We start from the raw sequence: 72,089 nt of genomic DNA, 5'->3' as shown, positions 1-72,089 counted from the left end.
ATAGGCCAGGTGGGCCAAACAAGGCTGGATACCATACACAGTAAGAATATACTAAACAAGACAGAGACAGAAAGACAAGGAATAATGAGGTGAAAGAAAGAAAGAAAGCAGCAGAATAATGCCTGTTTCAACATCTGCTCCAACTCGGCACAATTACAGGAAGTGCTTTGCCTTCGCCCCATTCAAAGTGACATGAATAATAAACATAACAATGAGGCAATACATCCACAGCTTATAATGCAATTGACCAAAGAGTGATTTTACTTCACACAGAGAAAGCCTTGTATCTACGACACAGATCAGTCGACGGACTAAGGAAGTGGCTGAATGAAGTCGTTGTCTCAGGATCAGCCAGATACAGAATTTTAACTTGTTGAACTAATCTTTTTTTATGCAACAATTAAAGCAAAGTTTAAAGCAAGAGTTGGCTTCATACAGAGCAGTGCTTGAAGAAGAAAAAGATAAGTGCCAGTACTCCTCTTATTCACATGTTGGCGTGTGTATCGGCCGGTATCAACAATCTCTTGCAACTAATTCTTATTTATTTTTTTCTTTAAGCATGTTCAATCATAATCAGTGGTGCTTTTATTGCTGTTATTATACGTGGGCTATGCATCTTCTACTGTAGGTCTATAATCAAGTAGTACTCCAATAATATTCCAACTGAAACATTATAGGGTTTAGGTGGTGTGTTTGTATATTTACTCATAGTGTTGAAGTGCTTTCCTGTGATATTTGTATTCTATAGTAGAGGAAAATTTGAAGTTTTTTTTACTTAAAACTATGCAATTTTACATCATTTTGGACCATTATTATTACTAGTTAAATCATTATTTTATTATTTACACATACCAAAGCCTTCGTCTGAACATTAAATTCTTCTGGAAATGTTTGTCCTATGAGAGCAGATTCAGAAAACAATTGAATAATGTTTCAATAATTATATTTGTTCACAAATAAAAAAAGTTATGACGAACAGTTAATTTAATAATTTAATTGATAAATTATAGCACCCTCGTTCTCACCACCCTCCCTCGTGCCGTGCGTCGCCTCGTCCAGACGCTTCCCACATAGTTTCTATGTTCATACGGCCATACTGGTTATGAATCGCCATTATGAATCTCCCAGAGAATCTGATATGGAGAGGGCCGGCCCACTTTGAGCACTGATACAGAGAATTATCACTTGAATCTGCAGCTCCGCCGGCTTTATGGAGCTTTTATAGTGACTTTCAGCTCATTATTTAGCTGTCCGGCAACTTTTCTGTTTTAGTTCACTCTAACCGCACTCTTGGCGTCATTTTCGGCTGCAACAGGCTCTAAAAACTCTAAAAACCAACTGTGCACTACCTGCTCAGCACCAAATCACAGACAAACACAGTTAGCTGGTGAACATAGTGGAGCCTTTAGGCCTTTTGTTGCTCTGTAACTGCCAGATGTGTAAATAAGAAACTGTTGTCTACAAAGTTCACTACATCAACTTAAAATGTGATGATGATATGTCAACAACTTATTTCCACTGCCTTGTTTCTGTTGCTTATGAATTTCTTTCGAAGGATGAGTTGTTTCCTCTTTCAAAACTTTCATAGTAGTCATCATGAGTTTTGCGACCAAAAAATTCAAATGTTCCTTTTTCTCTTTTGCCTCCAGATTTGTGTGATCCTCCCTTTCCTCTGCTCTCCCTGGTAGATTTCTGCAGGAAGTCTTTAACAATGGGACCCCTCCTGAGGATCTGAAACCCAGCTGTAAGAAACTCTACACACACATACAGCACAGACACACACGTGTGACCTCGTTTATACTTGCACGTATACACACATCTACAGTATGCAGCCATCCATTAACGTGAACATTAAGTAGAACCTTCCATTGTTAGTGTGATAAAATCAACACTGACTTAACAGATGACCAACATTATTCAGTGAGGAGACCTCAGGTTAGAGTCCTGGACCAGCTGATGAGCCGGCAGCACTGCTGACCTCATAGTGGTTTATTTACTCAGCAGAAGTGATGGAGTAGTCGAGAGATCTCTGCTCAGTTTAAGGTAAAACAACCAGTGGTTGGAAGTAACTAAATACATTTACTCAAGAACTGTATTTTGAGGGTACTTGTTCTTCATTTTTTGCTTCTTTATACTTCTACTCCTCTACATTTCAGAGGGAAATATACTGCACTGCATTTATACGACAGCTACTGTATAGTTACTAGAAGGGCTGGGCGATATGGCCAAAATCTTCTATCACATTATAGGTCATTATTTAATATCTCGATGTGATGATATATATCACGATATAGCTTGTTTTCTGGTAATTCAATAGATAATTAAATACTCGACAAATGAAAAGTACTGAGTATTTTCTCATTTTAAGAACTTGAGTGCAAAATGAACAGAACAGTTTTAAATGAAATTAAAGAGAAAAAATAAATAAATATAGACCTAGCCTACATCGCGTTAGAAACGATATAGAAAATTACATGCGATAGACATTTTTATATCGTTTAACGATATATATTGTCATATTGCCCAGCCCTAGTTACTAGTTCCTTTTCAGATTAAGATAACATTTTATCTCTTTATGAAATGTGACACATCCACACAACATTATATAATGTAGTTATATTGGTTGCGTCTGAAATTCCATACTAATATTCTATTTAGTACGCTAAAACAGTATGTGAGATATTTTAGTATATCCGAAACCTTAGTATGGAACCAATAGTACACAAATTATACGCATACTATTTCCGGTGAAATATTACAATATGCAACGCTGGACACTACGGTGGCATAAATATCCCCAGACAGCTCTGTAACATCAATAATGCTTCATTTTAACTGTAAGTATAATATTTCACTTTGCTACACTTTGATTATCACAAACCGTCATTTTGGTCACATGAGGTCAGCACGGGTTACCATGGTCACACATCTCCAACCTGCAAAAAGGCTCTCAGGAAGTGACGACGTAAATTACTGCTCAGTGCGTCCGAAGAGATACATACTACTGTTTATTCACACAAAAGTATGTTGAACGATAGTTCACATATTGAGTATGTATCACAGTATGCAACTTTGGACGAAGCCATTATCTCCAGCTTGAACAACTACAAGAATAAAATGCTCACATTAATGCATCAGCAACAATCATTTAATACTATTATATATAACAAGATAGAACATAAGGCCTGTTTGTCTGCATAAGAAATCATTTTACTTGTGATACTTCAAGTTCAGTTTCCTGGTAATACTTCCCTGTAGGGTATTGCTACTTTTAATGAAGTAAAAGATCCGAATACTTCTTCCACCACTGAAAACGACGTAAAAGTGCCTCAAGTGTTAAAAAATACCCTGGTTCACTGCAGGTTTAGCCAGTACAAGCTAATAATCCTGACCAGATGACTTCTTGTGGTGTTCACCAGTTGTGGTCAGAGGCCAACCGATGTTCACCCCCCCCCAAAAAATGGGATTTGTGGTTGAAAAAGTCAAAGTGAACATGATGAGGAGGCATGGAGACCTTATGATCCTAATCATCATCTGGTTACTCAAGGGGAGATAGAGCACAGAGGGGTCAAACGCACATGAGCACACACATGCATGATACTCCCACTGAGTAGCGTATACCTGAGGAGATTCGACCCCCACTAAGGCCTGAACTGGAGCACTTGTGCCCTTCTCAGCCCCTGAATTCATATTCACCACAGGAGACCTGTCAACACGACCAAAACTAAATCTGTCAAATGTTAACTTCCTTAAAGTTATGACGCAGGTATTCATCAACAAAAGGTAAATACAGTTAAAACCCCTCGGGCTCTAGTTTAATCATCGTAAACTGCAGATTGTTTCACTCAGACAGTAACAGAATCTCCTGTCCACACTTCTTTACCGCTACATATGGTGTAGTGTTCCTGATGTTATGACTATTTCGCTGACAGTGCTCAGCTCTACCACCTGTGACAGCCAACTGGTAAACAAATCTCGTCCCTTGTTATTTGGATCAGATGGACAGACTGAGCTGGCAAACGGAGATGTAATAAAAGTCAGGAGCATGCCTTATACAATTTAAACAGTCACTATAATATTACACTGAAACCATATGAGGGAAAATACCACAAACTTACTGTTGGGTGACAAGAAAGTAGGCTGCTGCATGTTACTCTATGATATTGCATTTTATACATACTGTGTAATTCTGCTACCCACAAAAAAGATAATGCATTTCTTTATTTTTCAGATGATATCGGAGCCAGTGGATTATTACCAGGAGCTGTGTGATCAGGTAAATAATATTATTTGTTTGGTCTGGAAGTTGCTGTGTCCGAAGGGTGAACAGAAACTTGTCTGTTTTAAAACAGTACCTATTGTACATGCCCATGTAGATTTCAAGAGTTATTGGTCGCTGTAATCTTTCATCTTGTCCATATTGTCCCCTCTAGACATGACTCCAATGTAAGACTAACTCCACAGTCCTGGTGCTGTGTAGAAATATATTTTAAAGTTCAACTAAAGCTAATACAAGCCGTCAGTAGTCTGGGTTATAGTCAAATCAAGTTGCAAAGTTATGTCCTTTTTATTGTGAAATTCCCGTCTTGTGTTACTATCCCTGCACCGCAGCTCAGCAAGGAAGACTGGCGGGAACACAAGTGGGGAATTTTGTACTCAAAAGGCTGTGACTTCGGGAAATACCCATTTGATTTATCTAACTCACACTATTAGTTTTCTATTTGTACACAGGACATCAGTTCAGTCTTTGTCCCCCATCTCTTATATTGGAATCGCTCAGCTGGATTTCTTAACCGCCAGAATAAAGAGGAGGAACAATGACAGTGACCAGTAACTATTTCAGTGTACATATGGGCATGTAAGTACTGCGGAAACAAAGTTAACATCTGGTGAAGGCTTGTAATATCAGGGGTTTATATGGTTGGTATAAACCATCTACAACTTCTCACTCTGTTACTGCCAGCTCCTTGTTGACCATTTATGCTGCATAAAATTCAACTCGCTCACTCTGGCATCTAGCTTCATCGCTATGAAACTTTCTTTCTATCTTTTAATCGCCATCTCTGTCTCACTGTAAGTTGGTGAGCTGCCACAGGGTACCAACTGAGCTGTTCTTAAATTACAGTAAATAAGTCATAAAACAGGCATGGACTAGGAAAAGCAACAGTGTTACTTATAACATTAATGATGGCTCTGTTTTATTCAAGTGATGGTGCGACAGTGAGCCGGCATGCACAATATGAGGACCCTGAAACTGAAGCAATATTTGTATTAGTTACACCTGCTGCTTTTCCTACTGTGACATGTCAAAATGTCTTCCATGAAAAAGATTTTGCTTCTGCTGTGGCGTTTGTGCAACGTCCCGGACATGTGATGTTTTGCCATCATACTGAATTCTTTGTGTGGTCTCTGAAACAGAGATTGAGCTTTGTCTCCATTTCATAAATCGTGACAAGTTCAGAAAGGTGGTGGGTGGACCACAGTGGACTACTGTCTACTTCTTGAAAGGTCATCGACTGCGGGAGGTTCAAATTAAAAAAAACTGGAGCATGCAGAACTCTTTCTTGTGCTAAATTGTGAACATAACTTTAGGAATCAAGTTTGCACGACCACCCCCACTCACGTCTCCTCCCGCGTCTGCCACGCTGTCATGTCAGATGTCACGCCAGGAAATTACTGCAATGCGAGCAGAATACGATATCCTCCAATCACAATAGCCATGTGTGACACGCCAAGAATGCGATGCCACATGTTGGGAACAACTGTGCATGTGTACATGCCTGTTGATATACATGTGTGCATGTTGTGCGCAGGGACAAAAGAGAAAAGCCATTATAGCAGTTCAAAGGTTACAAGCTGTAACTTTTTGAAAGGAAAATTGGTGTGAAACTGCTTTCAGGGAACGGCTGCAGTCCTGTCGTCATTACCGAGCAAAGGCCCACCAAACTTCCTGTATACTGACACCAAGGTCTAGGGACAAACTTTGACAGAAATCACATTCCTTTCATTGTTTCTGGGTTGCAATACCCAGAAACATAATGGCTCCCCGCTTTTGACCTCCACAACAATGCTGCTTAGTGTTGTCAGAGGACGCAGGAAGAAACCAGAGTCTACAGTCCTGTTAGCGGCTCTGTAAGGCATAGACACAGTCTTGCTTTGAGCTAAATGCTAACGACAGCATACTAAGATGTAGAGCTGCAACGATTTATCGATTAGTTGTCAACTATTAAATTAATCGGCAACTATTTTGATAATTGATTAATCAGTTTGAGTAATTTTTTTAAGAAAAACATTCTCTGATCCAGTTGCTTAAATGTGAATATTTTCTGTTTTCTTTACTCCCCTTTGACAGTAAACTGAATATCTTTAGAGGACGTCATCTTGGGCTTTGGGAAACACACATTTTCATAATTTTCTGACATTTTATAGACCTAAAAACTAATTGGTTAATCAAGAAAATAGTCAACAGATTAATTGACAATGAAAATAATCATTACTTGCAGCCAACAGGTAAATTGTTTACCATGTTCACCATCCTTGATGCAGGGGTGCGTGTTAGTTTATTATATGGCATTATAGAGGGCTGAAATATGCAAACGCATAGGTTCAGTGTTCTGCATGATTATACTCAGCAGAGATTAAGGATTCACCACTGTTGTTATGGAGGGCAGAGGTGTCCAGTGTGTCTGTGGGAGGCAGTGAGCCAGTGGCCAGGCTGTAACCGACACTCTGACTCACTGTTGACGGAGTCAAAAGGTCGGGACCCTGTGCCGGCCCTCTGCTGACTGAAGTGAAGCTCCAGGTCCTGTCAGCAACACGGAGAAGAGGAGACTGAAGAGATCTCTAATTGCTGTCCACATGTGTCAGATTTTTATTTTCTCCTGCCCAGGGGAGGACTGAAGGTTGTCTTTGAAGATAGTGTGCTAATTTCTTCTCACATGCTCCCATGCAGGCATCAATTGGGAACTAAGAAGAAAGAGATTGACCAGCTTTAACTTGCTATTTGAGCATTTCTTGACCAGTAACACATGCCTTGCACTAACTTTCTTGACTTAGTACTCTAATACTCCAATAAAAAAAGAAGAAAAAAAAAATAATCAATCAATCTATTCCAAATCTTGATATCTTTAGATAAACATTGTGGCTACATTTTTGTTGCTGTGGTAGTGTAGAGTTTAAATCTGATCTGAGGCATTTCCTGTTTGTTGACAGCAGCCCAAACATTTCTTATAGTCACATCATTCGTATAAAAGAATAAATAAAAGAAAGAATCGTGACCAAGAAAGAGTAAGGACCATAGGGTGGGGGTTTAAACTCGCTCTCCTTGGTCTGGTTAATGTTAGAATACAAAACATAAGTCAAATGCTGTTCTCATCAAAGAGGAATCAGTGAGGATGGATCTGCTTTCTTTCACACTGAGCTGACAGTTCTTTTTTCCCTGAAGTTCATCCCCAGTGGTATTGCTAAGTCACGCTTGCAAGCAACCACCCGTACTGCTAACGCCAACCGGGCTCCACAGCCAATGCAGCGCGACCATGACAAAGTAGCCTTATCTTACACATTCATTCGCTGTTAGTTGGAGATTAAAAAACAGAAGCAAAAGTCAGATTGAGTCATACTTTACAACAAGATAGAGCCAACGTGTCCTTATATAGCAATGAGCTGCTGTATTTGTTGTATGGATACTATGATTGTCCACACATTTAAATTATTTCATCGAATACCGTCTACTCAGTAAATCAAAATCGGGTCGGATTAGTAAAAATGTGTCCGTCCAGGAAGATGAATGAACTGCGACCAAACAACATCAATTAAGCTCTTGGAGGTGTAAGAAGGTTCTTTAAAGGGGAACTCTGCCGATTTTCCACACAAAAGTCAGTTTACTTGTCATGTGAAGCCTGTGGAAACAGAGGTATGTGTTCGGTGGCTCTGTAGCGGCTTTGTCAAGTCTGTGAAAACAGCGCCTGAGGGAGTTATCAGGGTTATCTCAGCTTGAGTTTGAAATTCATAACAGAAAACCCGTGCTACAAACTGGCCTTTTGAAGTATAACAGACATGAGCATTTATCACACAGGAAGGGTCTAACGAAAAGATTATTGGTTGAGTTATAGGAAATATGGGATGCAGGGTTTCTGAAGATTTACATTATGGACTATAATCAGGACATTTCACCTTCTGCTGCTTAGATTTTTACCTTTTTTAAAGCTGTATTAATAGATTGTTTTGGCCACTTAGAGGCAGCAGAGCAAGCTGTCAACACTGCATAGACATCACCTTCTTAAGCTGTTGTGGTAAACGTTAGCAAACAGCTGCCTATTCACACATCCAGCAGCATACACATTACTCAAACCACATTATCATTAGATTTATTGTTAATATAATAATATTTATAAGTGCAGCTTTAATCTGTCTCTTGTCTCCCTCGATTTCATAGAAGTAAATCCCTCGAGTGCTCCTTTAAAAGGATAGTTCGGTGAGACAGCTATACAGTCTGTTTGAGATGGGTAACTGAAGCCGTTATCTATTCCGTCAGCAAAGCAGCCAGACTCCATTGAAAAAAATAGTAATTTTACCTTGCAGCAGACGGGAGTTGGTGAAAACGAACTAACCAAAGTCACACAATAACACAAATAAACAAACCGATCGAGGCAGCGGTAGAACAGCAACGCCTGTGTTCTGCGAGGTAAAATTACATTTTTTTTCAATGGAGTCTGGTGGCTTTGGCGAGAACATAGATGGATACAATGGCTTCAGTTCCCCGTCAGAATGGGCTGTCTGACAGGAAAGGTAAAGCGGTGAAAATAATCTAAATATAGCGTACACCTAAACTGATATTGATATTTTTCAGGTGGGCCTTTCCTTTGGGTGACTAAAATACGATATTGCTTTCGTTCTGTGCGATAACTCCCGTCTGTTTCTCCAAACTGGGGTCGTGCCGACCGCCTTCTACTGTAGGTAATACACTGACTATGGATAAGTACCTCATACAACCCCTCTTCAAATCACCCAAACTATCCCTGTAAAGGTTAATTTGTGCTGACAGATATTAGTTAAATATAGTCTCAAATTTCCAGGTATCGAACGAGAATTCAATGCAATAAGAGAGAATACCATACATAGTATATGTTTACTGTGAGCTGTCATTACCTTTACGCACAAGCACCATCCTCTTGTGTACATTACAGATTCCTGAGATGCTCACTGTAAATAGCTTTCACTGGAGGGGGGATGGATGGTTGTTATTGGGCAGGGAGGGTCTACCGCTCGGCTTTAGCACAACCCAATGATTGACTCAGTCTGTAAATATATATTGTCTGTCAGACTGTATGAATCAAGCCAATTTCCTTCACTTAAAGGGATTTACTGAGCCTGGGATACATTTGTCTTCGTTACTAAAGTGCCTTACACCACAAAAAGCAGCTCAGTGAAGCTACAATGACTAGGAGAATATGAATGTTTTCTGGTTAAAGAAAGTATTTGTGAAATTGAATGAAGATGATTCATTGGCGACTCTGACTGCCTTGTATCTTGTACGCTCCTAATGCTGTCTTCCTGTTTGCATGTATACAGACAGTTAAAGAGGTAGAGAGAAGAAAAACACATTAGAATAGACTTCCATGGCTAGTAGAGGAATATAGCATGTCAGGATGAAAGACACGGGACGGAGGAAACGGTGTAGAGGTCAAAAAAACTGAAAACATGGAGTACCGTTACTATACTCTCTATACGTTGTTACGAGGAAAAAACAAGCATGTGAGTGAGCCGAGGTGTGTGAGAGGATGAGGAAAGGGGGAGATGGGTGGGGAAACTAATCAGAGTCTTCCTGCGTCTCAGTCAGATATCTGCGGGGCTGAAGACAGGAAGGTCTCCTGTAAACTGTCTCATTCACAGGGAGTTCCTGAGATCCTGTCTGATACACATGTGTGTCTTTGTTTACAATTAAAGCGTGCATAGTTATAGAATGAGGAAGGTTATAACAGGATATACTGTATGTAAAGTAAATAACTCATTCTGCATGCTAGCTGATGAAATGATCTTCATGTTTGTAATTCTTTGTGTGTGTGACATTCATAATATTTACACACAGAAATGGAGAAGGATATCGGTGGTGTTGCTACTCAGTGATTGAAGAAGAAGTGGATGCACTCATGCAGGTATGTGTGTGTTGTCTAATGTTGCAAGGAACTAATACAAAAGAAATGTTCATGGAGCAACAGAATATCAAAAGTGAATTCAAAAAAGGAAAACCAAAAGCAGACAATAGTACGAGACATTAGGAGTAAGTGTGCTCAAGGCAGTCTCTGAAATTGGAGTGTCTGGATGGTGGTTGCTAAGTGATCGCTAGGGTGTTGCAGTAGATGTTCACACCAGTGGATGGATTATTTATGGCAAAAAAAGTAAAATCTGCATTATGTTCTTTCCTTCCACAATGATGTTTTATTCATGTTTTATGAAACTGTCCTCAATGAGAATGAAAGAAACCGTTGTTCCAGCAACATATGATTACGTTCAAGTGACAAAGCCCTTTAATGGTGTAAATAATATGTGATATATATATAATGTATAATATATAGAGCAACAAAGTCTGTGTAAGAGGTGGCCTGGAAGGATAGATGGATCAACAAAACATGGTATTTTAACACGGGAGACTGCTGTTCGTTTTTTTGTTTCCAACCATAGACTGTATATAAGAGGTGGACGTAGTCACCGTAATATCACCCATTGGTTTGTGGACTGCCGTTTTGTACTTGCTCCACCATATTGTTTTTTTTGCAACCAGAAGTGACACAAGAGGGTGGAGCTAAGTACAAACAAACGCTTAATAAGACATTTTTAGGCGACCAAAATGTTACAATTAACTTTGATGAACTGAAAACACACTGTGAAAGGGTTAAAGTTGTAAGACGAAAACACGGACAACCCTCAGACCGGACAACGCCGTGGTAGCGACCTGTCAATCACAAGGTAACCACGCCCTAAAGCATACCCTGCTTTATGGTCTATTTGACTCTAAACAGGACCATAATTTACTAAATGAACATCATGCTGTATTGAAGAAGACTTGAAACTAGAATGACTCTGATTTTTCCATAACCACATGTTTATTATTGTAACCATGAGACAGAAAATCCCCTAACCTTAACAAAGTAGTTATTTTCAACCATGATCTTTCCTTAAATGTAACCAAGACATTTTTGTGCCTAAACCCAACCAAACCTTAAGCTTGGCATATTATAAAACAGATTTATTTTTCAATAGTGATTTGTAACGTTTTTTGAAGGCATGTTGTCCTGATGACCGGTTCGTCAGATCAGAAAACATTTCTATGTATTGTTCAAGGGGGCGTGGACAGATGATGTATGTTGTTGTGTAATGTGGAAGACTTTTTGTTTTTTATTCACTGCGTGCATAGCATGCACTCACTAAACATCACATCATATCTATACGTATCTCAAAATGATGGCGATTATCAACAGAAAAGCACGAGGCAACCATGTGTGTATATTCAGAAAACAAGGAAATAATCATTACTCACAGGTGACAACAATTGTAATGTAAAACAGCGATGATCAACAGTCAGACGAAAATAACAATAACAACAAAATAATCTAGAATATCTACATCCAGCACCTTTTGAAGAGTTTTTCTGATGTACGTACGTTTTTCCTCCATTGGCTGACAGAGGGTTGTAATGGTAGCTGTTGTAGAAATTCTCCGGGTAGATTTGGCAAAGTTTTTCTGAAATGGTCGGCTATTTATAACCAGTGATTGCTAAGGTGTCAGTAGGCGTTTGCGAGGTAAATACTGGTGGATTTTAGGGTGTGACGATGTGGTTTTCTACTTGTAAGTACCACATGGGAGTTTGATACAGTACCAGCGTTTTTCTGCCTAGTAATTTGATGTGCTGTAAACCTGTCATCAGTGGATTTGTATGCTCTACTTGCGGACTATTTCCAGATGATTCTAATAACACCAAACTAGTGCAAAATTGCCAAGCTTCAGATAATTGTACAGCTCTGTTACAGGATGATGGAAAGGACTGTGGAAATACTGCTCAGGGTATCGTTTTTAAGTGAACCTCCGGCTCTGAAACTGTTACTGTACAGGATAACATTGTGTCATTGGTTGTAATCAGGGAGATCTGACCCCCTCTGAACGAGTTTTGTCCACCACCCTTCCTATAATAATCCTGTGATAATCTCTCCAGCTGTGGGTCCCTGGAATTGGCACCACTTTTCAGACTATTTGTAACCCGGCACTTTTTATAACGATATAAATCATCAGGGGCTGAACTAGGAGGCCTGAATGTCTCGTTCACACCAGTACAAGAACTGAGCTACTGGCTGAAGACTAGCAGCTGAGTAAATGTATCACTCACGTTTGTTTCTTTCATCCCAAAAACCTGATTTTGATATTTGTTTTTGTGCCACGTAAAGGTGCCAACAACATTTCAGAAAATACGAATTTGTTGTAGTTAATTGTGTGCATGTTAACAGTAGCCAATCATCAGCTCTGAAATCTACGGTATGTTGTTCTGACTTCCTGCAACAACAGTTGCGAGATGCCACAACAATCACACGCATCAGGAAAAAAGAATAAAAAAGAATTTAACAATGTTTATTCGTTTTTTATAGATTTTTGGAATGTATATCTAGTTGTGCATGACATAATGTACTGTATTTATTGTACGTACCGTACCGTATACAGTGATGGGAACCATTTGGATTAGATTATTCAACTGACAGATGAAAAACATCTTTCACGTGCTGTTAACAGATGGTAAGGCTTCAGACTTTCTTTATAATACAGTGTAGTGGCCCCGACTTTCAACACAAACCCACAGCTGGTAAACCAGAGTGGACCCCTGGGAAATTATACGGAGGGTGGAGAGCCAAAAGGGCATAAGAGCAATGTTATTAATGTTATCTTAAAGCAAAACCAACAATGTTGGAAAGTTTGTCCACTGGCATTCACAGGTTTTCACTTTGAGTTTCCCTGTTATTCAGTTTAAATTGTAAATAATGTGTTTATGATTATGATTAACTCATTTTCACACCAGATGTGTGATGAACTTTTACCCCAAAACATTCTCTGATTATAACATGCTATTATAATAGATCTATAAAGAGCAATTTCAAGTGAAGGATCAGCTGTCACAGACTGGATTCTGTTTAATGCCTGACAAAGTTAGACATCTCTGCACTGCTGTTACTTGACTGGTAAGATTTTCCCATGAACTGGCAGACCAAGCTTATAAGGTCCTGACTGTGCATGAGTGAACTCCTTACGACGCTCCCACCCTCCTTCCTCCTCCTCCTCCTCCTCCTCCTCCTCTGTCTGCTCAGCAGAGGCGACACGCAATGGAACAGAGCTCATCATCCAGAGCTCATTCAGTTTGAAACGAGACCTCAGACAGTCAAACTGTGGATGCTGCAACGCAGGAAATGTTAACCATTTAGTGATTTAGTCTATCTGAACACGAGGGAGAAAAGTCCGTGGAATAACTGAAGCTAACAGGACATCTGTAGTGTGTGTATCTATCGGGATGCTCGGGATAAGTCGTTTCACTTTGACAACAGCAGCAGTTGTTGGTGAGTAAAAAAGGAATTTGTTTCTGATCGCGAGATGAAATAATGAGCGCGTTTTTCCTGCGCGTCTCCAAGCGCGTCTCCAAGCGCGTCTTTTACGCACACGCTGGAGACAGCAGCGTTTAGATCATGCAGTCTGCATAATTGACCACTAAAAGCATCCATTAGGTTAGGTGTGTCACTCACATTGTGCGTGCGCGCCCGTTAAAAAGGTGGTGGCACCACCACAGTGTCCTCGTAAAAGTGTCCATAAATACTTTCCGTCCGGATCGCCCATGCAGATGTTATTTATTCTTTTCTTTTTTTTTTATTATTGTGTTATAAAGTGATTACAAAACAAGTGAAGACATGTGCAGGAGTCTGACTGCTGCAGGAAGATTAGAGGTCAGAGATAAATACTGTACTTTTCACTCCACTACATTTATTATTTATTATTACATATAGTTACTTTGAAGATTAAGAGATTACATACTAAACATAAACTGAGAACACATAATGCATTATAGATTAAACTACCACTTTATAAATAGCACCTCCACCAGCTACAATATTAAAATCAGACGTAATAATAATACAATAATATAACACTGACAGTGCATTACATAATACATACTTATTTTTGAAGTATGTAGGTTTTATTATTATTACTATTATTTTTTATTTTTTTCATTGTGTTATAAAGTGATTACAAAACAAGTGAAGACGTGCAGGGACATATATAAAAAAGACCAACATATATTATACAGAGAAAGACAAATAACAAAGTAAAAAAAACAAAACAAAACAAAAACAACACAAGGGGATAAAAGCAGGTTAAAGAAAGTGTGTGTGCTAGTGTGTGTGTGTGATGTGGATAATGGGTGTGTGTTTGGCATTGAATGAGGCTAGATGGTCATATATGACATATATCTACTCTTAAACACATACAGACATCCTTCCTTGTATGTGTAGAGCATAGGGGGAACAAAAACAAAACAAAAAGAAAATAAATGAGTAAAATATATATATAATACAGTATATACACATACACATATATATTAATAATATGAATAATAATAAAGATGATGATGATGATGATGATGGTTATGTATTCTGACTGAGGGGGGAAACTGCAGAGCACTTCATTGTTTCTACGTGCAGCACAAGCATGGCTTTCACTCATATAGTGAAGACATTACAGTCAGTCAAATTACTGTATATGGCGCTGTAATTGAATGTTACGCATGCATGCCAGTGTTGGCTCACCACCAGTGTGAAGACTTCCTGGGAAAGTAAGCTGTGTTACTTCAGGGAAAACATCTCTGCAGTGTCATGTATTTTTCGTCATGTTTCTGCAGAAATTTTTCGCAAGACATGAGTCATGTGAAATTTGCAAAACAAGCAAACCCTTAAATGAATCTTTGGATGGATATGGAGTGGGTATTTTCACAAATCATCACTGATAATTAGATTTGAATTCTTAGAAGGTGAAAAGGTGAAATGAACACCAGCTTTGAGAGGCTGCGAGGCTCTAATGTGGATATCTGTGTTGGTGTTATGGAGTCCCACAGGTGATGCAGAAGCTCTCAGGTTCAGCTCCAGAGCAGCAGCAGTGGTGAATTAACTTCTGGGTCATGTACCAAGTAGTTCAAACATGATGGAAAGTCCCGGTAAAAAGTTGAGCGAACCACCCCTCTGAGTTTGAAGGAGAGAAAAACAGAGAGAGCAAAAAAAGTAAACAGTGCATGTCTCTCTTTGATTCTCAGATTCCTGCGCTTACATGTGATGCTGGCTTGTGATGTTCATTAGAGAATTGAGTTAGAGATGGGGATGGAGATAGATGTGTGTGTGTGGAGAGAGATGCTCACATCGTAAATCATTACTATTACATTAAGAAAGTCAGGTTTACTTGTTGTCTCTCATGTCCCATCCTGCACACTCTGAGTAGAGCTGTTGGAGTGACCTGGGTTACACAGGGGTGGAAGCTACCTGGTTTGAGTCCATACTGGCAGATCCCGTGTTGTGCTATCGGAGCGGCCTTTGCCTGCTTCAGAGGCCCACATGTGGTTATTGTAGTGGCAGCATTTAATCTCTATAAATTCCTAACGGAGATGGAGCTACAGGTGGTTTGAGTTTGGTAGTGCAGAGGAGGAGAGGGGCATCTGGCTTCAATCAGTATGTGTCAGAGCGGAGTGACTGAACTTACTAAGGACGTGACTAGCATGAACACCAGACTAGGGCTGCAACTAATGATTATTTTCATTATTGATGAATCTGTTGTTTTGGTTTGATTCATTGATTAATCATTTAGTCTATAAAATGTTAGGAAAAAGCGTCATCAGAGATGATGTCAGATAAAACAAGCAATTCAAAGACGTCATCTTGGGCTCTGGGGAGCTGTGATGGGCATTTTTTTCTACGTTTTTGCATACATTTTATAGACTTAATGAGAAGCAAACTTGTTTTTTTTCAAGCAAAAATTGTAAAAGAAATGCCGAACATTACAAAAAGTTTAGTTCACGCTGATATAAAACAGGAAAAAGGTAGAAAATCCTCACATTTGAGAAGCTTGAACTAGCGAACATTAGATTTTTCTTGATAAAGGACTGAAACAATTAATGGTTTATTAACCATTTACCATTCCTGCCCCTTTCTTTTTAGAGGTGTAAGGGTGGGGAATGGAGGATGTTCAGGGGTAGATAAAAAGTCAACAGTATCGGTCACATAGAAGTGAATTTCCATCCCTATGCTATATTATGTCTCATAGGTTGTTGCAGCAATTTTTAGGTTGATACCATTTGTCATTTGTTCCAAAATACCACATTAAGACACCAAGACCTTGAGGAACACCGTAGAAAAAGCCATGCTGTTATTTGGGATCCAAAACCTTTGACATTTGGAAATTTCTGCAAGAACTGCATTTTTCGGCGATTGGATGGCGAACACTTCTGTTGTGTAAACTGCTCAAAAACCCCCTTATTGTCAGTTTACATAGGAAAGCCATCCTTCCTCTGAATGCTCTAGGTCTTTAGTTTGTTGCTGTAAAGTTTCATGAGGCTGTGATTATCCTAGAGATCACCACAGGTCATTTTATACATTTTTAAAAAATGGCTACTATGGAGACTAACATCATCACACATGAATACAGTTGGGCTCATTGGATCCACAAGAGTCTCAGCTTTACAGTCATACCCAATTTATGTAATTCAAGACTTTAGAGACCTCCAGTATGCAGAAATATTTAAATGCATCATTTTAGAATAGGTGAAAATAACCCATTTTTACTGCATTCATAAAACTGCATGTGATTATCATAAAGTGGGCATGTCTGTAAAGGGGAGACTCGTGAGTACCCATAGAACCCATTTTCATTCAAATATCCTGAGGTCAGAGGTCAAGGGACCCCTCTGAAATGGCTATGCCAAAATTTAGCATAACTTTGGAACGTATTTAACGTCTTACCGACAAGCTAGCGTGACAGACCAAAAAGCGGCCGGGCTATTGTCGATTAAGGCTGCAAGTAGGAGTATTTTCATTATATATTAATCTGCAGATTATTTTCTCTCAAGGAATCATTTGGTCTTTTTATCTATGTCTGCTACAAAGATGGAGAGAAGGGTCAGAGGATTAGTCCAACACAAACTGATTTAGATTCCTCAACATTCATTCGAGGGCTCCTGCAGTTTCTCACATCTATCGCTTCTGTACATTTTCATGAGCGTGTGGGATGCTGCAGTAGATGACCAGAGTAGATGGTCCATTCATCGAAAGCTGTAAGGTCTTCAGACATTAAGCTCTGAATTGAATTTATGAGCCTGAGTAGTGAACCCGGCCATCTCCGTCATTAGCAATATGTCTCCTCTACTATCTCCACTATCATTTGGATCAGGTCACTCCCTCGGTCGCAGCAATCAGCACTAATTTGACATAAACTGTCTGCTGGCAGCGGCAGACAGATTCACTGGAATGGTATGTAATTAAGATCTGATTGTGACTTTATAAACATAGACAAAAATTATATAAATATTACATAATAAGTACATAAAATGTATAGACAGAAATAAATTAAAATGCCTATGAAATAAAGAAGAAGAAGAAGAAGAAGAAGAAGAAGAAGAAGAAATGCTTTTGGAGCTTAATAAAACTAGAAAACATTGTCACAAAACTCCATCTTTGCTGAGATATGATCAAGATTTGTCATCGTTGTTTTTCTCATAAATGCTTGGCCTGGCAGTTTATGGTTAGTGCTATATCTGATGTGGTAAAGGTGCAGGTTTTCACATCCCCTCGGAATGAGGATGTGTGCATAACTAACACTTACCTCATGGTTTACATTACGAGTCTGACTGTGTGACAATCTGAGACTGTGATAAACAGACTCTAGTTCACAGTGTTCTCTCAGCACTTTAATCTCTGTCAGATATATAAAGTGTTAATAAAGATACCATACAGTAGGGGTGTAAGAAAATATTGGTGCACATGAGTATTGCGATATTATGTTGTGCGAGACTGCTGACTAACGCTGCAAATTTAGGCTAAATTTTGGTGAGGAAAAACTGGCACAGACATTTTCAAAGGGGTCCCTTGACCTCTCACCTCAATATATGTGGCTGAAAATGGGTTCTATGGGTACCCACGAGTTTCCCCTTTACAGACATGCCCACTTTATGATAATCACATGTAGTTTGGGGCAAAAGCCATGTCGTTTTTTGCATGCAGTACAACGTGTTTTCACCTATTCTAAAATGGTGTATTTGAATATTTCTGCATACTGGGGTCCCTAAACAGTCTTGGAATTACATTCCTGTTTAGGACTGTAATAGACTTTTAAAACCATATTTTGATGGCAGCCAACAAGTTGAAACAGTCCAATAACAACCAGAGATAACAGTTTGTTACTTGGATACTGGAAAAATGCAGTTTTCCATGCTCACAAACTTGGGATATCTCAGCCATCTGTCTTTATTCATCAAACCAAAACTGCGCTCTTCAGACCCTACTTTGTTTGACAGTTCAGTAAGTGCATATTAAATACCCAACAACTGCAATTAATACATAAATAAAGATGATTTCATTGCCATTGCTGGATTATCCAGTAACATCGGTGCTACATGTAGAATTTTAACATCCAAGTTTGATGTTTTGTTGCTGGAAAAAGTGAGATTATGCCAGCATTGTTTATACCTACATTCTTTCTTTGGATACCATCAAAACAGAAAAGAGGTTAGTTCAGGTCAGGAGAGGTCAGACGTCCTGAATACGAGGAAACAGTGCTGAAAGACGGAGAGGACACAGATCTTTGGTGTCAAACAGCAAAACAGACCAGAGATACAGTCACCTGTAACATTTCCTGTCCGTCTTGGCAAAGACGAGATAGGAAGAAAACAGGAAGACGGTTCTTTATCCTGACTTGTAAGAGCCGGGGCTTCAAAGAAATGAGGACTTTCAAACACAAAACACATTAAGATAGGGCATGTGATGACAGAAAGACTGTGTTAACATCAACTGGCACTTGCTAGTGGAAAACACAAATGACAATGATGCATTAAGGACATCATGGCTACATTTAGGCAAGTAGGAAATTGGTTGAAACCATTAAAAATATTCACTATTATCTGGCATTTTATAGAATAAATGAGATAATGAAATGAATCATTATTTGCAGCCTTGTACAAGAACTCTCGGTGGTCTTGTCACATATTTCAGCTTCCATTCAAAGTCAAGAAAGACTCTCTTAGCTCAACTTATTTGTAATTATTAGAGTGATTTTGACATGGTTGACATAGTACAACTGATGCATTTAGCATCACATGAAGCTCATTCAGTGGAGGGCATGCTCGTGCATCTTGGGTGCATGCAGAGGTGACTGATGTCAAGCACATCTGACAGGAAGTTTCCTTCTGAGGATAAACAAAAATGGAACAGCATATATCTCCTTGAAGAGTTGTGATAGTCACAGAGTTCACAGATTCGCCCTCGAGCCTGTGAAACCACAAAGGCCACCCACATGACTCGCTTTCATACTCCGCTGCCTCAACACGCGACAGATGTGTAACTGCTGTCTCTGCAGCATGTGGCAACCATGAAACTAGCATTTGCAAAGTGAAAGATGTTCAAGGTAAAGCTGATGTATTCTATAACGGCAGTCCTTGCATCACTGGCAGTGCTTTCTTAAAGATCATTTTTTGGCCTTCTATGGTTTTATTGGACAGCCTACCGTAGTGATATGATGATATGGGGAGAGAGAGAGACAGAGAGATAGACAGAGAAACAGTGGTATGACATGCAACAAAGGGCCCCAGTTGGAATTGAACCGGAGGCGTTGTTTTTTTTTTTTTATATGCATTTTATGCATTCAAGCTGCCACTTAAACATAAAAACGCCAAATGCCCCTAGTGCATGTGTGTGGAGCTGCAACTAACAATTATTTTCATTGTCGACGAATCTGTGGATTATTTTATTGATTAATCGATTAGTTGTTGTCTATAAAATGTCAGAAAAATGATGAAAAATGTCAATCAGTGTTTCCCAAAGCCAAAAGATGACGTCCAAGATGATGTTCTCAAATGTCTTGTTTTGTGCAGAACTCAAAGATATTCAGTTTACTGTCATAGAGGAGTAAAGAAACCAGAAAATATTCACATTTAGGAAGCTGGAATCAGAGAATTTTTACTTTTTTTTCTTAAAACAAGACTCATAGTAGTCAATTGTTGGCGATTAACTTAATACTTGACAACGAATTGATTAATCGATTAATCGTTGCAGCTCTACATGTGAGTCCCTCCCTTTGAAACGGTTGGCCCTCCCCACGTTTATAAAGAGACTATGCGAACGCCCATTTGTGTTGTCTGAGATGCTGGTACTCTAGTGCGACATCTAGTGATTCTGAATGTTGTATATGTGATGGAATTTTCTATTAATTCCTCTCTTCTTGGTCGGGAGGTCAGAGTGTCTGTCAGAGTGTCCCTCTGTTGACATTATTGGGTGGGAGTCCTGTCTAGGGGAGCCGCCGTTATCTGTACAGCTGTGTCTGTAGTGGGGACCGTAGAGCCAGTCGCTAGGGCAACCAGGGTCAGAGATGCCAGAGGAACGGAGTAAATCAAAACATGATAAGGGTAAGACACTGAGCACCAGGGAGGAAGGGCAGAGAGCACCTCAATGTGGAGACCTGACAATTGTTCCTTGATCAAGCTTCAATAAACCTTCTGTGTAAGACATCATCAGCTCCGGGGCCTCTTCCTTCCTTTAAGTTAACTTGTGTATCAAATATTCCATCACAGTATATAGAATCTTTAAAGATCTTGCTTGCAGGTTGAATGTGCTATAAAAAAAACATCCATTGCCTCTGCCTAAAAGCAAAACCAGAAGCAGTGCATTCTCCAAAGCCAACCCCATCTGGCCTTCTTGCAGTCATCTTGCAGGTGCTGACAGATAAACAAAGATGGACATAGTAGAAGTTAGCCTCGTCTTATGTGAAGCTTTGCAGGTTTACATAATTCTACCTACAAAAACAGTTAAAGCTGGGATAACTCAACCAAGTGAAGGCTAACATTTCTTGGAAAAAACCTGCCAAGGACTCAGTGGCAGACTTAAAACATTGGCATTGAACAAACAACATTGCTCTACTCAGTTGGTCGGTTAGTCCACCGATTTGGTCCAAACTGAAATATCTCCACTCGGTGGATTGCCATGACATTTTATGGACACATTCATAGTTCCCAGAGGACGGATCCTCCTGATTTTGTTGATCCCCTGACTTTTCCTCTAGCGCCACTAGCAGATTATTTGGGGTTCAGAGTAAAAAAAAAACTGTTGGATGGATTATCTTGCAGTTTGGTGCTACCAGTAATCCCATGATAATATTTTTTGTCCAATACTTTATCTATTTTATCTATATTATATTTTTTTATCTATTTAGCAGTTTTCTTTACATTGAGCATTACAGTCTTACAGAGGTGCTAGCGTGGATGTAGCCGCCTTCGTCTTGTATTAGTGATGACTGTCAGTAACACACACCAGGGTTGGGTTCTGCCACAGAACTGAGTCATCATTGAGTCATTATGTTCTGTCTGCTGCCATCGCTGCAGACGTGGGGAAGTGAGAGAGAAATAAAAGGAAACTCGGCGGTTGCCAAGGTGATGCTTGGGCCAAACTTTTTTCTGCTCTATGACGAATGTGAAGCCATCTCAACAAGTCTTATGGTAATGGCAGTTTAGCTTTCCCTCTCTCTTTCTTTCTTGAAAAACTGGGGTAATTATAGGAGATGTATTGAACGTGTTGAGAGTGTAAGACGTTAACATGTTCTGTCAGATGTTAACTGTTCCATTTGTATTTGAATAGCAGGGACTATCTCCATGAAGTGTTTGAAAACCTAATCTTCCTATAAGTGGCCCCTAAACTCAAAAATAAACATTATAGTGAGATAAGTGCAGAATAATCTCCAAACTTCACCCAACAACATACACACACTCTGGAAAGAAACTGATATCTATCATGAAAGAGCTTCAAATAAACAAAACGGCCGTGAAGGTGCGATGCTGCATGTCGTTTTAACTTACGTAGGTCTTAACCTCTGAGGAAGGTCAAGCCACACACAGACACACACATGTATAAACACACACTGAACACATAAAAGCATTCGGCATGTGTTTCACACTTCATCACTTGTCACAACTTTTCATCAGAGTGTTTCAGTTTAAGCATTTTCAGGAGCATCCTCTTAACCCCATTAAGACACGGTATAATTGTTTCCACGTTGAAGAAATATTAAAGGGAAATAAGTTTTGCTGCCGGCCCCGTCCACAGCAGTACATTGCTTTGCTTCTGTGCGGTAACTCCTGTCTGCTTCTACAAACTGGAGGTGTGCCGACCGTCATCTACTGTAGGTAATACACTGACTATGGATAAGTACCTCATACAACCCCACTTCAAAACCCAAACTCTCTTTTTAAAGATTTGTCTGAAACAGATCTACATTTACTTTATATTTGTCATAGTAAGTATGTATTGTCCTAAAATATTAAGCATATATAGACTGCACCACTTTTATCAAACATTATCTCAGTAGCATAATCTTTCTGTAAATACAAATTATCAGTTGTTTATAGGAGTTTATATATCTATCTCTTCGGTCTGCCGCGCTGGCATATCCACAGATAGTTTGTGTATGTTTCGGTCATGTGACCTCTGGCACCACACAGTTGTTGTGAGGCATCAGGGGCAAAGAGGAGGACGGAGGAGGAGGCAGCAGGGCAGACAGGGAGGCAAAGGAGGGAGAGTGTAACGGAGGTTGTCGGGAGAGACGTTAGGGAGTTGGAGGGGAGGTCCATTTCAGAGAATTTGTGGTGGGAGGAGATTGCATTATCTCCAGTTTGAGCAAAAACAAGGAGAAGAGTGAGAGTGCAGAGGTTAAAGAGAGAGTGGACAATCACTGCTTCTGTTTTTTGAGAAAAGGGTTAGTCATCTCCACAGCTTCTTCATTTTATATACAGTGGTCAAAAAGTTTTCATGCCGTAATTAGTTGTTTGTCAGGGCCTCCAAAACATTTCATGACTGTTGTGACTCATGAGCATCTTCTGATCTGCCACCTCTATAGTTAAGTGGTTGTGTGGTGTTGACAACCACTGGTGGTTTCACACCTAACTTGTTGCTGCGGTTCAAACTAACTATGTTCTGTTGATTGGTCTTGATTAACAATGCTCATAATAAATTATTTCTCTGTGAGCACTTTGTGAACACCAGAGACATTAAATCGCCAAAACTGAAACCAAAAGTTCAGTGATTTTTACTGACAATATTATGCCACGTGATGCTACGCCACTGAGTCACGTGACGTTACGTCCGTGGCTTACGTTACGTTACAAGTCTTCTTAGTTTAAGCCAACCCATGATTTTTTTTCCTCACCCTAACTAAGTGGTTTTGTTACCTAAACCTAACCGCCACTGTTTCACAACGTTAGCCCGGTTTCACAACGTTAACCACGTGTTACAACATTAACCGTGACTGTTTTACAATGTTAACCACGCGCAAACCTTCAGCATCAAGATACTATACAAAAGGCTGCCCCCTGACGTCGGGGACTTCTAACCAAGCGGCAAAATATGACGAGCAGGGATGAGATCATGATGATCTTTCGATGGGATCACACCAGCCACGACGCCAAATCGGGACAGTGGTGTAAAGTGGGGGCGCCAATGGCCCCTTCCCTACTTCCTACCCCCCTACTTCTGGCGCTCTTGCTTGGACAACACCCATCTTTGAACTCGGCCTTTACTTTGATCTCAACTACACACCTCGTAAGTTTTGTGACTGCATCTTGCACGGTTGTGACACATTCGTTGTGACAAAATCTGTCCACAAAACAGACAGAGAGAAATATAAACACTTGGCAAAGTACCTGAAAATCGCCTCTGTCGTAGTTCCCGCTACAGTAGGTGTCGCCTCGTCACATTTTGCCATGATGAGACACACACAGACTCACAAGGTGAAAACAATACCAGCGTCGCTGCCACGGATGGTAACAAAACTGACCGTATAAGACGCAAACACAAACTGCGAGCCCCAAGTCACACCGTTTATACCCCGACCATCAAGTCCTCCTTTAGCCTTTTTGTGCAGTATTGAACAATAACAGTATTAAAAGACAAAAGACATTGTTGACTGCTGAGAACGTCTGAAGAGGACAGTGTCACTGTCGTTGTACTGCAGCACAGCCCGTGTTAAAATTCTCTTTTCTTGGCGTTAACTTTTATTTTGGGTGTAGTTTGTGATAAAGTGTTTTTTTTTGTAAAACAGGATTTAGGTCTGGCTCCAGTAATTTCCTTGTTTTTGCCAGTGTGTGCCAACCAAGACCCCATAACGTCTTGCCAGAAGAAACACATAAGGAATACTTGCACACACATACTTGTAGTCCTCTGGGACTCGCTCTACCTGCTAAGTGCTGATAGCCTCAGATCCTGGGAGTATGTGTTGCAGTGTTTCTGTGTGTGTTTGCAACCAGAGCAACGCTGCATCTGTGCACCAGGCCCGTCCAGCCCTCCACCCCCATCCCCTGTTACTCTCCCAGGCCAGAGCTATCCATCAAACTGGCATCATACAGGGAGCAGTGGAGCTGTGGCGTCTGCCTGGGGCAACATCTTCACATTAACCTCTCCGACAAGAGGCCAACTCGAACGGCCACGCTAGTCATGATGCTCTTCTCCCAGACTAAAGTTTCCTGGGAAAAACAGTGTCTGCTTGTAATGTTTCACTGTTACAGTCTGCTGTAGGTCAGAATGAGGCTGATTATTCTTCTACCACTCTGACTCATATAATGACATCAGACTAATATTTGAGATCTATACTGTAGACTTCAATGTCAAGAAAAAGAAAAATACGATATTGATCTGAAGTATGTGTCATGAGATAATCAATATTAGATGACTCATATTGGAAATTGCGGCAAAAACAATTGATCCTGACATCCTTAGTTGTACATTTGTGAAAATATCCCCATTAGTAAAAAAAAATTCCAGTTTTTATTGAATAGTTTATTTCTGGGGGAAGGACAGACACGGGAACATTTAATAGAAGAAGAGAAAACAGACATGAATATATGTATATACTAGGGATTGAAACCTGAACCATAAAAAAACAAACCGTTCAATGACTGTACAAACAGTTGCACCACTATTAAATACAGGCCTGCTTATTATTTGATGAGGTGCCAGAGAAAAACAGTGATTCAATAGAAAGGAAGAGAGCAAAACAAATATCTTCCATCTCTGAACATGAATTGACCACAACCCTTTTGTCAACCATGAATAACATATAATACATAAAGAATAAATAAATTAGATCCTGTGAAGATCAGTACATACATATTCTTTTACCGTCTCTTGTCGAAAAGAAGGAATCAAAAACACATTCTTCCATTTTAGTGGATGCCTTTTAACATCCTCCAGAGACCTCGACTGGAGTTGGTTTGTTGACGGCCTCGCAGAGTCAAAGAGCCATGACTTGACATCAGACCTGACATTTACTGTTGATGTTTTAAGACTTCTGAATTTTTCTCCTGCAAGAAAGAGAGAAATATTTTGGACATTTCTAAAACAACAGGAGGACATGCGGGGTTCATACCAATAGCAAAATTTCACAAAACTCACAACATTTTGTGGGATATTTTAGATACAGCATATACAAGCTTATGAAACCTTTAATTCTTCCTAATGCTGTAGCAACTTCTAGGCCTGATCTTGAAACATATTTCCAGGATGAAAAAAGCTGCATCTCTCTGTGAGAAAATATGTACTTGCTCAGTATTGTGCATGTGAAGAGAGAAAGAGCAGAATAAAGTCATCAGCAGAGAGGAAATACAGTTGATAGTGACGGAGAACTCATTCATGTGACAATTTTTATAAGTGGCCTCGGGTGATTTTTGGTCTTTGGTTGTGATAAAGAGTTGACATTAATGGTTGAGGAAGTCCTGTGGGATGTTTTTCATTACGGCTCTTGAGTAGCCTTGAAAAAACAAAACATCAAGGGGAGTTCTGACACTCCTTGAACACATCTGTGTGTCTGACAGAGAGAGGCAGTGTATTTACTAATGTGGATGTGTTTAAAAAATGTTTCTTTTTCTTTTCTTTGAGCTTCAATCCACAGTAGACCGCATTTTTTTCTTACCTTGCACGCAAAAATCCATCTCGTCAGGCTTCAAGTAATGCGTTTGTGTCCGGCATGCCAGATCACGGACCAATCAGCGTCCTGTGAGAAGCTACTGGCAGCTGCGGGTGTGGCTCAGGTGTGTTTGAGATGACACGGAGAGGGAACTGTTTGTTCTAAACAACAATGTCGGCTCCTGAAGAGGATAGCGTAGCTACAGTAGCCTCACTTATATATCAGAACTGAGTATTTCATTCATTTCATACACATATCCTGAGGTCAGAGGTCAAGGGACCCCTTTGAAAAGTTTTTCCTCGCCAAAATTTAGCCTAACTTTGGTGCGTTATTCAGCCTGCTTCCCAGCAATGTTTGTACCAATGGATTCCTCAGGTTTTTAGTTTCATATGATATCTGTTTCTTCACTCTATCTACTTCTACGAGCCTCTGAAAGATAGTAAAGTCGGTCTGGATCGCCCGCGATGCCACGGGTCTCAGGGGGTTAAGAATGTTTGGGTGCAGCTGGACTGAGAGCTTATAAAAGAGATAAGAGAGAGACTTTAAGCATTTCAAGATAAATGTTGCCAAGCTATAGTCATGAATTGTGCTCAGACCTGCTCAAGGGAATAACAGCTCTCTTGTTCAAAGCATATATCACTTCTTCTAAACCTGTATTTTTTTTTAGTTGATAATTAACACATATTGTATATATTGTATTAGTTTTAGAGTGTAATCATTGTGTCGGCTCTTTAAATAACACTGTGTTGCGATTCTAAGCATATAATTGTATGCTGCCTTTCCCTCTCAATCTTTGTTTAGCAAGTGGAGTATATAAAAAACATCCCACAACTAACAATTAGATTAATCTGCCGTTATGATCCAAACTAAACAAACATCTTTCTAAAAGGCTTAAGAAATTCTAATTCTCACTTGTTTTTCCTATAAATTAATTGCATCGATCCAGCTGAGCTAGAAGCACTCTACAATTTGTGTGTTCTTTTAACACTAATTAAAATTTTAGCAGTACAAGTGGATAGTGTAGATCAATGTGTGTTGGTCTGGTAAGTGGGAGTCTGGCTGAGAGCCTGAGTATCACTTATTAAAAGCACACTAAACATAGCACAAATAAATTGTGCTGCCACTTTGTAAAACTATAATTAGAGTATTACAGTTGTAGTGTATGTTGTTTATTATACAGAGCATGTTATTTAAAAATGAGACAGGGTTATTATTATGTCAAAGTTGTTGCATACACTCAGGAAATTGTTCTCTGTTTGCGCAGGATAAGTGACGACAAACTACACTCCTTCTTTCCTGTTCATTGGATTCTCATTTGTGTTTCTGTTTTCTTTTAAAAGTTTCTATTTGTCTTCACTGACTTTGCAAAATAAACCTGCAGTGATGTTTTAAGAGTTATAGGAATACAGAGTTTACCCACAAGCTTAGAGGATTTGAGGCGTAGCATGATTATTTTTGCATGTTGCTTATTGATTCAGGAGGAAGGTCATTTGTTGACCCTTGGGTGTGTGTATTTTTAGTTCCTCCAGAGGTGTTTGATCTATCCCAGATGCCCCCCCCCCTCCCCCATCCCAGCTGCTCCGTGTATGATCAGCAGATTTAACAGACATAGTATGTGTATGTGTCTGCTGGAGGGATATGGTTAGGACAGTGTCAACCGCCCCTGCAGTATAGAGTGAATTTATTAAGGGGGGATGAAAGCTTTGACAGCCGTCTGGGGGGATGATGTCATGCGTGGGTCTCCGCTTGTAAGCCTGCATGTTTTCTGCACCAGTGAAAGAAGCCGAGCTCCAGAGGACACATCTGGAAGTTTCAGAGAGTGGAAACCGACACCCTCGAGCCGAGGTGTTCAGTCAATGAATGAAAGAATGCATGAGGAGAGGAGCAGAGAGATGCTGGGACGAAGATGAATGGTGGGAGGAAATAGTAGAGAGATGGATGACGCTCTTGAGGGAGAGATGGATGAGAGACTGATTTAATGAATGGGGTGGAGGAGAGGAAGCAGATTGGATTGAGAGCAGAGTTGAAGAGATGATTTTTGCCCCATGTTCACGGTCTCTTAAATATCTCAGCAACCACTGGATAGACTGCCATGACATTACGTTCATGTTCCCCCAGGATGAAACCTACTGATACCTTGACTTTTCATTTTGCAGCACTAGTAGGTCAACGTTTTTTACTTGAGTGAAATATCTCAACATCTACTTCCATTGTCACAGAATTTTGTACAGACATTCATGATAGCTAGAGGATGAATCCTACTGACCTAAGTGATCTCCTGGCATTTGTGGTTTTGAGTGAAATGTCTCGACAACTATTGGATGGGTTGCCATGAAATTTGATACAGATATTAATGTTCCCCAGAGAATGAATTGTAATAAATGAATAAGTGATCCCCTGCCTTTTCATCTAACGCCATCATCTGGGGAATTTTTTCAGTGCTTTGGTTTATGACTACTTGCAGAACTAGTGACATTATCCTTCAGCTGTAATTTGTGTTTAGTGCTAATCAGTGGGCATCCTCTGGGTCTGAAAAGTGAAGCCATTGCTGAACTGCCTTAAACTTGCATTCTTTCTAATAGCCAGCAGGGGGCGACTCCTCTGGTTGCAAAAAGAAGTCTGATTGTATAGAAGTCTATGAGAAAATGAGCCTACTTCTCACTTGATTTATTACCTCAGTAAACATTGTAAACATGAGTTTATGGTCTCAATCGCTAGTTTCAAGTCTTCTTCAATACAGCATGATGTCATTTAGTAAATTATGGTTCCATTTAGAGTCAAATAGACCATAAAGCAGGGGACGTTTTAGGGCGTTTTTACCTTGTGATTGACAGGTCGCTACCACGGCGTTGTCCGGTCTGGGAGTTGTCCCGGTTTTTGTTTTTAGAACTTTAACCCTTTCACAGTGTGCTTTCAGTTCATGAAAGTTAATTGTAACATTTTGGTTGCCTGCACATGTCTTATTCAGCGTTCAGTTGTACTTCTCTCGTGTCAGTTCTGGTTGCAAAAAACCAAGATGGCCAAAATGCCAAGTTCGAGGCTTCACAACGGCAGTCCACAAACCAATGGGTGAGGTCACAATGACTGCGTCCACTTCTTATATCCAGTCTATGGTGCTAATACGCAAATGTTAGCATGCTAGCACGCTAAACTAAGATGCTGAACAACATTATACCTGCCAAACTTCAGGGGCAAGTTTCACCAAATTTGTAACATGCAAGCTCCTCTAGCGTTAACTCTGACACAGTAACTGATCAAAAGAAACACCACACTTTCAACCTATGACCGAGCATTTGAGAGGAACGTAGGACTGGTGAATGTATCTACAATTTGTGCGGGACAAAAAATTTGTGAAACAGGATGCTGGCACCATTTCCGCAGCAGTAAGCAGTGCTCGCAAATCGGTTTTGAGAAACGAGCCCCACCCTGTTAATGTTGTCATTTTGAGGATATTAGCTTGCTTAGTTAGCATTTAGGTCAAAGCACCACTGTCCAGCCTTATAGAGCCTCTAGTATGGCTGCAGACCCAAAGTCTTGTTTCTAATCATGGTGAAGCTTGTCTTATTTATCTTCCTCTGTCTACAGACATTAGCATTAAAACTTGGAATTTGGCCTCTCTATTTTCCCCCATGCATATGAAGACACAAACACGCCTACGTGCATAACCTCTTGTGTCCACTGCACACCCACATACTGCACATCTGCCAAGAAATAAGCAGCAACTGAGAAGACAGCCAAATGAGAAAATTGAGCCAAAGTCAGCGGAAGGTGTCAGAAGTTCAGCTCGTGATAACCATTCGTGGAGTGAGATTAGAGAGGAAATTGTGGATACTGTTGGAGCATAAAAACAAGAAGAAATTGGCTGAAAAATAGTCAGTCAAATGAGAGTTATCGGAAAGTAAGAAGGGGAAGTTGAGAAGAAGGGCAGCGGAGAAAGAACATTGATAAAGAACAAAGGAGGAAATCTGGAAATATTTCAGTTTTATAACCTGCCCACTGCCATGCCAGAATATGAAGCTTCTCTCCTTTGCCAGCAGTGCCTGTTGTTAATGCCTGGTGCCTGAAGGTCCAGGTCCCACCCAAAGCTCTTTTTAAGGGTCAGACACCAGTCCATCATAAAAAACATTCAATCTTTCACTCCGACAGAAGTATCATTAACATTATCCAGTTTCTGCTAGCTTACTTTAATTGTAGAGGATTTGTTTCAAGTGTCTGTCTTGGATCAAATTTACAACTGACACGTGTTTCTCACTACAGCTGATTATGGTTGGGTTTTAGGGCTACTTAATGACTCCGTTGCTCACAGGTGCTGATTTGCGTTAAGCTTTAAAGCTGATTATGGTTGGTTAGATATGTTACAGATGAGCAGGTGCCAGTCGGGTGTGTGTTTTTACTGTGACTCAACGAGGCTTTGAAGCCTACAGGTGCTGATATCGGGGTCATTTTTATAGGTGGTTTGACGTCTCACAGGCCAACAGGTGCTGATCAGTGCTGCTTTCTGCCCTGGCTCTATCAGACTGATCTAACTACTTGGTTTGCTGTCTTGCAGAATTGTTAAATGCTGAAATGGAGTCATTTTGGTTTTGAGAACTGGGGTTTTCATTGCAGGGTTTTATTGTGGGTTAGTATGGCTGACAGACTGCCAAGATCAATCAGGACCACATGGAGCATGACCAAAAACAGACTCATTGGTCGCTGGTTGTAGTCTCAAGGCTGTGATATCTGAGCCAATTTAGATTTGAAATTTCTGGTGAGTAAAAATGAGATTTTTCTTAAGATAAACAATGACATACATGGTTTGTATTTTATCTGCCAGTCCCTTTTTTCTGTTGAAACAAGTTTACAGCCATGCTAACAGCTCTATGGGGCTGTACCAAAGATTCTCTATAACAAAAGATGACACATTACAGGCTCAACCAATGGTTTGAAATGGTATACACTTCCTGTCTCCTAAGTGGGCCGGGTCAAGGCATGTTAACCTCTCCCCGCCATCCCCCCACCTCTATTGGAAGTGTTGTGAACGTCGTGTGGATGGATGAAAGCAGATTGGACTATATTTGCATAATGTATTTATATTTTGTTTTGCTAACATTAGATATTTAGCCATATATATACAGCCATATTTAGCATTACTAAAATTAGTTAGCTAGAGCGTTCGTTAACGTTAGTTGTCAAATCTTGCAAGAGTGTGTGTTGCTGAGACAGAGAAAAGTCTCGAACAAAGTCATGACGCACTGACAGTTTGGGAGTCCCGTAGAGAGTTTTCCTCAGAGGAAACTTATTGTTGTCTAAAATATTGTTATCATTATTTTAATTGTTGTGAAAACCGGGACAATTTGGTAGTGACTGTTGAAAACCGGGACACTTGAGTGTTTTACAGATATTTGTCTGGACTCGGGACACCTCGGGACTTCTGGTCACCGTAAAATAGCACTAAACACAAAGTACAGCTGAGGCTGATGGGGATGTCATTAGTTTGCAAGCATTTATTTATAATTTAGATTTTTGACTCATGATGGCGACAGAAGAAAAGTCAGTCAAAGTTCTCACAATTCATCCTGAGTGCAACATGAATGTCTGTAAGAAGATTTCCAATCCATTAAATAGTTGTTGAGTTATTTCAGTTTGGACCAAAGTGGTGCCATGCCGCTAGCATGGCTAAAAAAACTCCTCCTCCTTCTGCTCTGCTCACCATGTGTAATAGAGCACAATATGAACCCTCCAGACAGTGATGGACAGCTTTATATGCCAATACCTCAGAGGCTTTTCCATCCACAAAGGGAGAAGCCCACTTATTGGTTTTCCAGGGCAGATGTTAGCCCAGCTTACGAAAATAGCCAGTTATGTAACTCACTGGTTTTGATTTGAGCCGAGCAGAGCCGGGAGACACCAAATACAGCAAAATGAGATTGGTATACACACAAAAGACAAAAGCCAACTGATAGAGGACGTTCCTGTGTGACTTACAGCTCAGACCGGCGTGACTCTGAACTGTACTTGAGTTCAGTCTCAGTCTGTGATAAATGATAAAGGCCTGGTTGGCCTGAAGCCATCTTAAATCAGCTAAATTAGTAGTGTGTGTGAGCGTGTGTGCGTGTGTGTGTGTGCGTGTGTGTGTGTGTGTGTGTGTGTGTGTGTGTGTGTGCGCACCTGAGGATTTGAGGGCATGTCTATAATCAGGTTAATAGGAACAGGAAATGGAGCTTCTCTGAGAGATGGAGAGGGGCAACAGAGGAAGTAGAGAAATGAGCGAGGGAGGAACCGGGGGGATAATATTTCTTGGCTTGGATTCCAGTGTATGACTCTGCAGCTCTGGTTCTCTCTCTCTCTTTATGTCTCTGTCTATCTCTCTTTACTAGAGGGGAATTTAAAAAGCCAAATCTTGTATGAAATCTATGGGATCATCATCTAAACATGACTGGACGGACGATGACTGGCAGCAGTGTGTTTTTATAAGTCCTCTGTTTATAAAGCAGTGAGAGGGGCTGGTAACACATCTGATTGCACGTACAGTAATCCATGCATCTAAGCCTCCTTGAGTTATGGCTTATATACATGTACTGAGCCTTATTTGTATTGCTTTCCCTGCCTTTCTTTGACCAAACATGTCCTGTTAACATGAGACAAGAGACGACACCACATGGTGTGAGGCTGATGAGAATGTTGTTTGTTATGCAGGTATTTGTGTTGGACAAATTAATATTTTGTTTTGATGATGACTCTAGACAACCCTGTCTCCTACAAAATTAAGTTCCCAAACAACTAAACTGCATTCTGTTTTAAACATGTGGTTAACGTAATAAATTGAAACCGATCTAAAAAACGCAGCAATACTACTTAGTTAGGTTTAGGCAACAAAACTACTGGGTTAGATTAAGTATAAAAAAATAAATAAACATCATGGTAAATAAATAAACATCATGGTTTGGCTTAAAATGATTACGACATTGAAACACTTTTAATTTCAGACGGGACACGAACAGCGGCCTCCTGGGGAAAAGTCCTGTGTTTGTTTCACCCACCCACCCGTTAGTGGATTTTCTCACTTGTTATACTCGTTATTATACCACATAACTTTCATTAACGGTCACTCAATATACTATGTCACCTGCTCTGTCATTACAAACGGATTTGTGAGTCGCCAAAGACAAACCGCGACAAAATATGTTTCCCTCCAAATGTAAGTGAGAATGCAGTTTAGTTGTAATGGAACATCATTTTCATGAAGTTACACGATTGGTCAGCCGAGTGTTGGAGTTTCCTCACTGGCCGTTGCTCTTTCATAATGAAAAAGGCAGGGAACACTCCTTTATAGAAATGAGCCCGTCCAGCGCGACGTGTCCGTCTCATGAAACTTGGACCAAGCTGTCAGTCTAAGTGATCTATTTCTAAAATAAAACGAGATTCAGCAGTGACATAGCCTATTTCTCCATTAAAATGTTTTCAAAAGTAGATTTTGGTGCATTCTATATACGGAATAACAGAAAGTTTACGTTGTTTCCTGTTTGAAACATCAAGCAGAAAACCAGGGACCAATCAGGTGCATTCCACAATAGGGTATGTCACCGCTTGGACGGCCAGTTGAGTGGAGCGCCGCGTCCCCTAGTGTCGGTTTTGCTGGACCTGGTGGACATGTACTGCTGTATTCAACATTATAGACATGACCACTGACTATATGTATAACAATTTAGCCACAAATTCACAGACTGACCGTACAGGGTCCCGACATATAATCGGTTTTGACCGAGTCTTGTTAGGAGTCAGTGCTGCTCTAGATGAAAACGAAAGGATCACCAAAGTTATTTCAATTCATCCTCTGGGTGCCATGAATGTGTGCATGAAATTTCATAGCAATGAAGTTGTTGAGATGTTTCACTCAAAACCACAAATGCCAGCCTCCTGGTGGCGCTAGACAGAGGAACAGTCAGGGGGTCACCAAAGTCGTTTCATCAGATTCATCCTCTGGGGAACATGAATGTCTGCAAAAAGAAATCATAGCAATCCATCCAATATGTGTTGAAACATTTCAGACTGGATCAACTGACTCACTGAACAACCAGCATCCTTGAACTGCAGCACTACTGTGGCTTAAAAATCTATAATTACTTTGGTGGAACAATCCAGACTCCATGGTCGCTCACTCTATTGCCTTTGGGTCAGACACATAAGCTACAAAGCATCATCATCATCAAACAAATAGCTGCTTTTTATTCGTGTCTCCATGTATGTGGTCAGTGTCTGCTCGTTCTTTTTTTAATCCCGCCGTTCTTCTACTCCTCTGCACTCCCTCACAAGTCCGGTAATTGAATAAATTAAACTGGAGGAATTCCCTGGCACAGTAGCTATAAAGAGTGTCATTGTAGAGCAGGCACAATGAGACATGGATGGATTTATATAGAGCCTCTGTGATATATACTCAGCTCAGTGACAGACGGACGAAGACTGGGCAGAGTGCAGAGAAGAAGCCATTGTCCTGCAGGTCAGACCAAAGTACTTCACATTGATGTCTGAAATTCCTCCAGTGTCCTCCAAAATGACTGTATGTGTGTGTGTGATATGGTTCACACAGTTCATCCCTCATATCAGTATACCATCGCTATAATTTTCATTAGAATGATATAAATATTGTGGCTAAATTACAGAAATGTCAATTATTTATGAAGTTATTCTATAACTAGATCTATTTATTTTCAATTTCCGGGTTGCATGTTGAATGTTTTATAAATATTTATTAAGAATGTTTGTTTGAATTGGATTATTTATTTATCCGTTGGATCATTTAATCTCTCCAGAGAGCAGTACAGTAGCTAATGCAGTTCTCGATCGAACCTTAATCTATTCAGTAAACATTCATTCTGTATTAACTTTCCTTTCCCTTCGTCCCCGCAGTGCTGCTGCCGTGTGTGCTGTCCTTCAACGTGGACCAGAAGAATGGCATGTCATTCAGCGGTCCAGTGGAGGACATGTTCGGCTACACTATCCAGCAGTTTGAGAACAGCGAGGGGAAATGGTGAGCGTCATTTACATTCATCATCTGTCACCACTACAGCATTTCCTCCTCATGTCACAGATGCTAGTTGAAACACAATCCCGTTTCAGACGTGCACCATGTGATGGCAGTTTAACATGGTCTTGTAACATTTCTATTAAACTTTCAACATGGCACAAGTCTGAATTGAATGCGGTCAGATTAAGCACAATCTTAAATATGCACAGAGTAAAATAAATGCTCATCTTATTTACATTATTAAGAGCACTATAATAACTTTATCACTCAGTTATCATCTCTTATTTATTTGTATTTTCAATTCGCAATCATGCAAACTTTTATGGGTGTTCTAGCTTTGACATTAAAGACTTAAGGCTGATGTTTGAAGTCACAAAGTGCATTTCCACCCACCAGTTTATGATGTGCATTTTCAATTTGCAAATAAAAAAAAAAAAACTGAGTGAAAATGCTGGAAATTCAAAAAAGTTGTGGAAAAGTTGTATCAATAAAAGCCAGCTGCGGCAAAGTGCAATGGAGACAGACTCAGCCACTGAATCATGACATGAATGTATGTGTGGCCATCACGTTTTACACGATTTGACCATAGACCGGGACGTATCCCATTGGTTTGTGGACTACGCTTTTGAAGCCTCGAGTTTTGAAGCCTCGAGTTTGGCATTTTGGCCATTGCCATCTGTTTTTTTTGCAACCCACACGAGAGGGTGAAGCCAAATGCTGACATTTTTAGGCGACCAAAAATGTTACAATTAATTTTCATGAACTGAAAACACACTATGAAAGGGTTACAGTTCTAAGACGAAAACGCAGACAACTTCCAGACCGGACCACGCCATAGTAGCGACCTGTCAATCACAAGGTAGCCACGCCCTAAAGCATCCCCTGCTTTATGGTCTATTTGACCCTAAATGGACCATAATTTACTAAATGAACATCATGCTGTATTGAAGAAGACTTGAAACTAGCGATTGAGACCATAAACTCATGTTTACAATGTTTACTGAGGTAATAAATCAAGTGAGAAGTAGGCTCATTTTCTCATAGACTTCTATACAATCAGATTTCTTTCTGCAACCAGAGGAGTCGCCCCCTGCTGGCTGTTAGAAAGAATACAAGTTTAAGGCACTTCAGCGTTGGCTTCACTTGCTCCCTCTTAGTTTAATGGCACCTAACTGAGGAATTAGCGCCACCAACTGTTTATCTCGATACACCCAACTCCTATTTGCATTATAGTTTATGGAAATTCACATTCATTTGTATTTTCTTTTGATGATTTTCTTGAAATTCTGTTTCAAAGTTGCACAACATTTGGATGTAAATTTGACTGCAGTGTGCAGATGAAGGTGTCTAACAAGCAGTATTTTGTGTTTGTTCATAAACTGGTATCTCTGCGCTGGTGGTCCTCATAACTCTTCATCAGGAAATCCCCTCAGTATTGTTTTGGAAACGCCTGGCCTAAAAGGTTCCCACTTAACAACATTTTATTATGCCAAGTTCAGTTTAATTCAAATCCTCACCATTAACAAAAGCAAAAAAAAAAACTTTATTTACCGGTAAAACTAAATGAAGGAGAGCGCAGCAGCTGCTGCTGTAATGAGGCTCCTTGCATTTACTAGTTTAGCTGTTAACCGTAAGCTGCCCACCACAGTATCCACACACCGAGCCTGTAAATACACTGAAACCAAGCATCCGTGGCTCCTTGCTAAAACTGTCTGGGAGAACATTTTTAAAACCCTTGTTAAATGCTATTAGAGTGTGGTTAATGGCTCTGTGTCTCTACATCTCTCCTTCAGTTACTCCAGTGTTTATCTCTCCAACCTGTTGCAACACCACTGCTGATTCTCTCCCACATGGCCGTACCTGGTACTGTTCTGCAGTAACCATCTTATCAAGCTCATATGAGATCAGTTACAATAATTCACTCAGCGCTAATCAGCGGAGCCAGCTGTGACTGAACGTCCACACTGTTCCCTGAAAACACATTAGCTCTGTTGCATCTCCAGATAGCGCTATTTTGTTTCAGTTCAGAGCAAAGTATTAGAGGACGGACTGATAAGGGCCTGATTGAAGAAGTTGAACCTGAGAAACAACATGGGCAAAGCAGTTTGAGGATCTGAGGATTGAACAATAGCAGATGAAAGAAAGAAAGTTAGGAAATGACAGAGAAAGTTTGAAGGAAATGAGGAGGAGGGGCAATAAAATTAGAGATGTTATGTAGCCCTCAGGACGTCCATGTGGGAGAGTATCACGGAGGAAAGAGATGGGGGTCACGAGATGATGTAACGCAAGTTGCCACAACTGATTAGTCACAGATGTCTCCTCCAGACCCCCACCCTTTAGCTCTTCAGTGCACCTCAGCGGCGTTGAAAGGTGGATCAACTGCAGAGAGAAAATATGTTACATGTGGCAGAGACACTTCAGAGAGACGTCCTTCCAATGTAGTTTCTAGTACTGCAACTTTTCTCACAAGACTGCTGGCATAGAGATCAGAAAATTGCCATGTAGTTGTTGAGTCAACTAACTACACTGCCCAAATTAGAACAGAGACATATTCTAGTATAAAACATAAGATAAGATAAGATTTCTTGAAACTACTTTCACTTTCTGACCTTAAAGAAATAGTTTGACCTTTTTTGGAAATACGCTCGTTTGCTTTCTTGGGGAGAGTTAGATGAGAAGATTGATAGCACTCTCATATCTGTCTGTTAAATATGAAGCTACAGTCAGAAGATGGTATGGTTAGCTTAGCTTAGCATAAAGACTGGAAGCAGGTGGCCACAGCTAGCCTCCATATTTAACGGACAGATATGAGCATAGTATTGATTGAGGAGTCGTTCCCAAAATTTTGAAACTAGTGAAAATTAAGATCCAGTCGCTCGCTCGATCCAGTCGGTTACTCACTCAGTCAGTCTGTCCAGTCCATCACTCTTTCGATCTGGTCAGTCGGTCGCTCTGTCCAGTCGGTTGCTTGCTCAAGCCAGTCGCTCGCTCGCTTGATCTAGTCAGTAGGTCGGTCGCTCTGTCCAGTCGCTCGCTCGCTCAGTGCAGTTGGTTGTTCGCTCGGTCCAGTCAATTGCTTGCTCTCTCGATTCAGTTGGTCGCTTGCTCGGTCCAGTCGCTCGCTCGGTCCAGTCGCTCGCTCGGTCCAGTCGCTCGCTTGCTCTGTCAGTCGGTCGGTTGTTCGCTCGATCCGGTCGGCCGTTCCCAAAATCTTGAAACTAGTGAAAATTAAGAACTTAAGAAACAAGTCTAGGTATTTGTTCACAAATCAAAGTATTGGACAAATTAGATTTTGACCTGATGGTGGTGCTAGATGTAAAGTCAAGACAATCACTAAAGTCCTTAGGATTCATCCTCTGTGGATCATGAACGTCTGCACAAAACTCCATGGCAAGCCATCACATATCTGTTGAGATACTGAATACCGATACCGAAATATCTATTCCTACAGCCACACTGCTTGTATGGCTAAAAATCAAGAGCAGTTACCTTGAAAGAAGTTTAATAATCTGATGCAAATGGTGCCTGACAAGGTTATTAACTTGGATAAGAGAGGGAAGATTTAGATAAGATGTTAGGACTTTCTTGAGCAGGAAAGACAATAAACTGACACAGCTGAGAAACGATCTGTAGCCATTGATTTAAACATCATTTACAGATGAATTAAAAGAACAAGCAGCTTGGTTTCATCCTGTTGAGTGTTTATCATAAAAAGGTCAATAATGTTGTGGCGTTTCTCACAGACAGCTGACTGTGGACCGGGCAGAGGGTGTTGTTGTTGTTCAACTTTAAAAGACCAGGGCCCATTAGAGTTCAGGAATGTTAATAAGCCTGAGTGTTTAGAGGAAGGCAGATGACCGTCTCTTTTTGAGTTTACTGACGGAGCGACACGATATGTTATGAGTACTCACACATGAACATGGGTGATAGACAGGCATGCAGTTGTGTATACTGAACATACATGTCAGGTACAGGCCAGATACACACACACACACTGTACAATGTATGATAACACTGTACCGATCGGAAAACATCTGCAACATATCATGCACGTAATGAGGTGATAATTGGGTGTCTTTTGTTAGGTAGTTTCGGTGTTATTTCAGTTTCCTACCATAGTTTGAGGGTGATGATATAATAATATGACAGCCACAGATTCATAAGACAATTATAATAAACTATAACAGCTTTATCAGCCAATCTGAACCAGCTGTTTATGTTTTATTTAACTATGTCAGTATAATTAAGGCAAATCTAATGTCACCTCGTCCAATCTGACAGCGCTTAATTTCTGCAATAACATTTGAATTGTGCTTATTAAACTGTGATGACTGGTTTGTGGCTGTTGGCAGGATTTCTAACCAACCAATCCCAACTGTTTTTTATTAATTCAGGATTCTGATTGGATCACCGCTGTCGGGCCAGCCAGCCAAACGGACAGGAGACGTCTACAAGTGTCCTGTGGGCAAGGGGGACAACACGTGTGTCAAACTGGACCTACCTAGTAAGGATATTGTGTGTGTGTGCTGAAACAATTAGTCAATTGATGGGTTAAACGTACTCTAGCTCCAGCTTCTCAAATGTGAGGTTTTGTTGCTTTGGGTTTTGGACTGTTGGTCGGACAAAACAAGACATTTGAGGACGTTACCTCAGGCCTTAACCGAGAAAATAATCTGGAGATTTTGTGGCTATATTGTGTGTAATTGTACTTCTGTGTGTTTACATCTACTGCATATCTGACTGGGTCTCTTGGGGAGGAAGTGAGGCCCATCAGAACAGTCAGGAAGACAATAAATAAACAAGGTTTTAATGTTTCAGCCTTCCAATTATATCTTAATTAAACTGACAAACACAGCTAAGCTCCCAGTCAGCAGTCTCTATTAGCTGTGTGTCGACACTGGAGGACTGAGTGTGTACAGTAGATCTGCACTCCAACTCTCAGCTCAGAAATTAATACTTTTCAACACAGCTGTTCACACCTTAGAGTTATCAAGTAACAGGAGTTACAGTTCTCCTGCTGTTGGTAAATTATACGCCTCTCAGTGCTGATGATTTACAGTCAGGGTTGGAAATGATACTGCTCCACTCATCAGAGGAGAGTGCTGTATTTGTTTTTATCTTGGATGAGGCAAAAACCTAAATCTCGCAAGTTTAGTCTGGAAAACATCCACTGGGAATCGATAGAGCCTGGCAGCCGGAGCCAGACAACTCAGCAAACAACTGGGAGTGGTTTTACATTACGACGACAACAGCAACAGTGCTGTTTTTTGATTTAAAGTGAAACCGACTTAGTTTTCACCTTGGACAAGGAAAGGGCTTGTCAGTCACATGTAAGTCTGATCCCTGCAGAGTCATTTCGGTCTATGCCCGCTGACGACGCCCTGGTCTGTCTCTGTAGGTTTGCATTATTGCAGCGCAGGAGAGAGAGATGCCAAACCATAATGAGCAAAGTTTAAATTTGTGTGGTTTTTATGTTGTAATTCTTAATCACGGTTCTGTCCGATCTATAAAAACTGAAAGGTGGTTATGCCGGGACAATTATATGTGATGAAATGCTGGCAAGAAGCTCCCAACATTCACAGTACGGCAGTATGTTTACATTTTGTTTGGAAAATTGAATCCAAATGATAAACAATAAACATAAACTGTTGGCTGCACACAATTGCAAAATTTAGACTGCAATCCTTCAGTTTGAAGAACAACTCCGCGGTGGTGGATGTCTCAATATACTGATGTTATAATTGTAAAAAATCATGCATGTATAGTGTGCATTGAACTGAAATGAAATACATTTATTACTTGTTGATGCATGAAAAGACTTAGAATAGATGTATAAAGTAGCAAATACTCAAGTAAGGAAATACTCAAGTAAAGTACAAGTACCTCAAAATTGTACTTAAGTACAGTACTTGAGTAACTGTATTTAGTCACTTTCCACCACTGGCAATTTATAGCCACCACTTAGTAAATCACTGGTTATACTGGTGATATATTGATTCTCAAGAGGTCATTCCAGACTAAGTGGGATTGTGTGATAAGTCTGATTTGTTCTGATATCTATCTGGGGTTCACAGTTCACTGAGGACAAAGCGTGTATTCTCCTCTGCACATCCACAAAGCTGCTTTCAGTCCCACTTGGACGCATTATGAGGTGCAGGATCTCAGTCCATGTCACTCATTTTTATCAGAGAGTTAAGAAATAAGGAAAGGCTACTCTATAAAACCAGCTTGTTTGCACATGAAGGTTTACTGTGTGTGCATGAGAGATGATTTGACGACATGATTACTGTGCATCAAATAAAACATTTGTTAGAGTAATAAAAAGAGCTTTTAATTACGTGTTCTCTTCTTCAGTATTTTGTAGCACAAAGACAGGAAATAGAGGACGGATATAAGAAGAATGTAGGAATCTGTTTTCACACAGAGATGAAGAATAGGGATTAAGTAATTACAGGCCATTACGCCACACTACTTACTACTAACAGTTGTGTTGCATGAGAGAGAGAGAGCACATGTCTGGCTGCTAATGAGAATCAGAAATGGTAAAATACCAAAATACCCTCATGGGGATTGGTACAGAGCTCGATTCAGAATTGAAATGGCATGTGAGTGAGTTTGTGGGAATATGTGGAAAGCAAAGCAAATCCAAAGCATTTACTCATGCTAATTTTAGCCGCATGTTGTGATTTCTTAATGGTTTGAATCCTCTATTTCTTCTTCACTGTAACTTGTCAACAAAACATTTTGTTTTGTGCTCTGCATCCTGTATTAATTGCCAAAAGCTACACACACCGAGGTAAAGTAATGAAACATGCTATATTTAACCTCATGTCCGTGGTTATTACATCTTCTTGGGGTGGACGGAAGTAAAGAAGGAGGGTGAGCGGCTCTCTTCCTGTGGGAAAATACAGAAGAGGAATTTGTCCAGCTGTTCTTCCTCTGTTCTGCTCTCTGTTTGTCTCACTCTGTTTATTCATCCATATTTTTTTTCCTCAGAAAACACAACAGTTCCCAACTTACATGAAGTCAAGGAGAACATGACCATGGGAACCACGCTGGTGACCAATCCCAACGGAGGATTTCTGGTAAGGGGGATGATGCTCTTTATAGTATATGAAAGTACTCTATAGTTTCCATACCGAACACAAAAGGAGGACTGAACTTTGCATATTTTCTGCAAGAAACTGGGCAGCGAGTACATGTTCACTGGACCTTTGGTCTCTATGGAAACAGTGGGCTTGACCCTCCCATGTTTCTCAGTGAGGCTTCATGTCCTGGGAATGTAACACTGTGTATCAGCTGTATAAATGTATGTAAGAGTATGTAGGAGGTGGCGACACCCAATCCATTTTATGGTTATGAGAATAGCAGGGTGTGAAAATGATAGAAACAGTGGACTAGTGGTTAATAAATGTATATTTATGCAACTTATTTGGTCCAAGCAAATATAATGTTGGACTGTGAGGGCAGATTCTGCTGCACCAACACTTTCTCATCCCAACTCGTCACATACCGTCGCTTTGTCAAGCCCCTTTAGCATCTCTTTATTTTTGGTATCAAAACCACTTGATTTAAGTTTAGGAAAGAACTACATGGTCGGGCTTAACACTACTACGTTTGTACAGCGAAAATGACACTGAATGTTGTGAACACATGACAGGAACGACCAGCTGGTTGTAATGTGAAAGTGAAACTTAACTCACGGGACACGAACAGCGGTCTCCTGGATGAAAGCCTTGTGTTTGTTGGACCCATCCGTCTCCTTTCTCTCCCGCCCGGTGTGTCTTTTCGCTCTTTAAACTACGTCACCATACTCCCAGTGCCCTTTCTCAGAGCGTTTACTGTTGCCGTGGATGGGTTGTAGTTAATGGAACGCCTGGCGCATCTCATACCGGCGCTAAAGTGTGCCTTGTGAGGCGGTACCGAATGCTGATGGCCATTACAAAGCCTCGGTATTTGACGGCCTGGGAACAAGAACAGGCTGGCTGCACAGCTGCAAGTATAACTGAGGGTCTAACCCTTTAACCCTCTTTTAACACTTAAAGTGAGGGCTGTCCTGAATACCATTTTTTGGGCTTCGAAGTTTCGGTGAGAAATATTCAAAGGTATTCGAACCATCGCAGCGCAGTGCAGTGCAGCAGGCTGACATGTTTTTCTGTCTCCATCTCCCCCGTTTCAGTGCTGCTGCCACACCACTGTACACACGCACCTCTACACACAACAAACAGCGATATCCGTCTGAGAATAACTAATAATAATTCATGTTGGATATAAATTAAACTTATTTCATGGGCTATTTTTGGATTTCTACCTCATTATGACATACAAAACAAAACAAAAAAACCTGAAGCATTCGAATACAGATTTGGAGGTCGATTACCATGGCAACGGTCGAAGCTTTGAAGCGTTGGGGTCAGCCCTAGTGTTAACGTAACTCTTGCCTGTGTTTATATGCTGTAATTCAACACTCATCAGAGCTGCTAGCATGGTTGAAGACTCTTATGCTACGTTCACACTACGAGTGACAAAAGACGGCGAGTGTGGCCAACTACGTTATCGTCGAGTCTCCGTTGAAGTGTTGTTGAAGCGCTCCTTGACGTAGTTGTGTTTTAAATAGCACTGGGAACCAGTTAATTGTTTTGGATGGAACGGAACAGGGTGAAACAAAAACATATGATTGGTTGACGCTTCACCACGTCATTGGAGCTCTGAAAAAAAGTTAAAACCAGCTCAACTTGTAGCGCGTCGGTTTGTAGATTCATGTCACAAACTTCCACTGAAATGGACTTGTAAAATGTTTGCGGTGTCGCTCGTAGTGTGAACACAGCTTGAGTCTTGTTCTTGTACGACTCCAGTATCCCTCCCAGTGTGAGGAAAGCCCCAGGGTTGTGGAGCATGCAGGGAAATCTCAGGAAATGAGGCTGAAAGATGAATAGATGTTATTCAGTTTTCCAGTTATTGTTCCTAATTTGAAAGCCCCACTTCCTTGCAGGCTCAATTTCTCAGTTTCCTTGCTCTCTCTTTTTCTCTCTGGAGAAGTAGAGTCTGAAGGCATCTATGGTGGTTTTTAATAGTCTCTGTGTAATCCTCAGTTTGAGTCGTTCTTTCCTCTTGGTTTCTGTCCTCGGTAGCCCTGAACCTCCTCTCACCCATGACCTCATACTGGTGGAAAGCTAACCAGTCACAGCTTCTAAGTTTTTACTTTCTCAAGCAACTCAGTTTGTTTGTACGTGTGTGTGTGTCCTGTCTCCACAGGCCTGTGGTCCTCAGTATGGCTACATGTGCGGGCAGCAGCAGTACATCTCCGGAGTTTGTGCGAATGTCAGCGATTCCTTCCAGATCCTCAACTCCGTGGCACCGGCCGTGCAAGGTACGCACCCCGACAGAATAAGACACAGCACGTGACGGCACAAATTGCCTGTCGGGGATAAGAGATAATAATCTGCTCCTCACAGTAGTACCACCCAAGACACTGACATCAAACTCACCCTCCCTCAGCGAAGAGCGAGATTAGAGCATTCTTCTTAATGTAAACTTGTCTGCGACCCCCATCCCTCTGTGGCTCTACCCAGCCCAGCCCTTCTGCCGCGCTGCATGACCAAGTTAGGAGACAGTTTACTGGGCCTGCACTTTGTTTCCCAGGAAGGAAACAGCCTAGAAAGAACCCGAGAGTAAACAATCTACAGTCACATTTCTCTTTTTCTTTCACTATCACTTTCTCTGCCATTCATTTAACAGAAACCAACACATACGCGACTGATCATATAGCGCTGCAAAAAAGTTATTAATATGTTCCACATTTTGTGCTGCATTAAAATAGATGCAAAAAAACTGACATATTATATTTACATTTATATAAAATCACCCTCTGTTTAAAAGTATATAAGCGGCATTAATATTCAATAACATTGCAAATTCCCCTACTAATTCCCGATTAATAAAAGGTTAACTCATCTTATCATAACATGATTCAAATCGAAATGTGTTTCTGTTTATCACTGTCAAACCGGTCTGAAGTATTTAGGTTGAAATGTTTTAGAGTATAAATAGTTCCAATTACATCTAAGAGTACAAATGGTAGTAAGCATATGCTTTATCTGTGATTATGAGGGGGTTCAAGGAAAAGTTTGAGAACTACTGTTCTACATAAGTGGTATAACATTTTAAATCCTGAGCTGTAGAGGTTGAACTATTCCTTTAAAATACCTAAAATTATCCAGTAATTCAATAAAAAAAAAATTAAAATAAGAGTAAAACACAACAAACATTATATTGTTTTTACATTAAATGTCCCATTCTGTTAATAATCTTGCGACCCCTTCATTAATTTAACCTGCAACCCCTTGTGGGAACTGCTGCTCTACATTATTACATTTTTGATTCTCAGCTACTTTTGCGTGTCTGCTGTGGGTACAAGTAAACAGGAAGAGGGAGACTCCATGTGTTCTGCATAATCTAATTTAATTCTTTGGAGTGAAAGCAGCAATTTTTTATCGAGACCAGCCGTCCAGCTTTGGAAAAGTTTCAAGATAAAATGTATAATGTGTATAAAAAAAACGCCAGTCTCCTGTAACTGCATGCAGAGAAATCCAAACTTTATTAATAAACTATAATTTCTGTGTTTGTCCCAGAGTGTGCGAAGGAGCTGGACATTGTGATCGTTCTGGATGGATCTAACAGCATCTACCCCTGGTCCAGTATCATTGATTTTCTGCGGCGTTTCATTGAGAACATTGAGATCGGTACTAAACTCTCACAGGTCAGTTGCATGAATAAATGATTTTTGAGGACTCTCTCTTTTTGTTTAAAACATATGGGTGTAGGCAGTGTTAGACATCAGGTTGTGGAATCAAACATGGATGAATGGGTTATATAATATTAGACATAGAAAGAGGATGAATGAAGGAAAATACTATTTGCTGCCAACTCAATTTTTCATATTATATTTGATGACTTAAGTGCGCTCCCATTATGGAATCTTCCACATGGTGCCAACAGTGAGAATAAGTGTAACATGTCCTTCATAAAGCAAACTCTATTATGAACTGAAGCCTTGAAAGTAATTTTAGCCTTTGCCTTAGTAAGTTATACCTTGAGTGTATTTCTGTCCACTTGTCTTGGATCGCTCCTCGATTGGGTGGTTAGTTTTTATTATGGTTACATTGATCTGGCTTGGAGCTTGTGGAGTTTTCCAGAGGGGAAACACTGGAAAGTCTTCTCGCTGTGGAGCCCGGTGGTTGTAAGTCACATCTTCCATGGCTGCTGAAGTCCTCTGCCTTCTGTATAAAGAACATTGTGTCATATCAACCCCACCAGTGCCGACCACATCCTCGGCAGACTGTCTGGGAGGGGAGGCAGAGAAGAGAGAACATAGAAGGAGAGAAAAGGAAAAATGAAGTTCAATGTAGGATAACGTTTATAAGAGGGTGTATGTGTGTGTGTTTTCCAGGTGGGGATAGTGTCCTATGGTGAGACTGTGACTCACCGTGTCAACCTGAGCCAGTTCGACAACACTCATGATCTGCTGGATTTCGTTGAAGAACTTCCTCAGCAGACCGGCTTCAAAACCATGACTTTCCTGGGCATCGATACCGCCAGGTACTCATCATTAACCCCTCCCTTCTTCATTTAGGTTAGCCTGGCTACTCCGGGCCACAGTTTTTGATTACGTCATCATGGTCTGGCAAGGTTTAATAGGCATTTGAATGGGACCGTGTCATTTCAAGTTGGCTGGACAATGGGCAGGCTCCTTAATTTAGACATCAACATGAAGCCTTCCTATTGGTCAAACACATCGCTCAGTGAGCTGTCATTGGTCAGATTTCTCCTAAACTATCCAGCAGAAGTTCCCTGATTGGTCCAACATGTATCTGGTCAGAAATAGTGGATGTTTTCTAAATCTTGTTGCGAAAGCTGAGCTTAAAGGCGAGCTCCATTGATTTTACACATCAAAGTCTGTTTACAGGTGTCAGGAGGCATTGAAGACACATTGAGATCCGATCGCTCAGACCACATTCAGATGTGTTCTGGGCCACATATGGACACATTCTTTTAGCAGTGTGTACGCAAATATGTCCTGGGCCACATTGAAGGACCGCCTACTCATCTGACGTCCTGCTGGGATCTGCGGGGTCTCTGTGCTCCTCGTGTGAATAGACAGGCAGACGCGAGCGCTTGTCTGCCTCACAGCATGGAAACGGCTTCTGTTGCTCTACTGTATTCTGTCGCTACAACTGTATTTTATTAAAATATATCTTATCTATAGGCTACATGTGTACAGACTATCAGACTAGGCACAGGAAGTGCATTATTATCATACTGTCAGAGATGTGTCTGGGTTTTTGTTCTGGTGCTCTGCACGGAGCTGACACCCGCCCGCCCGAAGCTCTGTACGGCGTTGTTGCCTGGCAAAGGCCGGGGACCGCCGGTACAATAACCTTTTATTTCGATGTTAATAAAATGTACCCAAATTCACGAATATGTAGGATATTACTACTGACATTCCTATAATATTACATCACAACATCTGCTGTATTAGCCATGTGTTTAAGTGTTTATTTGCATATAGAGCAGGGAAGTGAGATCCGATCTCAAGAGGTCACTGGAGACTCATGTGGAGACGCATTCTAATGCCAGGTGTGAACAGACGTAAATTAAAGCTGTCCTCTTGTGATCGGTTCACTCAGGACGCATGTTAATGCCAGGTGTGAACAGGGCCTTAGAAAGAAGTGAGCTTATCAGACCTCTGTAGCTCCTCATCTCTCCTTGAGGCTCGAGCTACTAGCCGCTACTACCTTACCTTGCAAGGCAGCTGGATTCTTGCCAGAATCGCGGGATCACATATCATACAAGAATCCATCTTGTTAGGCTTCACTTAATGCTTTTGTGTCCAGCAAGCCAGATCATAGACTAATCAGCATCCTGTGAGGAGCTACTGGCAGCTACGAGCGTGGCTTAGGTGTGTGTGTGACGACACAGAGAGGCAAAAAAAACAATGTAGATGCTGCAATAGCATCAGTTATATCAGAACTGGAAAGTATTTCTTCATTGAAAGACGAACAAAGAACGGCACTGAAGGTGATGTTTTCGCTCTTTTCCGGACTGCCGTCTGCAAGAGTTTGATTGACAGGTGGTTCATCTAATCATCTGCCAAGTATTTTTTGAAAGTGCTTGCCCTTTTCCAAACACGTGCTCCATCAGTTTCAAGTTTTTTTGACTGATTAATGAAAATTTTGTATCAATCAGGAAAGAGGCCTTCATGCCGGAGCGCGGCGCCCGACCTGGGGTGAAGAAAGTCATGGTGATTGTGACTGACGGAGAGTCACATGACTCCTATAATCTGGACACGGTCATGAAAGACTGTGACGATGATGACATCGAGAGGTTTGGCATCGCTGTGGGTACAAACTGTTTTCACGGATTATGTTAACATCTACAGTATGTACTGTGTTTTATGATCTTAGGAGGGAAAATGTTGTGTTTACTGTGCGGTTTATTAAGATGGTGATTCATATCAGTCAACCAGAATTTTATAATTTTGTCAAATAGCAGGACGGATCAAAAAAGCTACATCATTAAGATAACTGAACAGTTTCTTTAACAATTGTTTAACCATCATTTAAATCAGTTAGTTATTCACTCTGTTATACTTTTTAAACCGTGATGTTATTAAGATTGTTCATCATTTTTTTCCAGGTTTTGGGAGACTACAATCGTCAGAACAAAAGTTCAGAAGAAGTGCAGAAGTTTATCAGGGAGATTGCGTCCATCTCCAGTGAGCCGTTACACGACCACTTCTTCAACGTGTCTGATGAGGTGGCGTTGTTGACCATTGTGGATGCTTTGGGAAGGAAGATTTTTGCTTTGGAAGGTAAATATTGGCCCTGTAAACACACATAAAGATTAGAAGATTGATACCAACTTAATGTCTTTATGGTAAATATGAAGCTACCACCAGCAGAAGTTTGGCTTAGCTTAGCATGAACCACTCTAAAAAAACATTACAGCATCTTTTAAAGGACTTAAGTAATGGCAGTTTCTATTCTCAGCTCTGCTTTGAGAAACACAAGTAAATAATGAGCTCATTAAACTTCATATTTACTGTACTGATATGTGAGTGGTATCAATCTTTTCATCTTAGGCTTACTTGATGTCACACTATTCCTTTTAAGAGGACATTAATTTTATAGAAAAATACTTTCTTGATTCAACAATTAATCAGCAATGTTAAAATGAGATAATAACATTTCATTATGTGCTGTTTATTTTTATATAAAAAAGGTTAAAATGAACTTTTCCATCCTCAGCCACAACTGGTAATTTCACCTCCTCCTTTGATATGGAGATGTCCCAAGCTGGGTTCAGTGCGCATACTTACAAAGTAAGTCTAAATCCAATTATTTATGTGATGAATACACAAATACCTTATAAGTAAAAGTCAGTGGCTTACTGTAAAATCACTAAATAACACACCGAATGACAGAGGAGTGCATCATATCTGTAGATCAGGGCACAGTTTACACGTCTGTAGGTGTTTAGTTTGAAAAAGGAACTGTTTATTTTTATGTGCTTGCGTGCGTATGTGTTGGCATGGCTGGATGTTTGCTCAACTAATGAACTCATCCAGACACAAAGCCACAGTGCTATCTCTGGTGCATCTTCAACCCTTTGGTGATTCACCTCGGTCAGGAGAAGCTTCCAGACACAGCCTCTCTCTGTCCTCACGCTGCTGCAGACTTCAGACTGATCGTGTTTGGTCTGATTGCATGAGAGTGTGCTAGACAGTCAGAGAGAATTCGAAAGGCATACACGAGGCTTGTTCAGCACGAGAGACAGCGAGGGAGGTTCAGTCAGATGTTTGTTCACTACTATAAAAACAACTGGAGTTCATTCATTAGGTATTTCCTATGTCTATTCAAAGACTTCTTACGCATCTCTTCCTGCTCCTGACTCACGTTTATCACCTCTTCAATCACCGTGTCCGCTGTCTCCGTGGCTGCAGCGGCTCATTCAACCGGACGCAACCAAACTGAGTCGTTCCGCTGTGTGTTAAACACGTGAGGCCTCGCTTTGAGGGTCAGTAGCGGGAAAGAGCCTCTTGACGCAGTTCATTGTGACTAATGATGCATGTCATGTCCTGTTTGACCCCTCCCCTTCCTATTAGATAACTCTGTTTCCTGTAGATTAAAAAAAAAGATTGATTGACGTTTTGTTTCTGTTTTGTTTTCTATTCGACTATATTTTATTTTAACAGAACTGGCCCTGACTAATTTGGTGCCTTAGGCAAGATTTTAGCTTGTGCCCCCTACCTTTTGTATGCTTGCAAAGCGCACCCTGTACTGCATGCAGGATTGACAGCCTCTTAACCTGCTTATAATATAGCTACCATATTGACCTTGATTGTGAGACACCCTATTTTGTTCAAGACTCCTGCCTGTCTCATTGATCAACATGATCTTAAAATTGGAAATGTTCTCCTCCTCAGTTCTTGGTTTACTTGGCCGACTTTTAACCCTCTGAAAATGATCTGATTGGCATTAACATTACTGTCTTTTTTTTGCGGGTTTCAGTTTTTAAGACAGTGGACATAGAGTGGTATCATATGAATCTTGAGACTGCGATGAATCCGTTGATACCAAACATGTCATGCTAGCTTACTGGGAAAAGGGGGTAAACACCTCACTGGTAAACGTCAGTGTTATGACCGGCTGGTTGTGCTTCCTCCGGCACTTGGTGCCCGACGCACAGCGCATGATGCGTGTGTGCCTTGTGGCGGCGCTGTATTTTATCCATGTTATTGATTTTTTGTCTAATTTCTACGAGGATACATTATTGATTGACCTGTCAATCTTTTATTTCCCATAATAATGAGTTAATTAGTAAAATAGTGAAAATGCTTATCACAGTATACAAGACCCCAAGATCATTATAATTTTTTTATTATTACTTTTTTAATTTACAATGATATGAAACAGAGAAAAGCAGAAACTTTAACTTAAACTTTAACAATTAATTGATTATCAAACTTGTTAATTTATATTCTGTTGATTTTGAATAATTGTTTCAGCGCTACTATTTTGTCTTTTTTAATAGTGATGGAAAGTAACTCAGTACATTTACTCAAGTACTGTGCTGAAGTATAATTTTTGGACTCATACTTGGTATTTCCATTTTTGTTACTATAGGTCCTTTTTATTCTTTATTTGACAGCTTTAGTTACTAGTAACTCAGATTATATATGCAAATATATGTTTAACAAATACAATATGTTTATAGATTGATCTACCCAAAATCCACCCAGTGCTTACATAGTAATGCATCAGTAATAACACCCCAACAATATATATATATATATATATATATATATAATATGACACTCTGAGAAGGGCCTTTCTGCATAATGAATGCTTTAACTTTAAGTACATTTAATGATAATACTTCTGTACTTCTACAAATTTTGTATGCAGAACTTTTTTTTTTTACATTTTGTTAATGTTTAGGATTTGAGTACTTCTTCCACCACTGTTTTTGGACCACTGTAAAGATGACAGTAGTATTTTGTACACCAATCACTAACAGAAATCGTCCTAATTCTTCTAATCTCATATCCGACTGCTCCTGATATCGGCTCTGTTGTCTCCTGTAGGAAGGCGTGTTACTGGGAGCAGTGGGAGCGTATGACTGGAACGGGACGGTGGTAATGCATACTGCTACAGGAACAATCATTCCAGAGAAGATGCAGTTCTACGACCCAGAGACTGAGGCCGGGTACGAAGGACTCGCTGGGTACCTCGGTGAGTTCACTCGTAAAGTCTTAAAGGCCCTGAAAACATAATTTCTCATTCAGCTTCTTACTGTGAGTGGAGATCCACGGATGTATAATAGGAACTGGATACAGGACTCAAAGATGGTGCCAAGTCACATGAATGAAAATTGCTCGTCGGGTGCATAAGCCAAAAAAGCGTTGTAGCTTCCAGAGCTTCTGCGTCGTGCGGCCCACTGCACATGTGCTTTAGTGTTTCTTCCGCCCATGCGTTCCTGCAAAAACACAAAAACATACACCTGTTAATAAGCTGGATAAAATGCAGAGAATACAGCTTTTGCTCGTGCATGAAGAACTCTATAGTGTTTTTGTGTTACACAGAGAGAGATGAACTAGATCTTTCAAGAGATTAGGTGAAATTTTACAGCTGCAGAATAAATATAGAGTTGCATGGAGGAGTAAGATGTGTAATTTGTTGAACTCAGATGCCTCGGTCTCTTTGTCACATAAATAATACACACAGGCTTTTCTCTCCGTCCTGCTGCCTTTTATGGCCCGTAGAGCAACCGCAGCATCTTAATATCAAGTTATTTAATCAACATGTCATTAGAAAGAGCACTGGTGGGTCCAGGCTCGCGTACTGTAAACTCAGCTGCTGGCACATGCTCAATGAAGCTCATGCGTAAATTCAGACAGGAAGACTGGGGGTGCAAGCTCATTCATTCTCATTCATTCTGGTTCTCTCTCTCTCTCATGGGCTATTAATATGTCAGCTGATTATGGGCGTCTCTCTTTTCAGTGACCAATCAGAGCTTGCCATATCTCCCTCAACCAATAACATGCTGCTGTCAAAAGTTTAAAAACCATTCTCCTCTATGAGTTTTCAGTGTCAGCATTCAGCACTAACGGACGCGAGCAGCTCGATGCAAACGGCAAATAGTTCACGTACTTTAATCCAGTCTCGTGGCATAACAAGCGACGTCTGATCCTCAGCAGAGGAGTTTCTCCTCCCTCTGGTTCACTGCTCAGGCAGCATCATCTGCTACTCCAGGCTACACATCGCACTCGCAGTCTCGGGTAATCCAGCAAACATTATGCATTCAGCTCATATGCTCAGGCTCGTGCCTCATCAGCGTTTTTCAACAGCGTCTGGCTTCTTCATCACAGCCGCCTCGTCACTACGTTCATCCTACCTCAAGCTATTCATCTAAGGTAAAAGCTTCACAAAATTCACAGCCTCATATTACCTGGCAAGAGGCCACATATCACCTTCGAGGAAACGTCGTCATACGTTTGAATAGCTTCAATATCTATGCGTCATTCATCTCGCTCCGCATTCAGTCAGAGTTAAAACATCCCGGGTTCCTCACAGAAGAACCGGCGGATTCAAAGTCATCTGCTCAATAAATCCACAAGTTCAGCGGGTACATCAAACCGGTGGTCTCACGGGATCCAGTACTAGTAGATAACCAGCTGTCTTTTAACTAGTTTTCGAGGTGTTTGTTCAAACTGTAACACTTTTCATTCTCTCGGCGCATCACGGCTCAAAGAGAACTAATACCGTAATAGCGGTGCGCTCTAATTCTACAGCGTACAGGGTTACAGACTCTGGACTGAAGCAGCCTTCTGTTCCTGAAATCTGTGACATATATCAAACTTCGGTTTACTTGAGTAATCTCGACAACATTATGTGTTTTAAACCCTACAAATATCACTCAGCATAATTATAAAGCATCGCAAATCACGTGGAACCTTAAATACGTGTATTACGGTAATAAGCACTGCAAGTCTCATACGCTGTTTTCATGCTGTCTCCATCTAGTGGCGCTTGTACGTTCCCACAAGTCCTGTGTAATTGGACTTAAATGCAAGTTAATACATTATAGTCATCATATCAGTTAAAACTCAGAGTCAGTATTGGCTGCATTGGGAACAATTCCATAACCTTTCAGCATATAGTAATTCAAGTGTTCTGAGAGATAACTAGACTTCTGCTCCTCCTCATGGCTCCGTTTTAAGGCTTAAAAGATCTAACCCTGGACGGGAGACTTTGACCAATCACGGGTCTTTTCATCAGAGAGCGTTCCTATCGGGTGTGCTCCGGTCATGTGAACAGAACTCGTTGTTCCTTCGCCAAATTCACAATGGCGGCGGCGTCACAAACCTTCTCATCTCACAGCTAAACTGTGCACTACAAGATGATCTGAGAAAATATGCGGGAAGAAATAAACATTAACGTAACAGAATATTGATTCATGACAGCCGGGTCATAGACGACAGAAGGGCAGCAGACCTCAGATCAGCTCTTACTGCCTGTTTCCTCCCGAGTTGAGGTCTTGCAGATGCGTTGGGAACAATTACAGATAACAGTACAATACAAAATGTTTATGAAAACATTTGAGAGAGAAGTAGGCATTACAGTAACAGAATATGATTCATATAATCATAAACTGGTCTGAAAGTCGGTAGGTGTTGGCAAAATGAACATCTCGTGGCTCTCATGGACGGCAGCTGGAGGCAGATTCAAAACCATGCTCGAAATAAATAAATAAAAGTCACATCGTGGTAAAGGAAGGGCAGTGCCTCTCGGAAACAACAAAGCCTTATGGCTAATATATATATGCGATGGCTGCGACAAGCTTCGGCGTTCCGACGCCGGGAATGCGAATGCATTCGACGAATGCATTCGACGTGGAAACAACGTCACCTCTGGCATCAACTCATAACCACGGTGAAGCTACGGTTCAACTGGGACATATGGCTGGGGACGCGTCGCCTTCTGACATATGCTCGATCATACGATCCACTTTAAACAGTGTTTAGTCATGGCTGACCTCATCTCAACATCACACACACCTGTGCAGTGGCATAACGGCATACATTCTTCTTCACGAGCAAGCAAATTACACAGTCTCAGTTTCCACGGACACGTCATCCGTGGGGTTTCTTTTGGGGGAGAATATAACGGTACGGTCTCAGCGCCAGCCTCCCTCTGGCTCCAGCGTTCATCATAGGCTCGTGGGCTACATGTCGGGGCCTTCATCGTGTCCCTCAATCGTCGGCATCCCAATGGTAAACTCTTCGGATTGAACGGAGGCATCACTCGCTCATCTGCACAGAGGGTCATCACGACCTATCTCAGCGGCAACAGCAATTTGCGGATCCTCGGCGTCATTCAACAGATCTTCACGTTCATGCATATAACTGGTGGTGGTTTTCGTTTAGCGGCTGCATGCTGCTAATCGTCCCTTTTGGCTGGTTCCGGTTGCAGCTGACCTCGGAATTCATCAGGTATTATTCATTTTAATTCATTTGGAGTATCGCAAGCAAGTCTTGGCCTTCCGGCTAATCTCTCAAGTATGGGTTCTTTATTACTACATATTCACGTTTTATTTTGCAAAATGTTAGTACACTTCAGATCGAACGGAAGCATCACGCGTTCCTCTGCACAGAAAGTCATCACGACCTTCACACAAATAACAGCAGATCCTCTATATTCATGCATATAACTACATTCATGCATATAACTGGTGGCGGCGTTCAGTTAGCTGCTGCATTGCTGCTAATCGTCCCTCTATTTTCTGGGTCCCGTACAGCTGACCTCGGCATTTATCAAATCATCTGTTCAGATTAATTAATTCAGATCATTACAATCAATTCATTACCTTTGGATACTCCTACACTCTTATATTCTTATTATATCTTGTATATTGTATATTGTATATTGTATATTTTTAAAATTTCAATTTTTTTAATTCTATTTTATTCTAATGTTTTTATCTATTTTGTTATTATACTGTTTGACTTGCACCAACATAACCAAAGCAAATTCCTAGTATAAATCTCTTACACCTGGCAATAAACACAATTCTGATTCTGATTCTGATTATATATCTTATATTCAGCTATTTCCATTATTCACAGCTAAGGTAATTATTCTTAATCACTCTCTCGTACTCATCATCACCCATCCTATGTGTCTGTACAATCATGTCTCTGTCATGTCCTGTTGTTGTTATATTGTTTCATCTGTCAATGTTTTAATTGATCTTTTTAAGGGTCCTCGGGTGTCCAGAAAGGCGCCACTAAATAAAATGTATTATTATTATTATTATTATTATATGCTGGTCTTATGACCTCTCTATTGCTCTGGTCTATCGTGACCTCCTTATTGCTCTGGTCTATCGTGACCAGAGCAATAGACCAGAGCTAAATCGCCAAAGAATGTGCTATTCATAATTTGTGCACTTTGTAATAAATCATCATTTAATTCATACGAGTCTTCCCTGATTGAATACCTAATGGTCTGACTGCAGACTTTGTGTGCTTGTCTGTGAGTGTGTGTTTGTGTGTGTGTGTTTGTGTTCCTGCCAGCTTCCAGTAGTGTTTTATAGTTTCCTCCACACAGTGAGATGTAAACAACTGGCTGAAGACGCATTTAAAAATACCCTTCAAAGAGAGTTGTTTTTCTCATGACGTCATTAAGTGCATACACTGATGTTTATGTATAGTATGCATTGACTTTAATACAGTGTGTACATGTGTATGTACATGTCTCTGCAGGCTATGATGTCGAGTCAGCATCCACCCCTGATGGAGTGCTGTACATCACAGGTGCACCGCGGTACAACCACACAGGCCGGGTTGTTATCTATCGTCTGGATGAAAAGAACAACATTGTCGTCTCACAGATACTGAAAGGAGAACAGGTGAGCCCATTGCAGTTTGGTGTTTGGGCTACTAGCCTTTGTCTATTTCTGTGTATTTTTACAGAGAAGACGTCTTTTATCAATCAGACTTTAAAGGGGACATATCATGAACGACTCACTTTATCAGTGCTCATACATCTGGGTATCTGGAGTATCTACCAACTCACAAACTGTGAAATAAGACAAACAGTTTTTTGTGGGCTGTCTAGATCAGAAAACATGTGATTCAACAAGCCATTCAGATGTGGCTACCCTTCCTATGTCACATGCAGCCTCATTAGAATATACTGCTCACAGCTTGAGAACTACCTTTGCAAAGGTGCACCATATTTTTCTCACAAGCCAATCAGAGCAGAGTGGACTTTTTTTGAGGGGCGTCTTAAAGAGACAGGTGCTAAAACGGAGCGTTTCAGACAGAGGGTGAATACAGGTATATTCAGACAGACAGTATGAAGTATAAAACTATGTATTTTTATGCCTCCATGCCGATGACAGCCGTGGCCGGATGCATTATGTTTTCGGGTTGTCCGTCCGTATGGACATCTGTACGTACATAAGTCCGTCCGGTCCATTCTCGTGAACGCGATATCTCAGGAATGCCTTGAGGGAATTTCTTCCAATGTAGCTCTAATGTCCACTTGGACTCAAGGATGAACTGATTCGATTTTGGCGGTAAAAGATCATTGGATGGATGTAAACTGCAACTTGGCAAGGTGGTAATTCTAGCTTGAATATTAAAGCATGTAAACATGTTCTAGAGGAAACCTAAAATACAAGTATGAACCTGGAAATGAGCATGATATGTCCCCTTTAAAAATGATACGATAAGATTGTATTCATCCCGAGGGAAAGAGGTAAGAACATCTTTAGAGGCCCTGATGTGCAAAACACAACAACATTGGACAAAATACAGTAAGAAAATAAAAATGTTGCTCTATTTTTTTTTGGTTTTGTTGTTGTGTTTTCTGAGTTATCATTGAGTTTTCTGTAATGTTGTTGTGTTTTGTAGATTGGTTCCTACTTCGGCAGCGTCCTGCAGACTGTCGACGTGGATGGAGATTCCTACACGGACGTCCTCTTGGTCGGAGCTCCGATGTACATGGGCACAGAAAGAGACGAGCAGGGACAAGTCTACGTCTACAAACTCAACCAGGTACAGAAGATTCATTCAAAAGAAAACTTGTGCTTTTCGTGTGTGTCTTTCACTAAAAGAGCTTGTGTCAAATTGAGATGGTGCACCCACTGATTGTTTGTCTCTTTGCTCCGTTACCAGGACGACAAGTTTGAGCACGAGTTCACTTTAAAGCCTGTCAATCAGTCCTGTTGCACCGCCCACTCAGCCAGCTGCACCAATAAAAACGAACCATGTGGCGCCCGGTTTGGTACGGCCATCGCAGCTGTATTAGATCTCAACCTTGACGGGTTTAATGACGTGGCGATCGGGGCCCCTTTTGAAAACGACCACCGAGGGGCCGTCTACATCTATCATGGAGATAAGACGTCACTGAAAGAGAAATTTGTGCAGGTGAGAACAATGTCAGTGCTGCATTTATGAGAAATATGCCAGGTTGAAATAAACCTGAATTTTCCTTTAATGTGCTCTAATTGGTTCTGTGTTTCTCGTTAGCGTATCCCTGCAGGTGGGGACGGTGTAAAGGTGAAATTCTTTGGCCAGTCCATACATGGAGCCATGGATCTCAATGGAGATGGAATCACTGATGTTGCCATAGGAGGTCTTGGAGGGGCTTCACTATTCTGGTGAGACATGGCCCATCCTCACATATAAACATTCCACCTGAACCATTACCAGCAGCGGCGCCCGTATCCCGGAGACTTCGTCTTACATGTCCGGTTTGCATTGTCTTACCCGGGTTTAGACAGCTGTGCGTGTCCCGCTGGGCTTGTGGACTCGAGACCAACAACTTCCTAATGATCTATCTGTTTCAACCCCTGGCTGTTGGACTTCAACCCGCAAAGTTTTGAAACATCAGCCCACACCATGATTTAACTTCCCAGGCAGACCTTCTCCCACAGTGTCTACTGGCAGAGGCTCAGCTGAGCTGTGTGAAAACTTCATCTCCCAAGTGGCTTAGAGTTTAAATAGGATTTGGCAGCAGGCGGCTGTTCTTCCTGGACTCTTGGCTGTGTTTTAGAAAGCTCAACAGTTGATGGAGAGAGTTGAGTCCAAGTTTTATGCTCAAGATGCATCCGTTTCTTGTTCCTTCCTTTGAGAAAGGAGTAGGGCTGCCCCCTCTCAGTCCATTAGTTGACTAATCAGTCGTTTTGGTCTCAGTTGACTAAGATTTCTTTTAGGGTTGTCAATCATTTAAAATAATTAATCGCACATCTGTTCAAAATGTACCTTAAAGGGAGATTTGTCAAGTATTTAATACTCTTATCAACATGGGAGTGGACAAATACGCTGCTTTATGCAAATGTATGTATATATTTATTACTGGAAATCAATTAACAACACAAAACAATGACAAATATTGTCCAGAAACCCTCACAGGTACTGCATTTAGCATAACAAGATATGCTCAAATCATAACATGGCAAACTGCAGCCCAACAGGCAACAACAGCTGTCAGTGTGTCAGTGTGCTGACTTGACTATGTCTTGCCCCAAAACTTCATGTGATTATCATAAAGTGGGCATGTCTGTGAAGGGGAGACTGGTGGGTATCCATAGAACCCATTTTCATTCACATATCTTGAGGTCAGAGGTCAAGGTACCCCTTTGAAAATGGCCATTTTCCTCGCCAAAATGAAGCGTAAGTTTGGAGCGTTATTTAGCCTCCTTCCTGACAAGCTAGTATGACATGGTTGGTACCACTGGGTTCCTTTAATATGATGCCAGTATCTTCACTCTAGCTTTAAAACTGAGCCCACTACAACCTAAAAATCGCAAGTTGCGTTAATGCGTTAAAGAAATTAGTGGCGTTAAAACAAATTTGCGTTAACGCGTTAACGCTTTTTCTCATACTGAATGACTTATTCCAAGAAGCGGATGAGCACATCTCTACGCACAGCTTTCGCACCTTGTGTTGTTGCTGTGATTCCACAGATGTTTGTGTTTAGCCGTCATGATATCATAACAGTCTGTTGGTACTTAAACGTGGAAACATTTCCAACTCTTCAGCTTTTAACATACTTTGCCCTATTAAATAAATCATTTATAACACACTATAATGTAGTTGTAAGAAGATATAAATGTTTATTCATGTATTTGTCAATGAATGACGATACAAGTAGATGCATGCACACAGTTCAACACACACACATATTGCCCCAAACGACAGCTACAGTTATGTTTTCTAGAAATTGGCATGTTTGCTTCATTTCCCCAGGTCCAGAGATGTTGCAGAGCTCCGTGCCAACATGACTTTCGACCCTGTTAAAATCAACCTGCAACAGACTCAGAACCAGTGTGAACACGGCGGACGCAAATCTGCGTGTGTGACAACTGAGGTGTGTTTCGTTTACAGTGTCAAATCTGACAATCAGGACGTAAACGCTGCTGCGGGTGAGTCATTCAGCATCCTAATTCATTCATTTCTCTGGCGCCTCACTGTCAAAGATGTTGTGTTTCATTACTACGTGTTTTCTTTACTGTTGTGCTCTGCAGAGATCCGCTACCATCTGACGCTGGATGCTCTGCGTGCAAAAGCCAGGGCCTCATTTATTGACACGGACGATAAAAGTGATCGCAAGATTACCAGGACATTCACCATCAAAGACAGAGAGAGAAAATGTGTGCGAGAAACCTTGATGATGTCGGCAAGTACTCTGATCTTTATGATGTCCACATGGGGTTACTTACAGTTTCTGACCTGTACGAAATCAACCCCAAAACTATGTTTTTAACCCTATATCCACAAGATGCAGTAATCAGATCAACTGGATGACTACAAATTCATTCATGAAAGTTATATTCTAGGTTTATTTGAGATATAAATAGTGTTTTGAGCCAGAAAGGAGACAGGACAAAGCTGTGAGGAGGAAGACCTTGGTTGTAACATGAAACAGACCCGTCCTGATCAAAGCATGCCGAGTACAGCGCCGTGCTGCTCTGAGTGATAAATTATCCGTAGGCCCTCGGAGAGTTGGAGAGAAGGGGACAAAGGGAAAGAGAGAATGAAAAAAAATGTGACAAAGTGGCATTCCAGGTCGAGGAAGATCTCTACAACTGGCCTAACAGGCGCGTCACACGCTGTTTATCACAGTTGAAAACTTCGTACGTTACAGCTACACCACTTATGTGACAGTTAAAGCCATGTGCGCAAAGTTTCTCATTCCACGGCAGCAATGGATTTCTCTGATTAGCTGCCTCTAGGCGAGAGACAGAGGAACTAATCAGTGGAAACAGCTGCTGTTGCTGATGAATACCTGCTCTGTTCTAGTGTACCAGTTTGTGCAGAAACTTCCCACATGGTCCGGCGCAGAGAGGGTCAGAGGATTTGTACCACAGCTATCTTACCTGAGTCCAAGATGGACCAGACCCAAATCTGAACAGATCTGAACAACTGTACGAACCACAAGCAGATGCATCTTGAATGAATCCATGTCCAAAAAAAGAGTTTAAAACTGAGTGTCTGCTGAAGCGTCCTTTACGTTACAGTATGTAGCTCCATATCAGTGATGTGCCCGACTAATGCAGCATGGGTTCCTCACGTTATACTCTCTCTCAGGCTCAAGAAAGACTCATATTTGTGCCAATCTGATGACTTTTCCAGTAATGGATGCTTCACAGCCGTTTTGTCACAGGTTTGTTGACACGTTTGTAGTTCGCCAAGTGGGGAGATATCATCAATGTCTGAAATTCCTAACTCTGGATCACAACTCAGAGGCTGACGTGGGCATTTTTTCTGAATTGGTTGCTCGTACTTACAGTCTGAATGATATGACTCTGACATAATAAGCTGCAACAAAGTTTAATAAGAGAATCAAGAAGCCGTCGATCAGGCATGGGCTACGTCCCAAATAGCATACTTTCTGAGAGGCTCCATGCTGGTTGGAGACGCGTAGCCATGGTAACCCGTACCAACTTCAGTCTGAACTATTATGCCTAGCAAAGTGAAATCTTATATTTACTCTTAAATTGAAGCGTTATTGACATTACAGAGCTGTCCTGTCCCTTTTTCCAGGACCGCCCTGACTTCCGAGACCCTCTCATGGTGTCTTTAGAGTTTGAACTGGCTGATGAAGACCAAGGCCCCGTCCTGGATGAGAGCCTTCCCAGATCCATCAATAAGACAGTAAGACAGTGTTTCATATCACTTGTAAGAGTCTCTCTCAGCACTTTTAAGTATGAACCGCCAACATAAGAACAAGCAGAAGATTTATTAGAGTCACAGACAGGAAGGATCTGAACCTCGTCTTGAACATCCTCCATCTGTCTGTCTTTATAATCCAAGAGTGAGGACTGGTTGTGTTCTTGTCTGGCTCCAAACCTGCTGCTGTTACACTACATTAGCATCTGCAACAGCTGACTGCCTTCTTTCAGTGTTTCCCGAAGACTGCATTAGTGTTTCAACACCAAACAGTCAGGACAGCCTTCCCACACTCCCTCATGCATACTTGTTCTAACGAGAGTCTCTCCAGATAAGTGTTGCAATGAGTGATGTGTCCAGATAAAGAGGGGAAATATTACACGAGAATTCAGCTTCAACACGTAACAAAGACGGCAATGACAGCCTGGGTGTGTGAAACTCACAGTAGCAACAACACAACCTCCCCTCACGTCTAAACACAGGACCGTATGCGATGTGTTTATGAGCCTCGACACATCCTCAGTGGCAGATACCGTCACACAAGCTAGGAAGCGTTATTAGGACCTCTCCTGTTATTGTTATTGAAAGGAAGAGAAGGGACACTCACACAGAAAGGGGAAGTCATCAAACGGAAGTTTTTCTTTTGACATTGTGCTGCATATGATATTCTCTCGCCCTTTCTTGGGAGAGTAGACACTGTTGATCTTAACAGTCCAGTGGGAGAGCATTGAGAATGGGAACTAATTTGACTGTGACCCTCACACACACTCTGGGGGAAAAGGGAAAGGAAATGAAGGTCATCTGAGTTCACCCTTTTAGTCAGTGAGACACACAAATACACAGCAACAGCAGCCGATTTCTGCTGAGGAGCTTCTGAAGACTTATTGTTGTTCAAGTATTTTTAAAAAATCCCTAAGACTTTGAATGGTAGGAGCCCGTGTCTGGCACAAAGTGAGGAAGAATGCACTCTTTGAAGGATGGACTGAGAAAATGCATTTTTGACTGAAGGATGACTTCTTGAAAATGTACATCTCTATCTTGTAGATTCCCCTGGTGGACTGTGGAAGCGATGAGAAGTGCATAGCTGACCTATCTCTCAAAGCAGAGCCTAGTGTCAAAGAGTAAGTGGAATTTGCATTAAAGCATACAGCATGTTCACGCTGTTTCAAGTCTGTCGTACATTGAAAGAGTTATTGGTCGCTGTAAATGTTCCTCCTGCTGTTATGTAACTGTAGTACACTGCTAAAGTTGTATATCATGTACTGTATCTTTAATTATAGTGTCTGCTAACATAGTCATTAAACCCCTCCAGTGCGTGACTGCGCCCTTGTGGGGAGACGGGTGCATCACAACCGAGCACGCTGACAGTTTTCATTTCCCTCTCCAGGATGGTGATCAAAACAATCAAAGACAAGATTGACGTGAACATCAACGTTAGAAACAGCAAAGACAACGCATACAACACTAAAGTCATCCTCAGCTTCACATCCAACATCAACTATGTTAAAGTAGAGGTGAGATTTCTAGTTCTCCTCCGTCTGTATCATTTTAGTGTAATATGGACTGAGATGTGTGTATGATGATGTTTGTTTTATTTTGTATTGTCAGCCGGATAAGGAGTGCACGCTGAATCACACAAAGGTGGAGTGTGCTGTTGGATACCCCTTCTTGGGAAGCAATGTAGAGGTTAGTTCCAGCATACGTTACTTTCATCAGGCTGCATACTACCTGTATAATTTACTACTGCTTAATATAGATGTGATGTGATCCACAGGAAATCTTCAAAGTGAGATTTGAGGTAAATCTCGAACACATCCAGGAGGTAATTCAGATCAATGTGACGGCTACAAGGTGAGACAATCAGCACAGTATTTATTATTTCCACGTTGAAGCTGTTTGTCTTAAATATGATTCTGTTTCTGTTTGTGGAGTTGTACAACTTAGTTTTTTTAATTTCCCACAGTGACAGTGAAGAGCTGGCTTCCACCCTGCATGACAACATGGTGCAAATCTCCATCCCTGTGAAATATGAAGCTGGACTCATATTCTCAGTGTGAGTAGCTGCACTCCTTACTGATCACATTGTAAAAGCAGGAAAAGCACAGGTGTTTCTAATAACATCAATGACAGAACTGTTTTATCATGTAAATGACATGTATTATTAATGTTATTAGTTATACCTGTGTTTGACAAATCCAAATTTCTTAAGAGCTCTTTCACAAGCCAACATTTAGTCCATTTTAATCAAACTCTGTTGCGGTTCGTTTGGGCAGTTTTGAATGCAGTAATTGTACTCTGGACTGTTTCCAAGCGAACCAAATCACAGGCTGACTGTGTGGGCATTTATTGAGATGGACACAGGTAAATGACAGGTTAACATGAGTGGCAGAGGACTGACCTGGACTTCTGTAGAAGTTCAATGTTTGCATAACATCTGGGCCGAAGAGAACATACAGAGTACGCTAAATGAAGTCCACAAAAATAGTGACATTTATAAAGGGGATAAACTGGAGGAGAAGGGATTCCTGCGCACAGGAGATCAATGCCAAAGTGAAAAAACTTCAACGGCAATATTTCAAAGTCCACGATTCGCTGCATAGAAGTGGCAGCTCTCAAGACGAAAAAACATAAATTTGCTCCTTCGTACACGCCCCTTTAATTTGTGCACTGTGAAACCGAATCAAACCAATTAGAAAACAAATCAAAAGTATGAATTCCACTCTTATTTGGACTAACCAAACGGACTATGACTTGTGAAAGCGCCCTTAAAATAGAAATATTTTGGTACCCCTATACAATGAGGCATATCCTGGACTGTAGCTAATAAGGACTCCTCTCATGGATGGTTCATTATGGTAGCTATAATCAATATTTTTATATTAACAGTGGATCGCATGACGTCTTGTTGTGTTGCCCCCAGGTGGACAAAAATACATCAGTGCAGGTTTAATAGTAATAAGAAATGACTTAAGACCTGTAAACAAAGTTTTGGTTTCATAGCACCTAAATGTTGATATTTGATGTATAAACAATGATTTTGAGTGAAGTTGTGATTTAGAACGGAAAAACCTAATATGATGTTTTTATTTTAAAATACATCTTTTAGGCGTCCTGTGGATGAACACGTCATCGTAAAAGAGGGTGAACAGTATCCCAGTGTAATCAATGAGACCAGGATGATCGGAGAGGAGGTCAACATCAGCTACACGGTAACAGAGATCACATCTGGCGATGGGTTCATATAAATATGGAGTATATAGCTGCATGCAGGTGTGGATGGTTTGGTAATCCAGATACGGTACGCTATATTAGTAAAATACCTCTCACATCTCTTCAGATGGAGAAGTCAGGTGATATGGTGACTCCACCTCTTGACCTTACAGTGATGTATCCTCGCCTGTCGCCTCGGCAGAACGACCTGCTGTACCTGATACACGTAGCCAAAAGCCCAGGGGTATGCATACACACACACACATACACATGTGGACATTTATCTAAACACACAGGCCAACCTTCATATCTGCCTCTCTTTTTCTCTCCAGGTGAAATGTAACGAAGCACAATGGATCAACCGTCATAATATTAACCCCGATGTTGTGAAACCTGATCCAAAGAAAGAAACACTCAGTGTCTTCCTGCTGGTGAGTGATGAGCCTCTTTGGGGGTTTATTTTGTAAAGTCTGCTGACCTGAGGGGTGTTTTGCTTATTTGCTTATTTAATTTTCGGGAAATTCTGTTTCATAAAAGAGGTTTAAATAAGCCTGACCCAAGTTACCAAGGAAACTGGTCCCTCCACACTAACCCGGTCCTGGTCAGGACCGGGTTAGTGTGGAGGGACCAGGCGTAGCTTCACCTCAGGATTAACCCATATTATAATCAATCTGCCAGACTGAAACACTGTGTTTCTCCCTGAAGGTTCCTCTCAACTGTTGAACAGTGAATATGAGTCAGTTTATATTACACAACGTCAAAGTTATCACATTTAGAAATAAGCTGCACTTATTATATAATTAAAATCTGAGCTCATACTGTATCTTTTTCAGTCTTGAGCATCTGCACAGTACTTTTTAAATGTACCTTGATTAAATTAAAGCTAATAAATGGCCGTTGCCTAAAGCTGTAGTCTCATAATATGCAACATTTTCACAATTTGTTTTGTCTTTAAATGTCACTCAAATAAAATTAAAAGGAACAGACACACAGACTCCATCTATTAAAATATAAAAGGGACATGCAGTCTATCTGAAGCTCAGAGATGCACCGATTGCAATTATCTTGGCCAATTCCGATTTTTTAAAAGTCTGACATGCCGATTACGATTTTTGTTTTTAAGAACTATAATTTACAGTAAGGCTCCAGACTTACTTTTTTTTTACCACCATCCCAGAACCATCCTGAAAAATACTTTCAATCGTCAAAATGTAAACCGTCAAAATTCGAAATGTTATCCTTTTACATTGTTATTGTCATCTTTAGTGGTTATTTGCATAAAAAGACACAATTCAAATGATTAGGAAATTAAATATTTTATTTTTATTTAAATACTTGCTTTAGTTTAAAGATCTTGGCAGTAGTAGTTTGAATGATGTATTATAAGCTGCTTAGAGCTAACAATAGTGTTAAACAGGTCATAATTCTATTTTATCTATTAAATCTATTTTATATTGCTGTGAAAACATCTCCTTCAAACAGCTGTATTTATTCAGTTTAGTTATAAATATAAATAATATAATATAATATAATATAATATAGCATTATAATTTACCTTCGCCCCCCCAAAAAAAGTTATAGTTTATAAAAAATGTTAATTATCTTATGTCATAAGATAAATTACCTGACTGGAGTCCTATTTGAAATTTCAAAGTTGTTTAAAGGTTTGTGTCTTACACACATTAATGCAAATATTTATTTTCAGCACTTATTATACAAAGTAACTTCACATTATACACTCGGGATTTGAACCCACAATTGATCGGATCAGTGGTTGATGTTTCAAAGTCAATAAAGTTCGAACAAAATAACAAAATAAATAAAACATAAACCAGTCATCATAACTTTCTATTTCATTAGCTCAGAGTTGGCTTTATGACACAGATGAATCCTGGTTTGGATTTGGATGTGTGTGTGCTCCTGTCTTACCATGTGATTTGCTCTCCAGAGCTGTGAAAACCTCGGCTGTGCATCGTTTACCTGCACCATCCCCAAGGCTAACATCAGTCAGGTCAACGTTACATTCAGAGTGTGGAAACCTACGTTCATCAAGGTGGGTTCAAGGTGACACATGGGTGCTCATTTTGGTCTTGCCTGTGTTTGATTTGTCAAAGTGAAGAACTTGGAATGACTGACAGCTATCTGACTGATGGATAGACAGGAAAGCAAATGTTTAAAGGAGATTTTTCTTCCAGGCCGAGTTCTCCAGTCTATATATGCTGGTGAACGCCACGCTGGGGATCAGAAACACTGCCCTGTTTCAACTGAGCGGCAGTGACAGGACCAGAAGTGTAAGTCATGGAGGTTTTTGTATTGGATGTTTGTATTGTCATTAAATGCTTGTGTGTATGTGTTGGCATGTATGTGTACACTCACTCTACTCTATGTATGTGTGTGCCAATCAGGTGAAGATCCAGGTTTCAAAGGAGTCGCTAGGAGGAATCCCTATTTGGATCATCATCATCAGCATCCTGATAGGACTACTGATCTTAGCACTGGTCATCTTCGCTCTCTGGAAGGTAATATACAGATCCAAATATACATATTATCAACAAATAAATAATGCCCCATATAACTTTTGGGGTTTTGAGTTTACTTTTGGAAAGCTGTTTCTCCCTGTTTCCTGTTTTGATGCTCAGCTAAGCTCACTTCATATTTCACGGACAAACATGAGAGTGGCGTCGATCTTCTCATCTACTTACTATTTCACAAAATGTCAAACTATTCCTTTCCTTTAGACTTCTAGTAGGGAGTTTTCTAACTGAGTTTTGTGCTCCTCCAGATGGGCTTCTTCAAGAGAAAATCCAGGGACTACTCAAAGGAGGACATGATGGACTGAGATATCCAGACATCCAGCAGCTCTGTGACCGACTGCCTCCAGAGCCATCAGGTCGCACAAAGTGACAGGCAGACTTTTAAACAAGACAGACAGACGGAGGAGACGCCATATGACCCACAGACAACTCGGGGCTACGACACCGTGACGACCTGGAAAACAGCAATGTTTCCTGTGCAGACTAATAATGTTTGCAAATACTTCCCAACCCTTGTCCTTTGTTGCTTTGAGCACTCGGTTACAACACTGGGGCTATTCAGACGGTCTCATACACACAGAGAGTGCTTAAACAGACACTTTTCTTTTAATTGTATAAAGTGGTTGGCACTCTGTATTTGAGGTATTTGCAAATAGTATTAGATCAGCTTCTTTCTTGCAGACGTACATCAAGTCGGGTCAAGCGGTTCAAGAAGAGGAGCCAGGGAGGAGGAAGAATCCATCACTCATCAGGCATCTGTTGGCAAAGTAGCATCGATCTGTATTACATACAGCAGTTTTCCAAAGACATAAGAGCTACAATAGCTGCACTCCAGCTTTAGAGGAAAAAAGTACTCAGGTTTTTCTGTATGAAGATCCAATGTCGCCACCTCACATCCTTTTTATGTCATTACAGCAACGACGTTCAATGGTCTGTTCGCTCCGGAGACATACAATATGTGAACTTTTCATTTGTACGAGCGGCCTGTCTGATAGCTTAGACTCCTGTTTTACAGCTGGTGTGTCTGATTAGTTTTATGAAACACTGTACCTTTTAGTATTTTTATAGCATTTTGTTTTGCTGAATTTTAACAATATAAAATGGCACATCCTTAATTTCAAACTGTTGGCTAAAGACACTGACCTGAACACAAGATTTATGTTACACCAAAGTTGCAGTCTATGCTTTTATTTTTTATACATTTAATGTTAGTTAACCAATTCAAAAACACCAAAGAAAATCTCGTCCAAACTTCGTTTTTTAAATGTTTGTAATTAGTGTCACCGTGGTTACTGAGGGATACAGAAAGCCTTCATAATCCCAAACTTTGATTGTACTGTAAATATAAGTAGATGCTCAAAAATGTAAAGACAAAAAATGTACATAATTGTGTTTGCTATAATTCATGTAATTTAAGAGATCCATAAATCTTTTTTTTTTTTTTTTTTTTATGATGATGTTGCTCAGGTGCTACAAGTATCATGAATGATGACATTAACATTTGACATATACCAAAATGATCTGGCCTATCTCGCAATTTCAGAGCTGATGCAAATATGTAAATATTGTTATATTTTGATGAGAAAGTATAATTATTCTGTACTGAAGATGAGGGTTTGTATCCACTACTTTGGTTTTATTTGATTGAAAGCCTGGTGAATGTTGAGGTGAAATACGAGTGTAGCATATTTTGATTTCAACCTTTTTTAATTTGCAAAAAATGGAGGGTAAAACTTCTTCCAATGTAGAAATATACAGTATGTATAGTCACCATTCACCAGCCGTTGCCATACAGTTAATGGGATTCTGGTAGGTGGTTAGACAAACTACAACATGAACACAAAGCAGGCTCAACGTCCCCCTATATGTGGTACACAGTACCTTACAAAGTTCTTCTTTCATGTTTTCTGTCTTGTTTTTGTTTCCAGAAGTTGCACAGCTACACGATGTGTTAAAGAGATTATATTGTATATTGGGGAGACTGGGTTTCTGCCTCTTCCTCGACTTTCTCCCTCACTGTCATACAATAAAGCTGAGGGAAGAAGAAGAAGAAGAGGCAGCTTTTTTGATATTGAAATACTCCTCAGCTCGCACTCTCCACTGTTGACATGAAGCACATGTAATAAGTTGTATGTACAGAATGTGTAACTGTTGTATGGCTACATCAGGCTTATGCACGAGGGTGAAGTCATGAGTCTCTCTTTGCTCTCTTGAGGTGGTCTGGGATTGTGTTCTCAGATCTTACACCTCTATTAACTTCTGATAAGGAGTGAGGCACAAAGTGAGAGTCGTGAGCTCCACCCCAGCCTTCTACACTGCTGTGAAGTCTTCATTGTAATGCACTGGTTTGTCGTCCTCATCAGCACAGAAATGAACTGAATCTTGTGTACAAAAATAAAGACTTTTTACGAAGATGATCATCAATTCTTCTGCATTCGTTCAGACAAAATATAATCTTTTTTTTTATCAAAATGTAAAAGTTGCTGCTGGTAGTTCTGTCCATTAAATGTAAATCACTACCGCCTACATATGTCTCACTTCTAATAATCATCCTAACATGAAAAGAGTAAGAGGGGAAATTTGCAGTGTACAGCAACAAAGGGAATAGTGCAAAAAACAAGATGCATCAGCTAACAGTAAAAAAAAGAGTGTAAAAGTGTAACAAAATATGAACCATTTAAATAGAAGGAAGTATACAAATAGGAGCAGTATATACAGTATTGACAATAAACAGACTATTAACAAAATTGCACAAGTGGAAAATATTGCAGAGTATGAATTACACCTAAGTAGTAATAATGATAATGATATTGCACAGTCATTATACAGTATAGTGCAGTTATTGTCGGTTTTTGGTGTACTGGGAGCAGTGCAGGTTGTGGAGTCTGACAGCTGCAGGAAGATTAGAGATCAGAGATAAATATTGTACTTTTCACTCCACTACATTTATTTATTATTACATATAGTTACTTTGAAGATTAAGAGATTACATACAAAACATAAACTGAGAACACATAATGCATTACAGATTAAACTACCACTTTATAAATAGGACCTCCACCAGCTACAACATTAAAATCAGACGGAATAATAATACAGTAATATAACACTGACAGTGCATTACATAATACATACTTATTTTTGAAGTATGTAGGTTTTATTTTTATTTTTTATTGTGTTATAAAGTGATTACAAAGCAAGTGAAGACATGTGCAGGGACATATATAAAAAAGACCAAAATATATTATACAGAGAAAGACAAATAACAAAGTACAAAAACAAAACAAAAACAACACAAGGGGATAAAAGCAGGTTGAAGAATGTGTGAATGTGTGTGTATGTGTGTGTGTGTGTGATGTGGATAATGGGTGTGTGTTTGGCATTGAATGAGGCTAGATGGTCATATATGACATAAATTAAATGAAATTAAAGTTTGATATATGTGTGTGTATGTATGTATGTATATATATATATATATATATATATATATATGGATAAAGGATATGTGTGTATATATTTGACCAGGAATATTTCAAACGAAACATTGGAAGGACCCCTGATTTGTGTTTGTGCTCAACTCTTCGGCTTAACTCCTGTGCTTGTTTTATGCATGTCAGTGCCCTAGATGATAGGGTGTACTGTCCTAGACCTCTAACAATTTATCATGATTTATGTTTATTTAATTTATTTATTTATCTATTTATTTATATTTATTTTTGTACACTTGTTTTTTTTTGTTAGTGCACTCTGGGTATTGCCATGGGTGGGTGGGATATCTATCAGTCCAAACATGTTTGTGCAATGGATTGTCAAAGTTGTATTAACAAAATTCAGAAATAAACTCTGTTTAAAAAAAAAAAAGAAACACATATACTGTACACATGCACACATATCGTTATAATATATATGCTTTTCTGAGCCACCTTTATGAAACACCTCTGTGTGTGTGTGCTCCTGTCTTACCATGTGATTTGCTCTCCAGAGCTGTGAAAACCTCGGCTGTGCATCGTTTACCTGCTCCATCCCCGAGGCTACCATCAGTCAGGTCAACGTTACCTTCAGAGTGTGGAAACCTACGTTCATCAAGGTGGGTTTAAGGTGACACGTGGGTGCTCATTTTCTGTCTTTCCTGTGTTTGGTTTGTCAAAGTGAAGAACTGGGAATGACTGACAGCTATCTGACTGATGGATTGACAGGAAAGCAAACGTTTAAAGGAGAAAATATGTACAATTTTGAGGATTTTTAAATATTTTTACTCAAGCATTTCCATTTTATTCTTCTTTATGCTTCCCCTTTACTCCATTTCAGAGATAAATATTGTACTTTTTAACTCCTGTACTGTCCTAGACCTCTAACAATTTATCATGATTTA

General features: G+C 40.4%; 1 protein-coding gene and 1 long non-coding RNA gene across 3 annotated transcripts; one reads left to right on the top strand and one right to left on the bottom strand.

Moving 5' to 3' along the window:
- The first annotated feature begins 13,329 nt into the window (after positions 1 to 13,329).
- itga1 (integrin, alpha 1) lies at positions 13,330 to 71,851 on the top strand. 2 transcript variants are annotated; one of them, XM_037752134.1, is made up of 30 exons: positions 13,332 to 13,592; positions 35,113 to 35,233; positions 39,625 to 39,734; positions 42,227 to 42,315; positions 44,486 to 44,600; positions 45,862 to 45,989; positions 46,680 to 46,828; positions 48,476 to 48,626; positions 48,926 to 49,100; positions 49,537 to 49,610; positions 51,876 to 52,023; positions 56,556 to 56,701; positions 57,711 to 57,854; positions 57,975 to 58,226; positions 58,329 to 58,459; positions 60,051 to 60,226; positions 60,329 to 60,480; positions 61,848 to 61,958; positions 63,018 to 63,094; positions 63,361 to 63,487; positions 63,582 to 63,659; positions 63,748 to 63,824; positions 63,937 to 64,026; positions 65,080 to 65,182; positions 65,311 to 65,427; positions 65,516 to 65,614; positions 67,132 to 67,236; positions 67,379 to 67,474; positions 67,589 to 67,702; positions 67,966 to 70,134. In XM_037752134.1, exons 1-30 carry the CDS (start codon positions 13,547 to 13,549, stop codon positions 68,020 to 68,022), a joined length of 3,558 nt encoding a protein of 1,185 aa, XP_037608062.1. In that variant the 5' UTR covers positions 13,332 to 13,546; the 3' UTR covers positions 68,023 to 70,134. The 2 variants fall into 2 exon arrangements, with proteins under 2 accessions (XP_037608063.1, XP_037608062.1); XM_037752135.1 differs by lacking the exons at positions 67,132 to 67,236; positions 67,379 to 67,474; positions 67,589 to 67,702; positions 67,966 to 70,134 and adding an exon at positions 71,700 to 71,851 and having other exon boundaries at positions 13,330 to 13,592.
- LOC119477907 lies at positions 48,985 to 57,860 on the bottom strand. The gene is made up of 3 exons (XR_005204342.1): positions 57,723 to 57,860; positions 52,085 to 52,267; positions 48,985 to 49,113 (listed from the first exon to the last, which is right to left on the bottom strand). It is a non-coding gene; the product is annotated as an uncharacterized LOC119477907 (long non-coding RNA).
- Positions 71,852 to 72,089: the final 238 nt, after the last annotated feature.

Source organism: Sebastes umbrosus, chromosome 19 (genome assembly GCF_015220745.1).
Source record: "Sebastes umbrosus isolate fSebUmb1 chromosome 19, fSebUmb1.pri, whole genome shotgun sequence".
Taxonomy (NCBI): domain Eukaryota; kingdom Metazoa; phylum Chordata; class Actinopteri; order Perciformes; family Sebastidae; genus Sebastes; species Sebastes umbrosus.
The sequence above is the reverse complement of the archived record's forward strand: the minus strand, read 5'-3'. Positions and strand labels throughout refer to the sequence as shown.

Excerpts from the sequence above, each read along its gene's own strand:
- itga1 (XM_037752134.1), top strand. The coding sequence starts at position 13,547 with ATGCTCGGGATAAGTCGTTTCACTTTGACAACAGCAGCAGTTGTTG. Across the intron at positions 48,627-48,925 it reads TCGAGAGGTTTGGCATCGCT|GTTTTGGGAGACTACAATCG; the intron begins GTGGGTACAAAC and ends ATTTTTTTCCAG. Across the intron at positions 63,095-63,360 it reads GCAGAGCCTAGTGTCAAAGA|GATGGTGATCAAAACAATCA; the intron begins GTAAGTGGAATT and ends TTCCCTCTCCAG.